The sequence below is a fragment of the Phocoena phocoena genome, chromosome 10 (assembly GCF_963924675.1).
Source record: "Phocoena phocoena chromosome 10, mPhoPho1.1, whole genome shotgun sequence".
Classification (NCBI taxonomy): Eukaryota; Metazoa; Chordata; class Mammalia; order Artiodactyla; family Phocoenidae; genus Phocoena; species Phocoena phocoena.
The window spans coordinates 50,731,793-50,803,881 of NC_089228.1; positions in this window are offsets into that span (position 1 = coordinate 50,731,793).

A 72,089-nucleotide genomic window follows, 5' to 3' on the forward strand; every position below is an offset into this window, starting at 1 on the left:
GCCAGCGGGAAGCACCTGCCAAGACAGTGACATGAGAACTGAGTCCTAAAGCCTGAGTAGAGTGTTCAGGAGGAGAAGGGCATTTTACACATGGAGGGTGGTACAGTTTACTAAGCTCCTGCTGTATTCTGGGTCACCCAATAATTCCTGTGCAAAAAATCAAATAATAGATTGCACTTTGTACAGTATGGTGTGAGAGGTGCCACTTCCCTTGTTACAGATTCGGTTTCCCCACTTGGCTGGCAGAACAACTGCCCTCCTCATCCTTCTGGCTTAGTGGGATGCCCTAGAAGGGCCTGAGACGGTGACTCTCATCAAAAGATTTATGGAGAGGGTGCACTTAGGTAAAATATGTGAAGAAGTAAAGGGAGCACAATGGGGCAGGGGTAGGATGTGGTCTCCATGGAAGATGCACTTCAGCCTGATCCCATTGGGCGCTCTGGAGTACAAACTGTACTGCAGAGTCAGGCTCACATGGAGGCAAAGGGGCTGGCATTTTGCACCCTACGTCAGTCAATCACCGATCAAGTTCTGACTCAAGGAGGAAGTATCTTATAAAGTAAGGTAGCACCTTTTAGAGCAAAGGTAATACTTTAGAGAAAGGAGCGCTCGTGGGATGCTAACAGTTGGTGGTCTCAGTAGCTATAGAAGGGGGGTTCCTGCTGGCGAAGCGGATGTGGATGGGGCACTGACAGCATTCATGAACACTTTCTACCCCAGGAAGACACAGAAAAGAGTGGGAGGTGTCCAGTTGCCCCATTAAATCAGCCAGACTCACTCACCTACACACCTGCATCTGCCCCCTAGGAAAGGAGTGGAAACATTAGCCCAATTGGAAACAATGGTCAAAACTTACATCTTGGGCTTCCCTGGTGGCGCAGTGGTTGGGAGTCCGCCTGCTGATGCAGGGGACACGGGTTCGTGCCCCGGTCCGGGAGGATCCCGCATGCCGCGGAGCGGCTGGACCCGTGAGCCATGGCCGCTGAGCCTGTGCGTCCGGAGCCTGTGCTCCGCAACGGGAGAGGCCACAACAGTGAGAGGCCCGCATACAGCAAAAAAAAAAAAAAACCTTGCATCTTGGCAGTCTATTTTCTTTCTATTCTTTTTCTCCTGTTCCTGCCAATGTTTTGCCTTTTTGATCCCAAGCTTGGTTCTCATTTCTGAAGCAAATCTAAGTTTACTCCTCCAGGCGATGGCCGGGCTGGTTCCTTAAGCTTCCAGGGCCCCATGGGTAGAGACTGGCTGCCTCAACCTCAGGCCTTCAAAACCTCATCCCCTGTCCTGGCTACTAATCATGGGTTCCCTCTGCATTCTTTCTCCCAGGCAGAAGAGACAGACCAGATGACTCACCTGAAAGTTTACAAGTAGAATTTCTTAGAAAATTCTTTGCTGTCATGCCTGTAAATTAGCATTTTTACAGTCTTTTATTTCGTGGACACCAAAACTGAAAGTATTGTTTTTACATGAAAAAGTAAAACTATTTTTAGCTCGCAGAGGGAACAGGATGATATATGCTGCAGTTGTCAACTGTCTTTTAAAGTGTATGCAGCACACTGGAACTCATAAATATTTAAAAGAACTAAATAATTATCTAAAGCTCCCCAGTCTGTTTTTTAAAATGATAATTTCCACAGGGAGCAAGGGAGCATTTGTTCTTTGTCAACTGTCCAGACAGAATTATCATCTTTGAAAACTTGTCCCTCCTGTTTGTTGCTATTTTTGTCATTTTTGACTCACTACCCAGGCCCCCTTATTCGTCTCCCCACTGGTTTCAATGCCACAAATTTGGCATGTGTGCAAAATACTTCCATCACTGACTCTCCAGGTAGAGGCTCTGACCATCCTGGGAACCTGCTTGAGACCAGTCATAAACAGAGGTCAAGAGATACACTGAGTATAGGCTGCCTCTTCCTGAATTGTCAGGGGGTCTCCTGGGCAAGGAAGCGTGATAGATAATGACTCAGCCATCTGGGACATTCTTAGAACATGTCTATAGAATAAGAGGTTTTCCTGAATGGGAAAGAATAAGAATACAGTAAAACAGAAATAGCAGAGGAATTGTAATTCTGTCTTGCCATTCACTAATTGTGTAACTTTAACGTACTTATTACAAAGCAAGCCTTTATAATAGTTATCTTGCAGGTTTATTTTGAGAATTAAGATAATGCGTTAAGAATTAGGTAAAAAAGGAGCTTCCCTGGTGGTGCAGTGGTTGGGAGTCCGCCTGCCGATGCAAGGGACACGGGTTCATGCCCCGCCCGGTCCGGGAGGATCCCACGTGACGCGGAGCGGCTGGGCCCGTGAGCCATGGCCGCTGAGCCTGCGCGTCCGGAGCCTGTACTCCGCAACGGGAGAGGCCGCAGCGGTGGGAGGCCCGCGTACCGCAAAAAAAAAAAAAAAAAAAAAAAAAAAAGAATTAGGTAAAAAAACAGCGCCCAGTACCAGACACCTATTAGAAGCTCAATAATTGGAAATGATTATAATTTAATCTTATTATATTATCCACTCTTTTAAGTAACGTAACATTTAAAATTATTTCAGGAAGAAATTCTTTTAAATATACTTTACATAGTGTTACCATCCTCAGTACAGTGAATATTTCTTTTAAACGCTGCATTTCCTTGATGTCAACATTATTAACATGAGTTACAATTTAGGTCTGGTATGACCCTCAGGCTTACTGAAATATGTAGAGATGATTGTCCTACACTAACTGTTGTTGGACTGCAATGCATACTATTTTGGTCTGTATCTATGTTTCCTGTCTTCTCTTTTTCCATGTTATTTCTCAGGCATGTGTTTGCTTGTAGCAAACGCTCCTCTTGAATTTCTGCTTCCAAGCTGATATGCATTTATAAAACAGATCTCCAAGCTTGGCAGAATTGCAAATATTCAGGGTTTCTGTTCTTGGGAATAGGGAAGACAATATATCATATAAGTACTACCAATAAAAACACCTAGAAAAAATTGGATGAACTCTAAAGAATGCATAGCAGGACTCTAAAGAATATAAGGGAAATACCGAGGGACCTAAAGTGAAGAAGAATCTGAAATCAGACAAGAGTAGGCACTGAGGTTTCAGCTATTTTGGGGGTAACTGAAATCCTAATAACTGAGAATTAGAGTTTTAACATCCAGATATGGTTAGGAGAAAAGGACAGGCAAATACTAATATCCCCATATAAGCCTGGGATGCTAAAAATGCTTCATCTTCCTATGGTATGATAGACAAGGATTTTTTTAATGGTACCTCAGACATAAAGGAAAGGAAAAAAAAAATCTATCTTGCTGTGAATTCTGAAAAAGGGAAAAGAAAAAATACTCTAAGAATTTATAAACATAATTCTCTGCTCATAAGGGTTTAAGTTTGAAATTTGCAATGTCTGCATAGTCCAAGAAACCCAAGGTAATACATTTAGACAAAAGGTGGTTCTAGGTTGGTAATACTTCAGGAGGGTCAGGCAAAGGCAGTTACCTTAGCCTGGATTCCTTAGAAAGCAGAGCGTGTGGCAAAGGACCTATAGGCTACTATTGTTTTAGGGTTAGTGAGAGAAAAGGAGTCAGGCTGGGAGGAAAGCAAAGCTGCCAGTCTGAGGATGGGCTGTGGGGTCAGCCCCTGAGAAGTGTGATTGCTTTCTTGATGCCTCGGGGACTGTCCTTTAAGTAACGAGATAACTACATCTCGCCAATCTTTCCAGAAGAAGCAAGGGGATGGCTCCATTTCCTGGCTTCGATATTTCATTTGTCAAACATGTGCCCCATGAGGCATTAACGATCCCAATGTCCCAGTGCTTGCTGAGCCAGGTTGTTAAGGTTCCAAACCCTGACATCAAAAGGGAAGCCCTGGGCAAGAGGCAAAAGGCAACGGGTGTGAGCATGAGGCCAAGTGATGTGGGTTGTGTCTACACGAGGTCAGTAGGAGCCCAGGGAGAGCCGATGACCATAGTGACAGTGAGAATAACAGGAGGTTTAGGCTGAGAGGCTCTGAAGTGGAGCCTAAGCAGTGTCTTATATGCCAGGCTATGCATAATCACCACAGATGAAATCCCTTTAACAATGCACTTGCAATATAAAATTACAAAACACACAGAGAAGCAAAACATCATAAGCAAAGCAGAATAAAACCCAAGAAAATTTATATGACAAATAATCAGAGGCATGTCTAAAAATCACTATCTATCTATATATATCTATATCTATATCTATATATAGATAGATATATATACAATGGAATACTACGCAGCCATGAAAAAGAATGAAATAATGCAGCAACATGGATGGAGCTGGAGATGATCATACTAAGTGCAGTAAGTTAGACAGAGAAAGACGAACACCATATGATATCGCTTATATGTGGAATCTAAAATATGACCCACATGGACATATCTACAAAACAGAAATAGACTCACAGACATAGAGAACAGACTTGTGGTTGCCAAGCGGGAGGGGGAGTGGGGGAGGGGTGGATTGGGAGTATGGAATTAGCAGATGCAAAATAGTATATAAAGGATGGATAAACAACACAGTCCTACTGTATGGCACAGGGAACTATATTCAATATCCTATAACAAACCATAATGGAAAAGAATATGAAAAAGAATGTAGATATACCTATAACTGAATCACTTTACTGTGAAGCAGAAGTTAACACAACATTGTAAATCAACCATACTTCAATAAAATAAAAAATTTAAAAATCACTATATATGGTGAAGGGAAGAGAAACAATCCTAAAATCAAACTTCCAAATACTTTATATATGTACTACCCCCTCCATCTTAATGTACTCCTTTTGTCCTTAACTGTGGGCTAGGCTTTGTGACTTGCTTCAAAAAAGCACAGGGTGGAAAGGGGTGGAAAAGTAACTTTACAGTGGAGAAACATGGCAAGCATCCCCTTGGTCATTTGATCAAAGTTAACATCATCATCGGTAAGTCAGGTCAGTAGGATGTACTCTTGATGTGATGTGATGAGAATGGCTCTCTAACTCAGTTATCCCCCTCCCCAAAGCCCAGAACCCCTATTCCACCTTGAGAAAACCATCAGACAAACCCAAAATAAGGAATATTCTAAAAATATAAATATAAAATAACTAGTAGTCTTCAAAACTGTCATAGTGATCAAAAGCTGTCACTAGTCTAGAGGAGCCCAAGGAAACATAATGACTAAGTACAGTGTGGTCTCCTGAATGGGATCCTGGAACAGCAGATGGATACTGAGTAGAAAACTTGTGAAACTCAAATGAAGTGTGGAGTTTACTTAACAGTAATATACCAACTTTGATTCCTTAGTTGTGACAAATATACTATGAGTGGAAAAATATCACAATACATGGCATTGGGTAGTGTCTTCAGAAGATAATTGATTAATAGTGGGCTTAAATTAGCCCTAGGATAAAGGCTGGACTCACCGTAACAAAGCTTGAAAGAAGTCTGGAAATGAATATACTGCCCCAGAACAAAGTTCAACAGTATTTAAAGGAATACAGTAAATTCCAGCACCCCCCAAAATATGAAATTTAGAATGGCCAGAACTCAGTAACAAACTACTGGGCACAAAAAAGCAGCAATATATGCCCATACCTAGGGCAAAACTTCAGTCAGTAGAAAGAGACCCAGAAATGACTGAGAGTATAGAAGCAGAATATAAGTACTAATAAAACAACTATTACAAATGAGCATGATATGTTCAAGAAGATAAGAAGAGCATAAAATAATGAGTAAAGATTAGATGAAATGAACTAATTCATGGAAAAGTGCAATTTGTTAAAGTGAATACGAAAGCTGATGAAAAATACAGTAGTCTTCTGATTAGTAAAGAAAATTAATCTGTGATTAAAACAAATAGGTTCCCACAAAATATGCCTGGTACTGGTGATTTCACTAGTTAATTTTACTAAATATATAAGGAAGAAGCAAAAACCAATCTAATGGATGCACTTCCAGTAGAGAGACAAGTAAGAAATATTTTTCAGATATTTGTATGAGGCCTTCATGAACTTGACTACCAAAGCTTTCAAAGGCATTAACGAAAAGGAAAATTTTCTTTCGTAAACATAGATTCAAAGAATCCTAAAAACATTAGCTACTGGTAGCCAAAAAAATTGTATATTAACTTATATCTATATCCTTATCCATATTTATATCTTATCTGGGGATACATCACGACCACTTTAAAAATATTTCAGGGATGAAAGTTTGGTTTAGCATCCAAAAATATGTCAAGGTAAGTTTCCATATTAGCAAAATAAATGAAAAATATTATATGACTACTCAAGAGATGCAGAAAAAGTGTTACAAAAGTCAACATCCATTTATGATAGAAAGCTCTTAGGAAGCTAGAACTAGAAGAAAACTGATAAAGTATATTTAAGAAATGACAATTATGAAGAGAAACTTTAGATGTAATGGACATTGTATAAAATATTTCTTTTAATATCAGAGGAAAAAAAGGTTTCCATACCCACCTACACCACTGTTATTCATTTTTGGTCTATTGGACAAGTGAACAAAAAAGAAAGTGAAAGTATATGCAAGATGTCTTATACACTTACAGTAATTAAGACATTGTATTATTAGCAGCAGGTAGAAAAATAGACCCTGTGAACAGAATGACAGTACAGAAATAGACTTACATGTATATGACCATTTGATTTTTTTTTTTACATCTTTATTGGATTATAATTGCTTTACATTGTTGTGTTAGTTTCTGCTGTACAACAAAGTGAATCAGCTATATGTATACATATATCCCCTGTCTCTTGAGCCTCCCTCCCACCCTCCCCATCCCACCCCTCTAGGTCATCATAAAGCACCGAGCTGAGCTCCCTGTGCTATACAGCAGCTTCCCACTAGCTATCTATTTTACACATGGTAGTGTATATATGTCAATACGACTCTCTCAATTCATCCCAGCCTCCCCTTCCCACCCCTGTGTCCACAGTTCCATTCTCTACATCTGGTCTCTATTCGTGTCCTGCCACTAGGTTCATCAGTACCATTTTTCTAGATTCCATGTATATGTGTTAATATACGGTATTTGTTTTTATCTTTCTGACTTACTTCACTCTGTATGACAGACTCTAGGTCCATCCACATCACTACAAATGACTCGATTTCATTCCTTTTTTATGGCTGAGTAATATTCCATTGTATTTATGTACCACATCTTCTTTATCCATTAATCTGTCAGTGGACATTTAGGTTGCTTCCATGTCCTGGCCATTGTAAATAGTGCTGCAATGAACATTGGGGTACATGCATCTTTTTGAATTATGGTTTTCTCAGGGTATATGCCCAGTATATGACCACTTGATTTTTGACAGTGGCAGTATTCAAGAACAATGGAGGAAAGGACAGTTTTCAATAATGGTGCTTGGAAAATGGAATATCCATGTGGCTTGAAAAAGTCTTGGTCCCTATTTCATAACTCACAAATAATAATTTTCCAGTGGACTTTAGCTCTAAATGTAAAAAGTAAAAACTAAATTTGGGAGAATATAATACAGAACAATATATTCATAACCTTGTATGTGAACAGAGTTTTAAATGAACCTAAAAAAGTCCAACCACAGGGAAAAATTGGGCTACCTTTATCTGTCAACTTTTGTTCATCATGTTATTCCAGGAAAACAATTAAAAAATAAGCCACAGGAATTCCCTGGGGGTCCAGCGGTTAGGGCTTGGTGCTTTAACTGCTGTGGCCTGCGTCAAGCCCTGGTTAGAGAACTAAGATCCTACAAGCTGCGTGGCACGGCCAAAAAAAAAAAAAAGTAAGCCACAAAGTGAAAAAATATATTTTCAGTATACATACACAAAAAAGGGTTCCTTTCAAGATATATAAGGAATACTTTCAAGTCAGTAAAAAAGCCTAACTTAAAATCAATTACAATCAATAAGACAATCTAATAAAAAATTACAAGAAATTTAAAAAGGTACTTCACCAAATGGGTAGTAAGTATATGAACTTATATTAGTATCAGTAAAGTGGAAAATAAATCAATAATGAGGTATCACTTCACGTTCACCAAAATGTCTAAAAATAAAAGTTTTGATAATTTAAGTTTGATGAGAACGTGGACCAACGGCATCCTTTTCAATACTGAGAATTTGCTTCAAACATTCTGGAAAACATAGTGGCATTATCAACTAAATTTGAACATGACGTATAATCTGGCAATGTCTAGCGGAAATACACTAGTGCATGTAAGAATACTTATAGTGTTATTAATTATAATAGCCACAAACTAGTAACCAAATATACACTCATTCTAAATGATAAATCAATGGAACACTACACAACAATAAAAATGTTAAAACCACAAGTACATGTTAAAAGATAAATGAATCCAACGTTATGAGCCACATAACACAAACTTAAAAGATTACTTACAGGATCATTCTACTTATGGGAATTTAAAAATAGAAAAACTAATATGCAGTATTAGAAACCATGGTACTTGTAAACTTTGGAGAAGAGAGAGAGGAGTGTTTGGGAGGGAATGTGAGGACAGCTTTCCGATTCTCCATATTCTATTCCTTGGACTATTTAGTTAATAATAATATACTGAACTTCATATACGTTTTTATGCATTTTTCTCTGTATATTTCTATATTGATACAGTGTAATTTTTAACAGGATGTTTGATACAGTTTAGAAACTGGAACTAATGTAAATCCCCTTCAGTATGTTAGTGATGAATCAATTTATGGTGTAGAGCCGATATGGAATAATCTCCAGTCATTTAAGATACGGTGATACTGGAAATTCCCTGGCAGTCCAGTGGTTAGGACTCAGCTCTTTCATTGCCGAGGGCCCAGGCTCAATCCCTGGTAGGGGAACTAAGATGGCATCGCCAAAAAAAACCCAGAAAAACAGAAACAAAAAAACACTGTGATATTAAGATAAGATATTGAGGTGGAACATAAGAAAAGATATAAAATATTTAGAATGTGATTCCTCACTCTCCCCGCAAAACATTTAAAATCATGACCCGTTTTCAAATTACTCTTGGTTAAATAAAGGTAACTTCCTTGACCACCTCAAGTAGCCTCACTGGTTCGAAAACTCAGGAATTCCCAGGGTGGAATCTGAAACCAGCCCCATATACAGAGGGTAGGGAGGGACCTAAGAAAGAGGCCACTCCAGCTAAGTAGGCGGCATTTTTAACAAGCATAGGAACTCACTTAGGAGGCTGGGCTTGGGCAGCCCCAAGAGGAGTATGGGGTTCAGTCAACAACAAGTAACTCTCTCAAGGCTGTGTCCTCAAAAAACCACAAGAACTGGGGTGGGCCGAATATACCTTCCAAGGATGGAGGGAGGGGTGAGGACCCTCTGATGACCCAAGTCCCCTCTTGGGTCAACCAGTGGTTTTCTCCTCTCCATGATCTCCTCCAACAGCCTCTTCAGAAATTGCTTAGTTATGTAAGTCAGCTCAGAAATACATATTTTTCCTTGTTTTCAGTAAAGTGCTTATGAAATTAACTAATGACATTTTTAGACAGAAAAGTTCCCCTTTCTTTATTTCACCTGGGAAAATGGTGTTTGTTGCAGAATAACTATATTTTGCAACTTTCTTGTGATTTAAGATACTTTAAAACCTTCATTTATGTATCTGATTTTATAACACTGGACAAAGCATAGCCCTAACAGAGGGAATGATCTAATGGCTGACTCTTGTAATATAGAAATAAACCTTTGCTCACAAACTGATTATCAGTATTTACTGCTCCAGTCCCATTTCGTTTCAGTGGAGATCTTGGATATTTTGCTTATATATACTATTAAGAGGAGAAAGCAAGTTGAAGAAAAATATATAATATAATCATATTTACAAAAATAAAATTATATAGATAGATCTACACTTTCATGTGTGTGAGTACAAATATGCAGTGCAATCCATCCAGATCCTGGTTTAGGCCAGTGGGCAGTACTACTTAGAGATTAGATGGAGGACGAAGGAGAGGTTAAGTAATGTTTATTCCCTGGGCTCCCTTCCTGTTGCTCTGTGATTTGGTACTAGCAGTGTTCCTCCACTACCAAAGGCTACATATAATAGCTCTCTTTTCCTTCTGGTAATAACACCCACCCCTTCAAGGCTACCCAATGACAGAGAACCTGTTATGATAAAAAAGCCAATCTTGAGCCCCAAAGAGATTTAGAAAGATGTTATATTTGTAGAGCAACAGACAAGAAACTTCCCTCATCAATTTCCCATTGTTGTGTGATCACAGCCACTTCACAGCTAAGATGATAGTGTTGAAGGAAAGATAGAAGTGGGCCACTGCATGCTCTCTATGAAATGTGCAATATAAAGAAACAAGAGTTTAGGGCTTCCCTGGTGGCGCAGTGGTTGAGAGTCCGCCTGCCGATGCAGGGGACACGGGTTCATGCCCCGGTCCGGGAGGATCCCACATGCCGCGGAGAGGCTGGGCCAGTGAGCCATGGCCACTGGGCCTGCGCATCTGGAGCCTTTGCTCCGCGACGGGAGAGGTCTCAACAGTGAGAGGCCCGCCTACCGCAAAAAAGAAAAAGAAACAAGAGTTTAAATAGAGGCTGAAGGTGATTTCTGTGTTGACCTTAGTGAGAATTATTCAATGCAGATGAGTAAAGGTTTAGAAATGTTCTGTGGGTCATTTTTGAGAGATTATGGAAGACAGAGAGGAAAGGAGAGGATTAGTATGTGCATATTTGTAGGTAGCAATTGACCTGTGGTTCCCAAGAGTCAGGCTAACTTGAGTCTTTCCAAAGAGAAGGAAGGCAGAAAACATGAAATCACTAAGGGAAGGCGTTCCCTATAACTTTGAACCCCAATGTTTGCATTTCTGAGATCACAGAGCCACAGAATGAGAACAAACTGACAAGCAAAGGGATGGATGAAAAGAAAAACACAAGATCAGTGGGAAATGGAGCAAAATCTATACTTTCTTTCCTTTTCCCATGAATGTTCTGTCTCATATAAAGAGTGGATCTTAAAGTCAGACCTATTTTACTTCTTAGTAAGGGGCAACGGTATATGTTTTGCTTCTTGTTTAAATTTTCTATGTTTATTATCGGCTTCCATAAGTGTTGCCCTGGGCCATTTGTTGCCAGGAGTCCTGGGGTGAGGGTCAGGGAGGCTGGTGAGGCAGGCCCACAGCTCCCGAGGGAATCTGCCAGAGAACCACTCTCTGTCCTGGTCTCCCAGCGGCTGCAGGTGGGTTGAGCAGTGGCTGAGGCTGTTGTGCATCACTAACCATTTTTCTTGGTATTTCAGATTGATTTCAATGTTGTGTTACTCTAAATATTGCCTCCTAGCCCGAGGCTTCCCAGTGAGAATGGATCAAATTGCCTGTGAGGTTGCAGCATTCAGGGGGTTACCACCTGCCAATCACTGAGCAATGAGAGATCCAGACGTTTCTTTGTGGGACTGCCAAGATCTGTCTTGGGATGCAGAGAGAAGAGAACCAGAAAGCCAAACTCTAATCCTTTCTCTAGAGAATTCTATCATGCTTTTCCTCTTCCATTATTCAAATACAAATTAAAAAAAAAAACATTTAAATAACTTTTTCTCACGTTTTAAAAGTATAGCGTGTTGATCATAGAAAATTGAGAAAATCCAGGTTTATATGAGGAAATAAATATAGCCCATAAACCTAACACCCGGATTCACTGTTCATGTATTAACATATTTCTTTTCAGGTTTTTAATCTATTTACACATATATGTATTCATATTTATATTTAAACCTGCTACTATTTATCTGAGATATAAGCTGGCTATTTAAAGAACCCAGGCTTTCTTTCTTCTCTGTTTTTATCTCATAGGTACGTACGTGTGTGTGCTTCTGACTTATTCATGACTCTGTTATTTTATCCTTGTGAATTTTTAGCTGCCGCTGACACAGTTGCCTCTTTATCACTTTTTTCTAGCTGCCCCAGACCTTGCTATTATTTATTTACTTAACTTCCAAAATTTTCTAAAAATCCTTACAGAAAACTATGTACTTTGAAAATAAAATCAACCCCACTTTTAAAACCTTCCTCCCTGAACTTCCTATTTGGTCTCAGTTCTGGCAGAATCATTCTCAGCTTGAGGTCATAAGCCTCCAGGTATCATTGCTATCAGTTCCAGTGGATCTCTGGTCCTTGTGCAGGAACTTGGGGCTGCCCATGACACCACCCCTTTGTGGTACTCACACACATCCTGACTAAGCTTCTTATAATTCTCTTACCCTGTGTCACGATCCAAATGACACTATCACTCACCTTATTACCAAATTAGAAATTTTGAGACATCTAAGACTCCCCTCTCACCTTTATTCCTAATTTGCAATCCCAGATCGTCTAATTCTAACTCCTGAATCACTGTGAATTAATCTCTTCCTATCCTTCCCCTTGGATATCACTCTGGTTTAGACTCTGCTCATCCCTCTCCTAAATTACAACGGAAGTCTCCTCCTTGGATGGCTTCCCTCTGGCCCAGCCCTCCTCTCTTGTAGCCTCCATATGGCTTCTTTCAAAACACAACTTGGCTCCAGGCTCATTGTCTCCGGAGCCTCTAACTCCACCATTTACAAATCCTCAACAACTCGCTCTCTCTATGGCTTTCTTTCAACCTGCACCCCATAGGTGTCTGAGAAGCAGACTAAAGTTAGAGTCCTTAACATGTGGTCTCCAGATCTGAAGTATCAGCACCACCTAGGAACTGGTAAGAGATGAAAATTTCCAGGCCCCAACCAACACCTTTGTTGGGTGTTTCTAGGTGGGACCTAGAAATTTACGTTTTAACAAAATCATTTATTAGCTTCCTACTCAAAACCTCCAGAGGATATTTATTGTTCATAGAATAAATCATAATTCCTGTACTTTTTTTACTCATAGCCTTCTGGAAACTGACTCCAAACATTTTTTTTTTCCAAAATGCATTTTGTAGAGCTCTGTCTTGGTGAAATGAGCCAATCTCTGCTCTCTAGAGTATTCCCACTCTCATCTTTTGTTTTTCCTCTATTGTGTTTGATTTATTAAGATTTAATTTATGTACAGTAAAATGCACCATCTGAGATGTGAAACTCAATGACATTTATACATGCGTACACCTATGTCGCTATCACCCAGTTCAAGATGTAGAGCACTTCCATTATCCCAAAATGTTCTTTAATTCCCATTTCCAATTAATCCCCTCCACAGCTCAAGAGTGAATCACTTTGCTAACTTTTGTCCCCATAGATTAGCTTGCCTCATTTTGAATTTCATGCAGATGGAATCATACAGTTCATACCCTTTGTGTCTGGCTTCTTTTACTCATCATAATGCATTTGAGATTCATCAATGTTGTTGCGTGTCAGTAGTTTATTCATTTTTATCACTGAATAATATCCCACTGGGCAAATATACTACCATTTGTTTAGCCATTGTCTTGTTGATGGACATTTGGGTTGTTTCCAGTTTGTTTTTTTTTTGTTCTAAAGCTTCATTAATTTTTTCAAAGGAGCCATCCCATCTGTTTTAATCTCTCCTTCCCACCACTCCTTTGCATATGTATCATTCTCAAGACCTCACCCAAACCCAGATATCTTTTCTGACCACAAGAAACCCCATCGCTACCTTCCTCCTTTTATCCCCTACTGCCAATAGACTTCTGCTGTCTAGAACTATTATATACCGGAGTCACGTGCTGCTTTAAGCTATTCTTTCCTGAGGCAGAACTCCCCAAACTAGACAGAAAGCTAGAGCGAGGCAAAGACAGTGTCCTATGTTTCCTTGCAAGCACCACAGCCTCTAGCTTTACACCATAGGCAATATTTGTTAAACATATAAAATTTTAACTTCATATAACCTTCATAATAGCTCAATAGCATATGAATATTAACAAATTTCATCAACAGAAACATAATTAAGTAGGTACCTCCCATAAGCCCGGTGCTCATACCTGAATTCCATCACCGGCTTCACCGCTAACTATCTAGGTTTACTTGACAAGTTACACAGCTATTCAAAGTCTCAGCTGCAGTGCCTGTAAAGTGAGACTATTAGTTCTTATCGATAGGTGGTTTATTTAAGGTATGGTGCTTTGCATAGTGCCAGGAACCCAGACATGCTTAATAAATATTAGTCATTATTATATCATTTATTTTCATTAATATCATTCAGTTTTTAACCAACAAGGATCTACTGTATACCATAGGGAACACTGTTCAATATTCTGTAATAAGCTAAATGGGAAAAGAATTTGAAAAAGAACAGATACATGTATATGCATGACGGAATCACTTTGCTGTACACCTGAAACTAACACAACACTGTTAATCAACCATACTCCAATATAAAATGAAAATTTTAAAAATCATTCAATTTTATTTAATTCTGCGGGTTTGGCAGCATTTCCACCATCATTCTCTCTCCTCTTATACCAATAGTACCACACGACGGCCAGTTGGGCTGGCTTTCTGCCTTTCTTCATTAATACGCACACTCCATGAGGAGAAGCGCTTCGCCTCTTTTGTTAATCATTCTATCCCCATCCCTAGAAGAATGCCTAGCATACAGTGGATTTCCAATAAATAAATATTTTTTGAATATGTGAATGAATGAATATAACATCCACCATTTTATGGGTGTGAGACTGAGGCTGAAAGCTGTAACTTAGTAAGTCCTATGGCTCTGAGGTGGACCCTCCTTTCATCTATCCAGCAAGCCACCTCTCTGCTGAATTTGGCCAGTAGTGGATATCCCACTACTCAACCAAATGGTCTGTCTGTCTGAGGCAGTTCTGAGTTTTAGGAAGTTCTCCCTTATCCTGAGCTGACAGCTCTCTCCCTCTGCAAAAATCACAGTGTCTCTTAGTTAAAAAGAACCTCAGATAAAGGTCCCAGTGCCTGAGCACCGAGCAGTTCCTGTTTGCCTGAAATGTCATGCTGGAGGCAGCATTTAATTCAGATGAGAAGTGACACCCACGTCCTGATGCCTCAGCTGCCAGCAAAGGGCCACTGACAACTTCCACTACACAGAAGGGTGAGCCAGGTGTCCTAGAAAAACTCCAGCTCCTCAAATCCCATCTACCTAATTAGATTCTCTCTGCAGAGTTCGCTGGATCCCTTCCTCTGTGCCAGGTCCTAAATTCTGCTTTAAAACTGTGCTGCTTCAGTGCTGCAGTCCTGTAAAGAGTGAGCTTGCAGTGGGGGATCAGGGGAACAGCAGGGACTGTATGACAGGAAGGATGAAGGGAAGGAGATTTGGAAGAGGGAAAGATGAACACTGAAATGCACCCACTTTCATACTTAGCAGAAGATAGCTGGTTTTAAGGCATTGATTTGTGGGATGTGTTAACCTCGATCAAGTTCACAGTTTTGAGATTTTGGAGGGAAAAAAAATTCTCTCCATCACATCTTGGGTTCTGGAGGATGCTCAGGTGTTTGACTTTAGAAAACCTTTAAATGAAGCTGTTATTATTAACTCTAGTCACCTTGGCCTTCTTTATTGTCCTGGTTCTGGGAGTTGTATGCCAGTGGTTGGAAAGGTATGTCCCAGGTACATGAGGCGTGTATTAAAGAAAGAACTGCAGATCTGCTCTTGAGGCGTGATGGCAGGAAAGGCTCTCTGAGATAGTCGTGGGAAAGGCTGGACTAATTTCAGCCTCTTGCACAGATACTACAACACTGACATCAAAATTGTGTGTTTGTGTATTTGTGTGTTTACTTGCATGTGAGTTGGAGCAACTACAGATCAAGAACAGTTTAGGAAAAAATAGAGTAAATGTTGTTATGAGTTCAAAGTAGAAATGATACGCCCACGTTGAGCACTATGTTTTACATAAAGAGAAATGTTAATACGCTGATGTCACTATATTTTGCACCCAGAAGTCAAGACATATGACGTGACAATGAGACATAATTTTTGAAATTGAGAAAAATCTCAGAAAATCTGGGTCCTATATGAATGCCTTCTGTATGCAGAAGTCCTCAGTATGGTCCTCAGTAAACACAAAGAGCTCCTCTATCTCCTCAGTCATTTCCGATGAACAAAGGTTTTCTTTAGCCATGTGCAAGCCTTCAGGGGCGGGGATTCAGACATAAACAGGAACTTGCAGTAAGTTAGAGGAGAAATGATGTTTATGCAGGTAACCACAGGACATGGTCTAGTGATGAATGTGCTGTAAACCACCATAGAGAAATTGGACTAGAGCACCCCATGGGGAGAGATTATATATTACCATTAAATGGTGGCTGATGACTCATAATATAAACCTATAAAATCATTTTAATGTAGTTAATTTAAGGAACGGAAAAGGAAGGTGCCCTGAGGGATGTGTGAGTTACACGAGTGAAGGAGGCTTTTCCACACACCCAGGTGTTAGGGGATCCAGCACGGTGTTTGAGGGCCGAGGATGGGAGCGGGTACCAGAGGAACAGGCACTAAAAGGACAGGGAAGGCCTAACTGGAGAGTGTTTGAATTGTCAGGCTGAGGATTCAAGCCCAGATATAGGAGGTGCTGCAAGAGGCTTTTGAGTAACAGAGTATAGGAAAAGCCTTAGGTTAGGAAGGTCACTGGAAAGGCATTTACAGAGACTGGTTCCTCGTTCCTCTTCTGCTTCTGCCAGGTGAGGCAAGGGCCTCTTGGAAGAGGTGACATTTGAGATGATACTGTGGCAAGAAGATAAATATGAGACTGAGGAGAACAGAGACAAGTAGGGCAAGAAATATCTAGTCTCCATTCTCTTCTGTAGCCTTTCAATCAAGCCCAGCTTAATCCTCCAGCATCCCTGCTGGGGCTACAAGAACACTGAAATGGAAACAACTGCTCACTAGACCAAAGCAGCCTCTGCTGTCTCAAGCCCTCAGCCTGCTCAGATGCCTTGGTTCCAGTTCCAAACAAGAACCCCTCACCCTTTTCCTGAAGTTCTTTTGATGGGAGATGAAAGAATGTTTTAAAATACCAACGACGCCTATGACAGAATTCAGATATAGGTTCAAATTAAAGCATCACTTTAATCCCACAGACAGGAGTTGCGAATTACTACGGCCCTGTGTTGGGCCACTACCCCTTTAAGAGACTCTGAGGCTATAGAAGTGGAGAGAACTGATGGAAAAAGAGACACATAGCCTAAGAAATAAAGAGGTAGGAAAGGGTCTTGCAGAGGGAAGAACAGAATATAAAGTCAGAGGGCTGTCGACTGCTCCATTCTGACTAGGACCAATTCTATACTTCCATTTTTGGAATATAAAGCTCTTCAAACTTTAAGGACGGTATAATAGTGTTCCTTAAGAACAATACAAGGTCTTCTCTTTAAGGTTGTATCAGTATCAAATGTCAAGTTCATCTCCTGGTGCTTATGCATAGCAAGTCATTAGTGAGAAGATATCACACCTACACATGCTATGATAATAGATTATCATTTTTTACTGATGCAGTGTCATCTCAGCATATTATCTTCCATTTTTATTCATGGGCAAAAATTAAGCATTCATTCATACTTGAAATTAAAATAACTTTTAACATTAGAAATGTATTGTGTGAAGGAAATATATTTTTGTTATGGTCAGTAGGAAGTGAAATCTATGTGGAATGTACACAACATGAGGAGACAACATGTGTGTTGAAATCCTTTCTCCACTTCCTACCTTGTGTGTGACATTAGCCAAGTCCTGGTGACATTTCTGAGTCTCTGAAGCTTCACATATGGAGGGGTGGCATCAGTCTCCCGTGATTCACGTCACTGTGGTATAGAAGAGGAAGAGAATTCATAGTCACCTAGTAAGTCCCCAACAACGGTTAGATACATCTGATCCACTATACCCACTAACTAGACTCTAAGCTATGTATAAAATAAAAAAGGCAAAAATGCCTACAATCTCACATTTTAAATAATCTGTGTAGGTAAATTTTCTAATTAAAACATGTCATGGTCAAGTTTGGAAAATTCAAATAATGTAGAAAAATACAAGTAGTGAAGCAAAGTGTCCTTCTGCACATTCCAAGTCCCCTAGTCCAAAGTCACCATGATAACAAGCTCATGTAATTCCTTCATGACAATTTTTTTTGTGCATGTACCAATGTATACTTGTTTGTGAATATATAGATAATTGTTCATATTTATGCAACAAAAAATAATGTACATCTTTGTTTATTGCACTTAATAATATATGTTAGAGATCTTTCCACAAAGCATATATTATCTATATCCTCTTCCTAGACTTCCTATATTTTTTAATGGTTATAAAATAGTCTATTATAATATTTATTTAGGTTTTAAAATATATTTTATTTGACCATTCCTTCTTTTCTGTTATTTGTTATATCATAAACAAAGCTGTGGTGAACATTCTAGTTCCAGTAACTTGGCCAACTTTTCCAGGTATAAATAAAGAGATTGGAATTGCTGAATCTAAGCACTAAGCTTTTAAATTCCTCTGAAGAGAAGTAATAATTCCTCATCTTTTCAGTATCAATATTATCAAATTCAAAAATTTTCCCAGTTGAATAAATTATAAAGTTTATCCCAATTTTAATTTCATTTCAATGTCTTTAATTAGGAGTATGTTTTAGCATATTTTCATTTATTTATTTTTTAAATTTATTTAGTGGAAAATCATTTAAGATACTTTCTCATTTATTAATTGTACTAGATTTTTATAGTACTGTTACAGAGTCAGTGAAATAAATGTTGCAAATATTTATTCTCTAGTTTCTCATTTATGTTTTGACTTTGTGATTTTTTTAACATGCAAAGTTCAGAGATTTTATAGGGTTACTATTATTATTATTTTAATTTAAATCTTATGAAATCTGAGTCTTACATAGAATACTTCGTCTACTTCAAGATAATATGTCAATTCAGTCATGCTTCATTTTAGCATTTTTGTGGTTTGTTTTTAGGTTAAAATGTGTCAAACTGAAAGTTATTTTGGTATAAGAAGCAAGGTAGAAATCCAACTTTAAACTATACTAGTACAAACGATTAGAAAATTCAGGAGAACTTTTAAGTAATAAAATTAATAAATAATGACAAGTCTTCTGCAAGTACAATGGTTCTCTATTTAACTATTATAGGTACAAGTGTATATGTGTGTGTGTTTAGCAGAATTTTAAAATTTCTTCATATAAATCATTTTTGTTAAGTGTATACAAAAGCACTGTTTATATACTTGACTGCTAAGTGCATAATTTGTATTTATTTTATTTTCACTACCTGATTATTGCTCACACATAGACATTTTTTGAGAAAATGCTTTTTTAGCATTTATGTAGGTAATACTATGTTCTTTTCTTTCATGACACATTCATATGGTGAGTTATATTTATTACTGTATTCACCAATCAGAGTGCAGTTGCAGATAATAGAAACCAATGTCATGATTTTAAGCAGATAGTATTCAAAACCTGGAGACCAGGTCTCGGTTGACCCTCTTGATCCTCCCAGAGCAAATGTGCAGGGCTGATCTTCCAAAGCAGCTGCTGCCTTAGCCATACCAGGAAGCAGGAGAAACAGGAAACCTCTGAGCCAGCAGCTGGCTCCACGATCACATTACCTTAGCAGGGGCCCTGGAATCAGAGCCCTGCCTCCACTCCTGATGACTTGAGAAAATCACCATTTAAGCTGAGATCTGGATAAAGACCCCCGTGGTCACAATTGTGGGTCTTGTTAGCTAACATCGGAATTGTCAGTCACGTCTGTCTCTTTCCCGAAGGGAATGTGTAACATGGCATCTTGAATGAACCAACCTACCACAGTTACTACGTTACTATAACAGTGGGCCACACCTGAGTACTCGCTGTTGGACAAAACTAACATTATACTCAACTCACAGCATGGCTTGTAAATGGAAATCATTTCACAGGAAATAGCTAGTATGTAAACAGACAAGTGTGGCTCAGAAAAGGCAAAGGTTCTTTCCTTCTCAATAATAAGGACTATATCGCATCATTTTCATTTCCCAGGCTTTTAGAATTGCCATGATACATGGTAGGCACTCTCTCACACTTGCTGAAGATGTGAAGTATTATTACTCATATCCTTAGAACTATCTTGGACCAATCTGGCATCTTTTATCTCCAACCAGCCATTTCCAACTCACACTATCCCTATGTTCTACCAATCCTCCTTCTACAATGCCGTTGTATCTAAACTTTCAATTTACCAGCCATGCTATGAGTTGTGTAGTGTTAGTTTTGTCTTAATTTGTGAGCTTTTTTTCAAGGAGTGCAGTTTTAAATGTCAGAGTGATTCCCTGCCAGCAGTCAAGATGAGCAAAGTCATCAAAGAGCAGATATCTGGAAATGATTCCAAAGTGGTGGTTTCATCCACCCTCTACCTCTACCCTTCCCCTCAAATATCCTATACTCTACTCTCTTTCAGGTCTCAGCTCAATGCCACCGCCTCTGCACAGCCTCTTCCTATCTCTGACACCAAAGGAACAGAATCTACATCTTCTTCTTTCTATTTTTTAATTGGGGTATAGTTGCTGTACAATATTGTGTTAGTTTCTGCTGTACAGAGAAGTGAATCAGCTCTATGTATACATATATCCCCTATTTTTTGGATTTCCTTCCCATTTAGGTCACCACAGAGCACTGAGTAGAGTTCCCTGTGCTATACAGCAGGTTCTCATTAGTTATCTGCTTTATACATATTAGTGTATATATGTCAATCCCAATATCCCAATTCATCCCACTCCCCCTTCCCCCCCCTTGCTGTCCATATGTTTGTTCTCTATGTCTGTCTCTATTTCTGCCTTGCAAACTGGTTCATCTGTACCATTTTTATAGATTCTATATATATATGTTAATACAATATTTGTTTTTCTCTTTCTGACTAACTTCACTCTGTATGACAGTCTCTAGGCCCATCCACATCTCTACAAATGAACCAATTTCATTCCTTTTTATGGCTGAGTAATATTCCATTGTATATACGTACCACATCTTCTTTTCTTTTTTTAATTAATTAATTAATTAATCTTTTAATTTTTGGCTGCATTGGGTCTTCATTACTGTGCATGGGCTTTCTCTAGTTGCAGCAAGCGGGGGCTACTCTTTGTTGTGGTGCGCGGGCTTCTCATAGCAGTGGCTTCTCTTGTTGTGGAGTATGGGCTCTAGGCACGTGGGCTTCAGCAGTTGTGGCATGTGGGCTCAGCAGTTGTGGCTCCCAGGCTCCAGAGCGCAGGCTCAGCAGTTGTGGCACATGGGCTTAGCTGCTCTGCGGCATGTGGGATCCTCCCAGACCAGGGCTCAAACTCATGTCCCCTGCATTGGCAGGCAGATTCCCAACCACTGGGCTACCAGGGAAGTCCCTGTACCACATCTTATTTATGCGTTCGTCTGTCGATGGGCATCTAGGTGGCTTCCATGACCTGGCTATTGTAAATAGTGCTGCAATGAACATTGGGGTGCATGTGTCTTTTTGAATTATGGTTTTCTTTGGGTATATGCCCAGTAGTGGGATTGCTAGGTCATATGGTAATTCTATTTTTAGATTTTTAAGGGACCTCTATACTATTCTCCATAGTGGCTGTATCAATTTACATTCCCACTAACAGTGCAAGAGGGTTCCCTTTTCTCCACACCCTCTCCAGCATTTATTGTTTGTGGATTTTTTGATGATAGCCATTTTGACCGGTGTGAGGTGATACCTCATTGTAGTTTTGATTTGTATTTCTCTAATGATTAGTGATGTTGAGCATCTTTTCATGTGTCTCTCGGCCATCTGTATGTCTTCCTTGGAGAAATGTCTATTTAGGTCTTCACACATGTTTTGATTGGATTTTTTTTTTAAAATATAGAGCTGCATGAGCCATTTGTATATTCTGGAGATTAATCCCTTGTCCGTTGCTTCATTTGCAAACATTTTCTCCCATTTTGAGGGTTGTCTTTTCATCTTGTTTATAGTTTCCTTTGCTGTGCAAAAGTTTTAAAATTTCATTAGGTCCCATTTGTTTATTTTTGTTTTTATTTTCATTACTCCAGAAGGTGGGTCAAAAAAGATCTTGCTGTGATTTATGTCAGAGTGTTCTTCCTATGTTTTCCTCTAAGAGTTTTATAGTGTCCAATCTTAACATTTAGGTCTTTAATCCATTTTGAGTTTATTTTTGTGTATGGTGTTAGGGAGTGTTCTAATTTCATTCTTTTACATGTAGCTGTCCAGTTTTCCCAGCACCACTTATTGAAGAGACTGTCTTAATCTACATCTTCTGAAGCTCCACAGTGTCATCTGTGTGTCTCTTGTGTCCTGTTGTTTACCCAACCATGGCTATTTATAAGTTTTCTTATCTCTCTGACAGTTAATAAATTCCTCATAAGAGATCAGTACACCCCCTCAAAACATGACTACATCTTGCATAAACAAGTGTTCAGACAATAAGTGATGAAATTAATGGAATGGAACTTTTCCACAGCAGACTCTTGCAGGTATGGCAACATCTATTCACCAATTTTATTTATTTCACCAAAATTTGATAATCAGGATAAAAGCATCTTCCCAAGAAGTATAATTTTCAGTGAGAGAAGATTGTACTGCACAAATTTCAATGAATTTTTCTAGTTCGCAATGTTAATTGGATTACTGATGGTAATTATAACTGAAACATGCATCAAATCCTACACGTTTAGTTATATCACACTTGTTATTTCCAGTGTGAATGCAAAACTAAGTATCAGAAACACATTTTTTAGAGAGTTCAATTATTTCTCTATCTGGTAACACACCACAGGTTTGGAAATCTGGATGGTATTATGTTCCTCTTTCCCAGAAGTGTATTTTGAACACGTTTCATAGAATCTGATAAGAGTGTCAAAATGGTCAAGGGATTAACACATGTTTAGCAGTTATGACCCAATCTATGTTACTGCTTTCACTTTTTTTTAGTGTACCAAAAGATTTTTGAGATGGTAAGGAAAAATATTGCTCTGTTCAAAGACTCTTTTGGACCTGCAGTGCAACATTGCGTTTGAATCATTTGGGGATAATTTTTGTAAGCCAGCCACCCAACAGAAAATACCCTCTGGTTGAATTTCATAGCATAGTACAAAACTTCCTTCTTTTTAATTTTTCAGTGTAAATTACTACAAGTAATTTACATGGCAAGTGATAGGAAAGATCAACCTAATTATATTAAAAAGTTTCGTTGTCAAGAAAGCATGTCCCAAACCCTGTAGCAGACACAGCCATCATTCCCAGAGTCTGCCTGCTGCCAAGTCTTTGCATCATCTGGTGGGAATATAAAAATGCCCACCTGCAACAACAGGATGGTCAGAGTCAAAGAACTCACACCTGGAACACAATACAGGGATTTTTTTTTTTTTTCTTACCGTCCCTGGTCTTTTTATTTTTCTTCCTTTCGCAAATCCACTTTTTTTGTTTTTCTTCTCCATCTTCCAGTTCTCGACGGAATTTTCCCATTTCCTATTTCCCTCCCCCCTCATACTAGTGTAAATTTCATCATTAATCTTTCCATCCACCTATGTTTCCATCAAAGCTTTCTTTTGTAACAGAACTGAACTTGGGTCTGTTCTCCCAATGTGCAGTAAAGCCAACCTACTGACACCTGGTTGTTGTGAAGAAACGTACAGAGTTTACGGCAAGGCACTAAGCAAGGAAACCGGGAAGCTCATGCTCAAAAGACCCAATTCCCTGATGGCTTTCAGGGAAGAGTTTTTTTTTTTTTTTTAAATTAATTATTTATTTATTTATTTTTGGCTGTGTTGGCTCTTCGTTTCTCTGCGAGGGCTTTCCCTAATTGCGGCAAGCGGGGGCCACTCCTCATCGCAGTGCGCGCGCCTCTCACTATCGTGGCCTCTCCCATTGCAGAGCACAGGCTCCAGACGCGCAGGCTCAGTAATTGTGACTCACGGGGCTTAGTTGCTCTGCGGCATGTGGGATCTTCCCAGACCAGGGCTCGAACCCGTGTCCTCTGCATTGGCAGGCGGATTCTTAACCACTGCGCCACCAGGGAAGCCCCAGGGAAGAGTTTTTAAAGATAATGTGAGGGAGAGGGTCACAGGGTGTGTGATCAGCTCCTGCACAATTCTCTGATTGATTGGTGGTGATGTAACAGGGTGATATTTGGGGAATCTCAATCATCGACCTTCTGGTTCCAACCTGTCTGGGGTCTACGTGCTGGTGGTCAGCATGTAGTTAACTTCTTCCACCTGGTAGGGGTTTTAGTATCTGCAAACAACTCAACGGCTCAGGACATTATCTGTACCACTTGATAAGTAACTAAAGGTCTTTGACTTTGTTTCATGGCTAAACTATTTTGTCTTGCTTGACTGTTTTCCTTTGTTTCTGCATTTTTTTTTTTTATTTCTCTGATTAAATTTGCTCTTTGGAACTCGAGGAAGGCCTAGGAGGCTAAAGCTCTTTTACAAACAAGGTGTGCGGGATTTGGACCAGGGGGACTTCTGTCCCTGGGAAGGCCCTGCAGGGTCCTGCTCAGTTTCACTTTCAGCCAATGAGATGTTCCTGGTCTAATGGATATAATTAGAAGAAGCTCAAACATAGGAAGAGGACTGATCTCTGTGTCCTACAAAAGGTAGCTGCCTGAGGGCATGGGTTGAGTTGTATTTCCAATGCAGACTGGCAAGGACTATATCAGGAAGGTCTCATAAGCCAATCCAAGAATAGCTGAATTTCCTCAGTGCTGGAGGGAACACTGTTAAACAAGATGGTGTCATAATCAGATTTATATTTAGAAATTTTATTATGTTATCAATGTTCAGATAAATTAAGGATGTTGTAGCAACAAACAGGAAGATATAGAAACACTGTTTAAAATATATTTTCATTAAAAAGAAAAGAAGTGTCAAATTTCTAAACTGATGTAATAGTGGTCAGAATGAAAAGGTGGGGCACATGACTTTCCATTGGTTGGTTGGGGTGGATAGGAATGAGAGTACTGGAGGCTCCCTGAGGTGACCATGTGAATGAAATCACTGGAGAAGTAGAGAGAGGGGACTTTTAACTTCCTATGGAATTAGCAGTTCAAAAGAACCCTGGACCATAATTCCCCAACCAGGCATAAACTGTGGTCATGCCATGTAAACAGTAATAAGACAAGGCCATGCTGGGACCATGTCTAAAACAAGGCAGAGTCAAGGTTACTCTACAACCACAAAAATAGCTAAACATCCTCCTGTTCCAACTAAACTGAAGCACAGAGTGGTAAAGTAACTTGCCCAAGATGGCACAGCTAATAGGGGGCAGGGCGGACATCCACTCTTGAGCAATTCAACTCCAGATGCTGCCTTGCTAGCTACCACTCTGAGGTACATGTCACATCAGTGAGAGCTGTGATACAGAGATCATGGAAGTGTTTTCAGAATGCATGGGAAGGACACCTAATCCAGACTGTCAGTGATGCAAATGAAAGGTGGATAGTCAGGGAAGCTGTAAGATGCTCCCCTATTATTCCTTTACAAACTAGAGAGGCCATTTAGTCTTATAACACTAAAAATCTTCCCTGTAATTAAGAACTTGGCTTGGTTGACTCTTCTGGTTTAAATGACAGGTCAAAACCTTTCCATTCTAGCTAATGGTTGCAGATTCAATCGACCCAAGGATTTCTGGAGGATAATGATGAGGTGCTGGACTCAGTTCGCCGGAGGCACTGCCTGGAGGTTTTAACTGCCAGGACATCATTTAATAAACTGGGACAGCAGGAGCATTTCCGTTATTTTTAACCTGCCATCTTGACTCATTTTAAACCTTTTTAATCAGAAGAAGTTTCCCTAAGTGTTACAGCATTCTAAAAATGCAAGCAGAAAGGCAGGAGTGGGGGTGTGCTGGGGCATCAGTGGACAGGCTGTTTCCAGCAGAGAGGGGAACTCTGACCCATGTGAGGGCAAGAAATAACGAGAACTTGCAGCGCAGATTTCAAAGAGGAAAAAGTTAAGTGCCAGCCAAGAGCTGTTTAACTTTCCCATAATTTCTGCAGGTTTAATGAGAGGCCAAAAAGAGAAAGACATCACAAATGTTTGCAAGTGGACGTCAAGATCAAGAAGCCCCAAGTAGGCTTGGGGCTTCCCTGCTGGCACAGTGGTTAAGAATCCGCCTGCCAATGCAGGGGACACGGGTTCGAGCCCTGGTCCGGGAAGATCCTACATGCCGCGGCACACCTAAGCCCGTGTGCCACAGCTACTGAGCCTGCGCTCCTAGAGCCTGTGCTCCGCAACAAGAGAAGCCACCGCAATGAGAAGCCCGCGAGTAGCCCCCGCTCGCCGCAACCAGAGAAAAAGCCTGTGCACAGCAACGAAGGCCCAATGCAGCCATAAATAAATAAATAAAAATAAAAAAGTGTAGGCTTGTATCTCTGAGTCTTTCCAAATTGATTATTTTACATCCCCCACTTCTCTTGGATGGGAAGAGGTAGGGTAGGTACTCCTGGCTTTTAGGGCTTTTGCCTCCACTCAGTCTGAATAACATGCAAAGCGCTGCTGCATACACAGAATACAAAGAACAGTCACTGCCACCTAGAGGGATACACTCTGGAAAGGGGAACATAGAAAAAACAATGACAGGCAAAGACCGCCTTCTGTGACTCACTAATTCATTTAAATATTTATTGAATGTCTGCATTGTACAGGTCATGGGGACCTAGGGACCAATGAACGACTAACCCTGTCTTCAGGAAGCTCACAACCAGATGGGGAAGAATAACGTATAAACAGATGATTACAAGACAGAGTGGAAGGTAGAAAGCTCAGGGGATAGGACAACACAGAGAAGAGGTAATGAAGCCAGCCTCAGCAAGTTAGGGCTGCTTCCCAGAGGAAGGGACCTTAATTTATGGCTCAAATTGGAGACAGTTGGCTGAAGAAAGGGAGAAACTATCCCAGAGAGAGACAGTAGCTTACAGAAAGGTACTTTCAGTGAACCTCCAGGAGCTGAGTAAAACGCAGGGCTGGAAAATAAGAGACAGATTTTTTTTCCTACCAAGATTCATACCAATGAGAAGGTAATCTAAACGAATTGCTCCATATCACTCACTGCACCTTTGGGGGCTTTCTTGCACCTAGTGTGCTGCTATTTCCTACAGAAATTATTATTCACTTGGTTTCCCTAAAGCAAGCATTTCTCAAGGATGTCTTTTAGGCTTTTCCACAACATCGTGTGTGTGTGTGTGTGTGTGTGTGTGTGCGTGTAAGTAAAACACTGACATTAAGAAAGAAGAAAAGGGGAAAGTACAAGAGAGGCTAACATTTATTGGGCATCTAACGTGAACTGTGATCCTGAAAGTTTAGATAATTATAAATGCTTGTGACTTCATTAACACATGAATTCATGTCCTAACAGAACCAATGTGACTTAGTATAATAGGCATAAATAACAATAGAAATATGTTTAAAGTATAAAGATTATTCAAAAGAATGAGGGAGAGGAAGAATATATTTAAGCTGAGTTTCAAAGATAAATAGCAAGTCCCCACGAGGAGTAAGGAAATGGCATGTGGAGAGACTTTTTAGGCCTAGGGATATGCATGGACAAAGAAATTAAATAGCTCAACAAGGTTCATTAAATGGAGAGACAGGGAGGAAAAGTTAGAGTTGTAGGCAACAGCCAGATTGTGAGAAAGTTTACATATCATGAAAAGCCATGTAGACTTTACTATAACGTTGATAGCATATTGAGGGGCTAGGAATTGAATCAAATATGCAACTGGGAAGAATATAGTCTTGAACAGGTGAAAAATAAGTGGGAAAGGAGTGTGAGATTAGAGGAGGGGAAACCAACTCAAAGGCCATTTCAATAGTCCAAGTAATATACAGTGAGGGTCTGGTGTAAAGTAATGGCATGAAAAAATGAGCAGATCGTAGACTCAGAAGATATTGACTGGATATAACTGGAAAAGTCTTACTGACCAATGGGGTGGGAGGGATAGAAAACAGAGACAAAGCGAAACTTCATAGTATAATCACCTCTCACCCCCACTCCTTTATTTTTTTTTCAAGAACAACAAGATGAAGAGAATTGTTTGCCTGATGTCATGCAATTATTAAATGGCCAATTTGGGATTCAAACTAGATCTCACTGGACTTCCCTGGCATGGTCCAGTGGTTAAGACTCCATGCTTCCACTGCAGGGGGTAAGGGTTCAATTCCTGGCTGGGGAAGCTCTGCATGCCATGCAATGCGGGCAAAAAACCAAAAAAAAACAAAACAAAAAAACCCAAACTAGGGCTTCCCTGGTGGCGCAGTGGTTGAGAGTCCGCCTGCCAATGCAGGGGACAAGGGTTCGTGCCCCAGTCTGGGAAGATCCCACATGCCGCGGAGCGGTTAGGCCTGTGAGCCATGGCCGCTAGGCCTGCGCGTCCGGAGCCTGTGCTCTGCAACAGGAGAGGCCACATCAGTGAGAGGCCCGCGTACCGCAAAAACAAACAAACAAACAAACAAAAAACCCAAACTAGATCTCACTGACTAAAATCACGCTTTCCCCCAGGGGTTCAGTGAGATTGCTGTTCTAGAGTTAGCCAGTAGCAACAGAGTGAAGGAAAAAAACCTAAACTACCAACCTCATCAGAGCATCTGAAGAATATAGGGCAGATAAAAATCACCAAAAGTGGAATGGGAAGGGAAGAGGCCCCCTGAGCTGGCCCATTCATTTTACTACCTATGTTTACAGTTTGGTTTCCTTGGAATTACCCACCAGTGGCCTCACAAATCTTTTCTGTTTTGATTCCCTTCATCCTTTGACTCTCATCACAGCAACATGGAAAATGAAATATAATTAGAAGTAACTCACGCTAATTATAACTTCTTTGACTACATTGAATAATGAGAGTGCTGTCATCTTCTTTCTGCCACGAGAACCATCTGTCCTCTCCTGTCCCCCCACCCCCATGTCCAGGAATGGTTAACCCATCAAAGAAGCCTTACTGCTCAGAAAAATGTCATTTGAGAATTCTTTCTATCAAAATAAGAAAATGAAATAAGGGGTGAGTATAAGTTATAAATGAAGACCCTCTAAAGCTCACATATTTCTAGGCAACAAAATGAAGTCATTAATCCATGAGAACTTCACCCATTTATCTCTCTCCTCTAGTCTCATTTCATAAACACAAATTTTCTGTTACATTCCCAATACATTTGTTGAAAGAGGGGGGTGAGAGATGAATGAAACGAACACCCACTCGATAATTCCTGACCTTTCCTTCAGCATGGCAGTTTTATCAGTCAAGCAGAGAGATAATATGATGAGGATAAAAAGCTAATATTCTCTCCTGATGAAAAAGAATCAATGACACTTTCACCCACAGCTTTATTGAAAAATGGATGATAATGGTTCAAGCACACCTACCTGAGTGAGCTGCTTGAAGCTGCATTTAGCAAACTTCTTAGAAGATGAAATATAACTGAAATTGTAGGGAGGCCCACAAAAGAGGTGCAGGAATATTTCTTGAAATGAATGCAATAAACCCATTTCCCCCCAGCCTATGGAGGAGCAATGAAGTGCCGTTTATGGAAAGGGAGAATGAAAGCTGTAAACTGCCTGAGTTCACTGAATTTCACAGCGGACATTCTTGTTTGGCGATCCTAACAGTTTTAGCCCTTGGGGAAACGTGCTCCAACTTTTGGACTACAGCTATTAGACTGGGGAGAGGCAAGAAATGCAGTCACCTAGCAAACTTGTATTATTGATGACAACTGAAGCTTTTAAAAATTATGTATACTTGAATAGGATATTTCTGCCTCTGGAGGAAAGATTCAAGAACATGCTTTCTTTCTTCCCTCAAGATGCCTAATTAAGTTACCTCCCGGGGTGTTCCTCTCTTTGTTCAGACTGCAAAACAATGATTGAGCTACCTTCTTGAATGAGTTATAAATAAAACTATATTGCAAATTTTCTCTTGTTGCTGAGAAATGTGTAGGTTCTGCAAAGTGTCTGAGTTTAGCGAGGGGAGTGGTTGAAAAGAGCTTCCACTTGTGCTCTGCCAGCTCACTGGAGATCTATACTGGAGTTTGGGTCTAAAGACTTAGTAATATTAAACATTTGGACAAATTTCCTTGTTTTCTTATGAATGCTCAGAGACTATCTTGGCTGGGCCATATGGTCTCACCTTATTATTTCCAATAGGTTCTCAATTCCTGATAAATTGTAAGCCTAGGTTTTGCCCTATCCCTCTTCCTGAGCTTCTCTTCCCGTCCTATCAAATTTCTCTATCATGGGGGAGGGTCCCTGGCCTCTAATATTATCACCCCAAATCATGAGAATAGGAAGAACGCAAAAGCCTGATCTTCAATGAAGAGTATGCAAAAAAGAATGATCAAATAAGTCCCCAGAGCTTCTAACACCCCTAGACACAAAGGGATGTGCATCTGTTATGCTATGGCCAGGACCAGCTACACAGTTTTCAGCACCCAGTGCAAAGTGAAAATGCAAAGCCCCTTGTTCAAAAATAATTAAGAATGTCAAGATGGTGACATCAGAGCATTAAACCAAGTGTTCACGGGCCACACACCCATGAAGCATGGATCGACTTCACCTGTGGCCTTGACCTTTCCCAACAAGTCTCCTCTACTGTGTGTAGGCTAAGGGGAAGGAAGAATTTTGTGCTCATCGTGGAATTTGGAGCAAGTCCCTAACGCTCCATTGTTATGTGTTCTTTTTCCCGTGATCAGCCAAAACTGAGGCCGTTATGGGGAGGGGAACATATTAGCAGATTATCGTAAAAAGTGAGTATATTTTATTAAATTGATTCTTACATCCTCCCCCTGCTCCTGTGTAACTACCTGGGACCAATGACATACGTGATGCAAGTCCTCCTAACTTCATGAATATCACTCTGATGTTGACTCCCCAAACTTGAGAAATCAATCCGTTCACGTCTTCTAAATCTGGGGCATGATCATACTCTATACCAGGTAAAATACAAAATCACCCCTTATCCCATTTTCTGTTTCAAATGTGATTTATGTCATCAGTCATGTTCTTTATGTTATTATTTGCACACCCAACAACTATATATAACATCCTATCATTTTATATAACACAGTAAGGCACCTCTGCTATCAATTCAATCTGTTGTTCCGATAGAGAAAATAATGTACTCTATGTACAGACTACCTAACTCTACCCACCTTATCCAAGCCAATCCTGAACCCACTTGTCCTCCTGACCTGAATCACATGCCTCTTCTTCAGAACGTACCACTGGAGGCTTCTTTGTCTGAAACTGATGCCACTCCTTTAACCTTACCCAAAATGGGCTACTCTATTCCCATCTTTCCCATATTCCACATGCTTCCAATGATTCAGTGAGTTTTCATAACACCGATTCCTTGTTCACCCATTCGTATCCAAAATCGAGACCCAGAACGAATGAGATAATTACAGGACCTAACAATCTAAACACGTATAAACAAACTATCAGAGAGCTAGTAATATAAATGAACATCTTTAACTTAATAGTGATTAAAAACCCCACCCTACATCAAGCAAAATACTTAGTAGAGAAATTCTGGATACGTTCCCATTTAAGATAACAAAATAAAAGCGACCTTACACACTGCTGTTGTTTACCATAATATTAGATGTCTGAGTCAGTGCTACAAATCTGAAAACATGGCAGAAGTGTCAAATTTGGAAAGGAAGGGATAAAACTCTCATTATTAGCTGATGATTTGATCTCCTACATAAAAATCTCAACAGAATAAACACAGTATCTAAACTAATAGAATTCATTACTACTGCCAGATGTAATCAACATAGAATAAATATTCTCCACTCCAACAAAACTCAACTAGAAAACAAGATAGAAAATACAATATTAGTTAACATAGAAACTGTACCCATCAAGAAATATTATAATAATGTGTGAAAAGATACAGAAATTCATTAAAAACAATGAAAATTCACATAAAAACACAAGTAAGAGAGAATCAAGAAAACTTCTGCAAGGATGGAAATGCTGGATGTCTTGACTGGGTTGGTGGTTACACAGATTAATTCATTTGTCAAACTCTTTGAGTGTACGTTTGAAATCTGCACTTCATATTGTCGGCAAGTTATACCTCGATAAAAAATGAGAAAAAAACCCAGATATGATATTAAACCTGTGAGTTTATGAAAGATGAAAAAGGTAGCTAATATTCAGACATAGCAAAGGTATAAACAGAACTCTTGTGTACTATTTATTGGCAGTAATGTGAAGAAGCATAGCTATTCTGAAAATAATTCTGGAAGAATCAAATGACTTTAAGTGTGCATATGTACTAACCCAGATATTTCTCACCTGGACATATATTCTAAATAAATACTCTCAGAGATCCATAAGAACGCATTTATTTATTTTTTTTTTAACATCTTTACTGGAGTATAATTGCTTTACAATGTTGTGTTAGTTATTGTTGTATAACAAAGTGAATCAGCTATACATATACATATATCCCCCTATCTCCTCCCTCTTGCTTTTCCCTCCGACCCTCCCTATCCCACCCCTCTAGGTGGTCACAAAGCACAGAGCTGATCTCCCTGTGCTATGTGGCTGCTTCCCACTAGCTATCTATTTTACATTTGGTAGTGTATATATGTCCATGTCACTCTCTCACTTCGTCCCAGCTTACCCTTCCCCCTCCCCGCGTCCTCAAGTCCATTCTCTACATCTGCATCTTTATTCCTGTCCTGCCCCTGGTTCTTCGGAACCAATTGCTTTTTAGATTCCATATATATGTGTTAGCATATGGTATTTGTTTTTCTCTTTCTTACTTACTTCACTCTGTATGAGTGAAGGTCCATCCACCTCACTACAAATAACTCAGTTTTGTAAGAATGCATTTAGATGGATGTTTAATATAATAGTCTTAATTTTTCATAGCAGAACACTGGAAGCCCCCTAGTTGCCATCAGTTAAGGAATGGAAAAAAAAATGTGGTAATTTTATGCTACAGAAAACCAGTAGTTGGAAATAAAGACTAGACAAACAGTAACATGAATAGATCTTAAATATAGTTGAAGTTTTTACAAAGAAACAGAGGTGATTTATAGCACAATACTGATACATAATTTTTTTAACATCTTTATTGGAGTATAATTGCGTTACAATGGTGTGTTAGTTTCTGCTTTATAACAAAGTGAATCAGCTATACATATACATATATCTCCTCCCTCTTGCATCTCCCTCCCATCCTCCCTATCCCACCCCTCTAGGTGGTCACACAGCACCAAGCTGATCTCCCTGTGCTGCAGCTCTGTTTACAATAGCCAGGACACAGAAGCAACCTAAGTGTCCATCAACAGATGAATGGATAAAGAAGATGTGGCACATATATACAATGGAATATTACCCAGCCATAAAAAAGAAATGAAATTGAGTTATTTGTAGTGAGGTGGATGGACCTAGAGTCTGCCATACAGAGTGAAGTAAGTCAGAAAGAGAAAAACCAATACATACTGTTGAAACAAACACAGAATAATACTCTTCTTACTCAAGACATGAATGCATGTTAACAGACACATATCAGACACATAAGAGTTGATGCTCATAGTCAGACTGGGGATCAGGAATGAAAGGAAAAAAAGTAAATAAAATAAAAAAGAGAGTAAACTTGACTAGGCAAATAATAATTAGGTGCTATGAACTAAGAAGAATGAGAAACACCCCTTGTACCCCAGTTTCCAAAACAGAGAAATATAACAGGAAGGAGCACGGCCAATGCGAGATGTGAGCCCAATTTGTCCTAGACTTCAAGCCCATGATCTTTTCCATTTTAACAGGCCAATTTGCTAAAATACTTTACACTGTACCATGGTTCTTAAAACTGTCACCCGTTTGGCTTAGAGAATTAGTATCCCATTTATCTACAGCATCTGTGTGAGGCCATATTTTATATGACAGAACAAACAGAGTCAGGATGCTGCCATAGAAAAAAATCACTGAGCTAGGAGTAGGAAGCCCTGCCTATAACCAACTGTCTTTTATGGCATTGAGAAAGTCTTCTAACATCTGGAAAGTTGCTGCCTTTAAAGAGGTGCTCTCCCAGCCTTTCTCTTGTAAAATATCTTTATATCCAGAGACAAAACCCTGGGAAAATGCAGTGAAACCATTTTTTTTTCTTCTTCATGTTTTATTTCTGGATTTATTAATGGAATTGATAATTATAGGAAATGTTTCTTTTTTTCTTTTTAATTGAGGTATGGTTGTTTTACAATGCTGTGTTAGTTTCTACTGTACAGCAAAGTGGAGTTCCCTGTGCTATACAGCAGGTTCTCATTAGTTATCTATTTTATACATATTAGTGTATATGTCAGTCCCAATCTCCCAATTCATCCCACTCCCCCTTTCCTCCCTTGGTGTCCATACATTTGTTCTTTACGTCTGTGACTCTATTTCTGCCACACATACTGGTTCATCTGTACCATTTTTCTAGATTCTATATATATATGTTAGTATATGATATTTGTTTTTCTCTTTCTGACTTACCCTGTATGACGGTCTCTAGGTCGACCCACATCTCTTCAAATGACCCAATTTTGTTCCTTTTTATGGCTGAGTACTATTCCATTGTGTATATGTACCACATCTTCTTCATCCATTCATCTGTCAATAGACACTTAGGTTGCTTCCATGTCCTGGCTATTGTAAATAGTGCTGCTATGAACATTGGGGTGTAAGCGCCTTTTTGAATTATGGTTTTCTCTGGGTATATGCCCAGTAGTGGGATTGCTGGGTCATATGGTAATTCTATTTTTAGCTTTTTAAGGAACCTCCATACTGTTCTCCATAGTGGCTGTATCAATTTACATTCCCACCAACAGTGCAAGAGGGTTTCTTTTTCTCCACACCCGCTCCAACATTTATTGTCTGTAGATTTTTTGATGATGGCCATTCTGACCAGTGTGAGGTGATACCTCATTGTAGTTTTTGTATTTGTATTTTGTATTTGTATTTCTCTAATAATTAGTGATGTTGAACATCTTTTCATGTGCCCCTTGGCCATCTGTATGTCTTCTTTGGAGAAATGTCTATTTAGGTCTTCACCCATTTTTTGATTGGGTTGTTTGTTTTTTTGATATTGAGCTGCATGAGCTGTTTGTATATGTTGGGGATTAATCCTTTGTCCATTGATTCATTTGCAAATATTTTCTTCCATTCTGAGGGTTGTCTTTTCGTCTTGTTTATGGTTTCCTTTGCTATGCAAAAGCTTTTAAGTTTCATTAGGTCCTGTTTATTTTTGTTTTTATTACCATTTCTCTAGGAGGTGGATCAAAAAAGATTCTGCTGTGACTTATGTCACAGTGTTCTGCTTATGTTTTCCTCTAAGAGTTTTATAGTATTCAGTCTTACATTTAGGTCTTTAATCCATTTTGAGTTTATTTTTGTGTATGGTGTTAGGAAGTGTTCTAATTTCATTCTTTTACATGTAGCTGTCCAGTTTTCCTAGCACCACTTATTGAAGAGACTCTATTTTCTCCATTGTATACCCTTGCCTCCTTTGTCATAGATTAGTTGACCATAGGTGCATGGGTTTATCTCTGGGCTTTCTCTCCTGTTCCATTGATCTATATTTCTGTCAGCAAAACCATTCTTAACATTCACACACAAATACTAACACATAAACCCACAGTTTTACCAAGAATGAAAACGCTATTTAGGGGCTTCCCTGGTGGCGCAGTGGTTAAGAATCTGTCTGCCAATGCAGGGGACATAGGTTAGAGCCCTGGTCTGGGAAGATCCCACATGCCGCGGAGCAACTAAGCCCGTGCGCCACAACTACTGAAGCCCGCGTGCCCTAGAGCCTGTGTTCTGCAACAAGAGAACCCACCACAATGAGAAGCCTGCGCACCACAATGAAGAGTAGCTCCCACTCGCCGCAAATAGAGAAAGCCTGCGCACAGCAATAAAGACCCAATGCAGCCAAAAATTAATTAATTAATTTTTAAAAAATGCTCTTTAGGATATGAAAACATACAGTATTTCATCCTAAGAAGTTAAAAAAATCCAGCATAAGAGAATGACAGGATGGAATTTAAAAAATTTTTAAAATATAAATCAGATTAATCTTGAATCTTTGTCAAAGTGACTCTTGTCGAATGAAATAATTTCAAGATCACAAAAAGATTTGTTGGTATTAATTTCTTTAGCCAAACATTCATTGATTTACTCATTTAATAACAAAAGTCTACCAAGAGCCAGGCACACTGGGGAATTCAACATTGTATAGATCCTGCCCTTGTGGATTTTACAGTCCAACTGGAAGAGAAATACTAACACAATTTTACACAAGTAACAAACACAGTTAATTATACTGTGATGCATGCTATGGACAGGGTGTTATAAGAATATAAAAGATCAGGTTCTTACCTAGTTTGAGTGACAGGGAAAACTCCCCTTATGAGAGAGGCATTTAAGTTGAGGCCAAAAGGGGGATTATAAATTGGCTGGCTGAAAGGATTGCATAGAGAAGGGGGAAATGTTCCAAAGAGAGACACCAGACAGAAAGGAAAAGGTCACGTAGTTAAGAGTGTTAGAAAACATTGTAAAGAAAATGGGAAACAATTAAAGGACTATAAGAAGGGAGCTGACATGATTAGATATGCATTGTTCAAATATTCTCTGGCTGTTGTGTGGAGAGTAAATGATATCTACAGAGTGTTTTGTAGAAGAAAAAATAAACGTGAAGAGGTAGTGACAGAAGTCCAATTTAGAGATAACAGGGTAGAGATGAGAGCGGTAGCAATGGAGAAGGTAAGAAGTTTATGGATTGGGACTTCCCTGGTGGTGCAGTGATTAAGAATCTGTCTGCCAACGCAGGGGACACGGGTTCGAGCCCTGGTCCAGGGAGATTTCACATGCCACGGAACAACTAAGCCCGTGCGCCACAACTACTGAGCCTGAGCTCTAGAGCCCGTGAGCCACAACTAGAGAAAACCCACACTCAGCAATGAGGACCCAACACAGCCAAAAACAAACAAATAATAAATAAATAAATTTTTGTAAAAAAAGAAAATATCTTTAAAAAAAAAAAGAAGTTTATGGATTTAAATACCTCTAGGAAATGGGATTTACCTGACTTGGGTACTGACTGGCTATAAAAGAAAATGGAAGAGAGAAATTAGGAATGATTTCCAGGTCTCTTGGAATTCAGTAGATTCATTCAATGAGATGGACAAGACTGGAAGAAGACAAATTTCATGCGAATAGTAATCTGGCTCTTAGGAGCAGAAACATATCAAATCTAGTTTAAGTGCAGATTATAGAAACAAAGGATTCATAAGGTTGTTACCCACCAATCCACCGACAATAAAGCCTGATACTAAACACAGTGACCCACTCTCCTCTCCTTGCATATGGCACTCCACACGCAAATCCTCCTGTGTAGGCTGACCTGCATGCTTCTCATCTTCTTTCTCTAGACTTCCCTCATTTCAGTGCAGTCAAGACTGCCCACCCCCCATATATTAACTTGCATATTTCTGTCCACTTACGTCAATCTTTTCCTCCCCATTCAATACTACTATGAAATAAAATTCATGTTTTATGGCAAGACAAGACAAATTCAAACATAAAAATTCTTCTCTCCCCTTTGGCCTCCCCTCTCCCCCAACCGTGCATTGTGTATCTTCATTATGCATGGACCAAACCTCCCCCATCAACAGGAATACCTGCTCAACCATAAAGAACAACATTCTCCCAGCATGAACAAGACAACTCCTTAAGAGATAACATTCCTTCTAGAGCTTGTAAGGGGTCACGTGATCCACCAGGATGATGCTTAGATCTGGATTATGTAAACTGTCAATAATATATCATTTGATGTACAGCCCTGTGTCTCAAAAAATTTTTATAACTGTGCCTTGATTTCTAACTGGCAGAAGAGTTCTCAGAGCTTTCTGAGATGCTCTTTCCAGGTTATAATCCCAAATTTGGCTTGAATAAAACTTTCCAATTCTTTCTTAGATTGACTGATTTTTTCATTGACACTATGTAACATTAGTTTTGCTAAGGTTATCTCTCCTTTCTCCAGGTTTCAGTCATCTTCATGAGGAAATACATAAATTCCAACAGGTCTAAATTTCCAGAGACCTGGGGAAAAAAATGTCAGCAAAGTCTAATGCAAGTATCGTTTGACTGTTGAAGTAGATGAGTCACACTGTTCTTAAATGAAAATATTTTTAATAACGGTAGTTTCACAGTGGCAGTGAGACATGGTCATTTATATACAATGTTAATGCTTTGGGAAAAATCACAATTACGACTGACATCCCTCTGAAAAATGGCTTCTCTTGGGCCAAATATTAACTCTAGTGGAACAGATCTTCAACAGCAGTAAGTTCCTTCTTATAATGAGATCCCAACTTCCACATTCCAGCCAAGTCTCCTGGCTTGCTATTTATACACGAACCATTGAGTTAGTGCCTGCTGGCCTTTAAGCCTGTCACCAATGCAAGCAGCATTCCTTTTTTAAACTTAAAAATAAATCTAATTTGTTTTAAAGTAGTTCCATTTTTTTTTCCATAACAGAAGGATTTCTGTTTTTAAAAAGATGGTTCTTGTTGCAATGAAGTTCTCTGCTAAACAACATATCCTATTGGAAATGCATGATTCAATGATACTGAAGGCTGCATTTCCTCATTCTCCTAAGTGGATAAGAATCCTAATTATGGGTAGTCTGACTTTATCTTACCAGTTTTAAATCTTACATCTTCCTCATATGTGTATAGTTAATACTGATCATTTAGTAGCATAATACAGATAAATGAATATTTACTTCTATATTGTGGATTGTAGACTTCTAATGGGCATTAATATATAGTGAAAGACTGAATAGTGATGATGATTCCCAAGGGAGAAGAGAAAAGATGTATTGGTTAATAAGCAGGCTCCCGTTTATACCTCAGATATTAAATAAAATGTGTTAGCTTTATAATTCATGATTTGATTATAGGGATTATCAGGTAAAAATACTGACAAAGCATTTGAACACAGGCTGAAGCTAAAGAAGAAGTGACTTACTTGCAGGACCACAAATGCAGCTGCCTTTGCTAAAATACCGGCCCCATTTTTCAGGAGATGTCACTCACGATGCAGGCCTAAAATAGGCAAGTGATGATGCTGAGTCACAAAAGAAAGAACCGATGGCTAATAAGGCAGATGAAGAACTGACATTTTAGTCCATCTTGCCTCATTTAGAACCTATTCTAGGAACTCTCCTTTATTACCAAGAAAGCTAAAATTTCTCCCTATTTACCATTTTCTTTCCCCTCAGCACAAAAGATGCTCAGGCTTCTCCTAACTTGAAAACAAAACAACAAAAATCCCTCTACTGATTCCTCACCCAACTACCTCAGTTCTGTCTTTCCCTTCACAGTTAAACATATGAAAAGAAACCTTTCCTCTTCACTCTCTGACCCATGAACTTCTCAACCTACAGCAAAGATTTGATCACCACTGAAAATATTCTTATCAACTGTGTTTATGACTAATGTGCCAATATCTTATCATTCAACCCAGGATGAGAATAAAAAAGGAAATTATTAAAAATTAATCATCAACTTGGACTGCCCTGAACAAATAGGGCATAAGGTCATAACACACACACATGACCTCCTAGCAGTAAAATCTGATGGACTGATTAGTCCTTGACCTTTCTGCAAATACTGATTTTACTGACTGTAAGCAGCTCTATCCTCCTTTACCGTATGAGACAATCCATTTTCCTGGATTTTCCCCCAACTATTTTGTTGCCTCCCCCCAGTGTCGTTACAGGTTCTTTTTCTTCTTTCCATTTCTTCAGTGTTCATGTTCCTAAGGTATTGGTGCTGGACAATTTCTCGAGCTCTTAGCACACGAACTCTTGGGTATTATCATTCACTCTCATAGCTTTAATTTTAATGTATGCCAGTAACTCCTGTAACTGTTTCCAGGTTTATCTTTTTCTCTGAGTTCCAGAATCACATCCAAATTCCCAACTGGCATCTACTTTTTAATGAACCACAGTCATATCAAAATTAGTTGATTAAATCTAAAGTCATCTCCATAGAGAACAGACTTGTGGTTGTCAAGGGGAAGGGGTGTGGTGAGGGAAGGATGGTGAGTTTGGGATTAGAATATGCATACTAGTATATATAGGATGGACAAACAACAAGGTCCTACTGTATAGCACAGGAAACTATATTCAATATCCTGTGATAAACCATAATGGAAAAGAATATATATATATATGTATAACTGAATCACTTTGCTGTACAGCAGAAATTAACATAACACTGCAAATCAACTATACGTCAATAAAATTTTAAAAAATCTTAAGTCATCTCCTACCCCAAAAAACTCATCCCACTGTGTTCCAGAGTTTGGTGAAAGATATTATTGAACCACTTATATTCTCAACCCATAAATCTGAATGACAGCTGTATTAGGGCAATTACATTTTGGTGCTATAAAAATAATACAAGTCAAAATTCTGAGGTTCAACACACACAAACACTCACATGCACCCTCCTAGGCCATTTCTCATTGATATTAGAGTCAATATAGAGCAGTGGGGTCTCTGCTCCATTCATTCATTTGGGAATGCAGGCTACTTTGATCTATTGGGACTACTGTTTTCTAAATGTGGCTCCAAGGTCATCCTGACATCATCCAGCCCACTAACTGGGAAATCAAAGACAGCATGGATAAAGCATGCCCTCTTTAACTCCCTTACCCACACATCACTTTGGTTTATAGTCCACTGGCAAGAATTTTTCATGAGGCTCCATCCTGCTGCAAGATAATTAAAAACATCAATTAACTCTGTGGAAAGGAAGAGGAACAGGCTTGGTGAGCATCTAGCCAGTGTCTACCACACTGTCTTGCTCTCCCCCTCCTTCTTCACCTCATATCTAATCATTTATGTGGTCCTGTGCATTATTCCTCTGTAACACCTTAGAGATACTGCTATTTTCTATTCTACATTGGCAAATCTTTGCGGGCCTCTCACTGTCGTGGCCTCTCCCGTCACGGAGCACAGGCTCCAGACGCGCAGGTCCAGCGGCCACGGCTCACGGGCCCAGCCGCTCCGCGGCATGTAGGATCTTCCTGGACTGGGGCACGAACCCGCGTCCCCTGCATCGGCAGGCAGACTCCCAACCATTGCGCCACCAGGGAAGCCCTACATTGCCAGTTCTTTAGTTAAGATCCTCAAAATTCTTACCATGATTCTGCAGTTGCCCACGCTTTGCTCTTCACTGGTACAATGCTGATCTTTCAAAGTTTGAATTGACCTTATCATTATCCTGGTTGGAATCCTGAGTCTCACAATAAAACTCCAACTCCTCATAAAGATAGGTAAAACTATCTTTATGTATCTCATCATATATAACGTGTTACACAAAAGTACTCAAGCCAGTTCAAAATTCCTGTAAGACCTTAACTCTGTGACTTTGAACATCTTAATCTTTCCCCATCTCTTGAAATGTTTAGTCACCATTAATCCATTCTGTGTCCAACGTCACCTTCTGAAGGAAGGCATCCCTGATTTCTCCCCATTAACTCCTGGGTTAGACTTCCCCAGATGCCACTCTTTCTACACAAATTCATGCTTCTCTATAAATTATGCTATCTCATACAGTTATAGTTGTTCATAATTGTTTATTTGTTCCTGATCTAGAATACAGCCTGTAAAAGAAACACTACATAAGAGTTGGATGAATGAATTAATCATTAAGAAAGAAGAACAGCTGAACCTTTGACCATTCTATCTCAATAGATTGTGATTCAACTCTTCTCTGCCCCCATTAAAATCCAATAACCAGAAAACAGACAAATTACCAAATGCACGATCTAGATTATCTGTAAGAAGAGAACACAAAGAACCAGTGAACTTTTTTTTTTTTTTGGTACGCGGGCCTTTCACTGTTGTGGCCTCTCCCGTTGTGGAGCACAGGCTCCGGACGCTGAGGCTCAGCGGCCATGGCTCACGGGCCCAGCCGCTCCACGTCATGTGGGATCTTCCCGGACCGGGGCACGAACCCGTGTCCCCTGCATCAGCAGGCGGACTCTCAACCACTGTGCCACCAGGGAAGCCCCAGTGAACTTTTTAATAATTAAATTAAATCACTGAGCGATAAAATAATCTTTTTAGTGTTAGCTTAGTACTTTTGATTCAAAGTTCTTTCTGATTCCTCTATAACCAAATCTTCCACAAATGGCATGATCTAGAAATGATTCGAAATATATGTAAAAATATGACAGATACATGACTGCCATTCAGTTAGTATTAACTATCATAATTATTTACGGAGTGGGAATGAAAAAAACGGGGAAGATCTAGGGAATGATGAAGAGACAAAGTTAGCTGGATCAGATTCCATGTGCTATAAATAAAACAATAAAAATATATGAATAAACTGCCTCAAGATCTATTATTCTTTACTGGCTATATTTCCCATTCCTATCTTAAAGTGAAATTTTACTTTATATAATTTTTAATAGCATCAAGAATGTAGGAGAGGAAGGAGAAATGTTTACTTCACAAACTTGAAGGACATTACTTAATTCCTTGGCTTCAGTGTGCCAAGAAATATGACAAGGTGGAATTGGATTCTTTAGTTTGGAGAAACCAGTGAAAATCTTCTCTAACGACATTCTGGGGAAACATCACAGAGGAAAGAACGCTAAGAGAGGATATGGGATTTTTCTTAGACTAAAAAGATTGAGCCACAAAACTTAGGGACACTTCATTATTTAAAAGGTCACTCAAGATATTCAATTTCCTTTACTTCTAATTTGAATTCTTTTAACTGTACAAGGTAATATTAAGAGGATCAAGAGGATAAGACCACAAGTACAAGCTGACGAACACAGCTTCCCTCAAACTCTGTGTGCTCTCTCGTTAATGACAATGAGAAAAGTGTACTGAAAAGTGCTGTAAACGGATTAATCCAGTCATCACTCATGTAGATAAAACAAATCTGCTGTACAGTATGACAGGCACTGAGTCTCATTACTTTCCTTTGGGGAAAAAAGGAAATCCGCACCTCCAAAGGTGTTTAACTCCATTATATTTATGACCCTAATCCAAAATAATTTACTCCAGTCATGATCACTCTAATACTGTTTTAATCATGATAAGAGCTTTATTGCTCTTTCTCTCTCCTCTCTCTCTCTTTCCCTTAGCTTATAACTTTGCTAACTCTCACCAGCTGTCTTGAATGAGTTTTGTACCTTCTGCCTCTATTAGAAGAGTATCTGGCATCCAGTTCTTACAGCTAATGATCCACATTAAGTAGAAGTAGTCAGAATCCCTTTAAAACTAGTGAAAACCCAGAACGGAGGAAATTCTTCTCCATGTCTTGAATGCACACCTTATGACGATCTGAGCTGATCAGTCAAGCCAATTAAAAACTGTAATATATGTATATATACACTTGAAGAGGTATTCAAATGTCAGTGGGTATTTCTCTCCCATCAGTATTGTTCGGCCCCAGAGCACAATACTAGACATGAATTAGGCCTGTTGACCATGAAAATAACACATACAGTGTTTTTCTCACTAGGTCATCTGGGTTCAAATCTCAAATGTGCCTATTATTGATTTCTAATTTAATTTCATTGTGGTCAGAGACAATACTTCACATAATTCTTTTATTTAACAATGTTTTAAGTTTCTTTAGGCTTCTTCTTTTTCTTTTATGGCTTAGGATATGGACTAGCCTGCACAAAGTTTCATATGCATTAGAATGAATGAGCCACTGACTTCATCTTCTCTTACACAGGAGCATGTGTATTTCTACTGTTGCTGTGTGGAGTGTTGTACAGAGGTCTATTAGGTCTAGTTTGTTTATAGTGTTGTTCAAGTCTTCTATTTCCCTGTTGGTCTTCTGCCTAGATGTTCTATTATTGAAAGTGGAGTGTTGAAATCTCCAACTACTATTGTTGAATTCACTTTTTCTTTCTTCAGTTCTGTCAGGGTTTGCTTCATGTACTTGGGGCTCTGCTTTTAGGTGCATATATGGAGAACAGTATTGAGGTTCCTTAGAAAACGAAAAATAGAGCTACCACATATGACCCAGCAATCCCACTCCTGGGCATATATCTGGAGAAAACCATAATTTGAAAAGATACATGCACCCCAAAGTTCATTGCAACACTACTTACAATAGCCAGGACATGGAAGCAACCTAAATGTCCATCGACAGATGAATGGATAAAGAAGACGTGTTACATATATACAATGAAATATTTCTCAGCCATAAAAAAGAACAAAATAATGGTGTTTGCAGTGACATGGATGGACCTAGAGATTGTCATACTGAGTGAAGTAAGTCAGACAGACAAAGACAAATATCATATATCACTTATATGTGGAATCTAAAAAAATGGTACAAATAAACCTATTTACAAAAGAGAAATAGAGTCACAGATGTAGAAAACAAACTTATGGTTACCAAGGGGGGAAGGGGGGGAGGAATAAATTGTGAGATTGGGACTGACATATTCACACTACTATACATAAAATCGATAAGTAATAAGGACCTACTGTAGAGCACAGGGAACTCTACTCAATACTCTGTAATGGCCTATATGGGAATAGAATGTAAAAGAGAGTGGATATATGTATGTGTATAACTGATTCACTTTGCTGTACACCTTAAAAGTAACACCACATTTTAAATCAACTAATTCCAATAAAAATTAATTTAAAAATTAAAACAAATAAAATTTACAGAATGCTAAAAAAAGAATCCAAGGATAAAAGTAAAATAGTAAAATAAATTATCAAGTTGAGAACCTGAGCTTCCTTTTCCTCCTACATCTCTTCCTTAGGCTGGGCAAGTTGTTAACTTATTGCCTATTTTATCTCCAACTCCTCAACTCCTAACTGTGACTCATATTTATTATTACTCCACTGATCTAACTGCCAAGTGTAAAGATAGTATTGAAATGGAAAAAAAAATACTCTAGAATAAAAGGAAAACCTCCCTCATGCAGACACCAGAGAGGCTATTACAGTAAATGAAAAGAGTCACTTGACTGCAGAAAGCACGTCTTTTGACACAGAGGGCTCTTCATCTGAGGGCTATTCATACCCTAGGGATAAAAATCACTTAGGTTTTGGGCACTTGATAATAGAATAAACTCCAAAAATATCAGCTCTTGTCCTGTCACATGGCTTAACCAATTCACCCAGGGCAAAACTTTTGTTCTTTGTAAAATATGTGAACCTGTTATCAACAGCATCGTCTGTACGGTCTGTCCCTGTTACATTGGCTTCCAGCCCTGTCCTACACAGAATATCACTGATGAAAATCACTTGGTATCCCTGGTTTCATCTTTAAAGTGTTGAAAGAAGAGTCCATATTTCTATCAGTCAGCTTAAGTCAAGTGGGTATAATAATAAACGATACTAAAAATAGTGAGTTGAGACATTAAAAGGTTATTTTTCCTCCACATTAAATATCGATTATGAATGTGTTCAGCTCTGCTCCATGTAACCTTCACTCAAGGACCCAGAAGCAGCCCCATTTTCAAACACTGCTTGGCTAATGACTGAAGGAAAAGACCTCATGGTGAAGTACACACTGGCTATTAAAGTTTCCTGTTAGACGTTACACACATTGCTTATGTTCATAGTTCATTGGGCAAAGCAAGTCATATGGCCAAACTTGCTGGCTATGGAGCAAAGGTATATATAATCCTCTTGTAAGGAGTATCACTATATGCAAGGTACTCCATCAAGAGACACACAACGGAGGGGCAAGGAATACCATGAAAATTAATATTATCTACAATAACATTCATTAAAGGATATCTTCTCCAGGAAATCAAAGCTCTAAAATAGTGCTGCCCAATGAAACTTTCAATGATGATGGAAGTATTCTACATCTGCAATGTTCAGTATTCAGAGAAAGAGATTCCAGATAGACAAAAACATTTAACACCCTCCAATCCTACAGTCAACTTCTCCCTTGTCAAGGACTGAAGACCATATCTCTCATTTTGAAATAAAACTAAAAAGAGTACATCTTAATAGTATGGAGGGAAGCCCTACAGAAGCCTAAGCATTTATTCCACTGGAGCAAAGAAAAAATGAAAAGTTTAACTGTACATTATAATAACATAATAAAAAGAAAAGGGAGTCTGATTCCCTTTAACAATAAAGGGAGTATTATTTTAGTATTACAGATTTAGCAGTAGTACTAAAATAGTTTGCAGTTAAATAGCAATACTGCTCTGGCTACATGAAACTTAATTGTTCCCTTTGACAACACCTTGAGAGTTTTCTGTGTAAAATGAAGGGAGAGACAGAAAGACAGAGACAGAGAGAAAGACAGAGAGAGAAGACCTTAGAATTGACATTTATGTCAGGAACCGCAAGAATCCTATAAATCTTTTGGGGGGAACAGGGGAACTTGACTGAGAGGGACTTTGCTTGGTAGAGTGAATTGTTTGACATGAGGTCGGTATTAATCAAATAACAGAAATGAATTATTTGAACATGAATGAAATATATAAATTACCCAGTTTTTGGAAAGCTAATTTTCAGGGTTTTTATAGTCATGGCTGTTTCAGCATAGGCATTGAGTATAGTAGGATCCATAGCAAGAGCTATAACGTATGTCACAGTGGTTTCACCAAATTATTGAAACTCAACATACCTCATTGCACTGTTGCAATCTGTTTCAAAGAGGTAACATTGAAATGTCTCCAGAAGATTTAATTGGAGAATCATTTATTCATTTACTCACTTCATTATTCAAATATATATTAGAAAGCTCCTGTATGCCAGGTGTTAGAAAAAGTATTGCAGATACTAAAACAAACAGAATGTACTTCTGGTTTTAAAAGGGCTTTAAGTGTATTCAGTATGTTTCCTCTTGAGAGGACGGCTGGTTATATGAACAAATAAGTCAAAAAACTATTATTCCAGTTTGAAAATCAGTTAAAGAATGGTATTAGTAAATATTAGGGGAATTCAGCCTGACTATACTATATACATCCTGACTATAAATCACAGCTAACTCAGTATACATGGTGGGGTGGCAATCCTCAATCCAGCATGCTGTACATTAGTGCAAGCCGAATCTTAAGAACAAACCAATACACTCAGTCTTTTTTCTTTTCCATTTGCATTTGCTCTTGCACCTAAGTTTTTATAACAGTTGATTCTAAAAAGAAGAATCATTGTAAAATTAATAAAATGTGGAAAATGAGTACTCATCTGCTAGGACCGCCACAATGAAATTCCACAGACTAGGTGACTTAAACAACATAAATTAATTTTTTCACAGTTCTAGAGGGGAGAAGTCCAAGATCAAGGTGCCCTCAGGGTTGGTTTCTGGTGAGGGCTCTCTTCCTGGCTTGAGGACAGTTGCCTTCTCACTGTGTACTCACTTGCCCTTTCCTCTGGGTGTGCCTGAGGAGAGACAGCGATCACTGGTCTATCTTCCTCTTCTTATAAGGACACTGGTCCTGTGGGCTACTGAATTAGGGTCTCAGTTTCATGACCTCATTTACCTTAATTACCTCCTTAAAGGCCCTGTCTCCAAATACAGTCACATTGAGGGTTAGGCTTCAACATAGGAATTTTGAGGGGAACATAATTCAGTTCATAACAACGGAGCTGTCGAAAGATGAAATTTTGAAATTGCATTGTTCATGGACCAGGAAGGAGCAGAATCTTAACTAGGTGCCTGTTTCAGAACCTATATCCACTAAAGACATTTGTAATCACTTAACTGAAACAAAACTCACTTTTAAAATAAGTTATAAGTAATACATTCCTCACTAGGGTTTTGAAAGTAACATTTGTTTACCATTCCCACAGCTCACATTTGATTGCACTGGCAGAAAGTCAAGACTCACAGAGCAACCTCCTGTCTAATCAAAATTAACGTACAGTAATAATTGGAGGGGTACTGCCATGTAACACTGAATGGTACCAGTTAGAAGCAAATATCGCACTGAGCTCAATGTGTGTATTTCAGAAAAAGACTGGAGAAACTTTAGTCTCTATGTCAAAGAGGAGGAATTCTCCTTGAAAATAGGAAGAGAAGAATTACTGGAAATCTTTTCTAATCAGTGTGTATTTATGAGATTCCCAAGGTCAAGCTATCGCAGAGCCCCCAAGGTATCTCAGGCCCCAGAAAAATGCAAAAATTTATGTAAAAAGTGTTATGAAAAGGCCAAAATATCCTCACAGATAGAACCAAAAAGGCTTGAAGTTTTGCAATTTTTTGGAAAGTGTTTGCTTCAAGAGAAGTATCTAATTAGAGATTCAAGTACAGTCTTGAGAAAAGACATCTCCAATCCCATTAGAGAAACCAGGAATTATCAAATCTCAACCCCCCCCAAAAAAAAAAACAGCTGCATAAACTAAGTCATCCATCTTGAGGCTCCTTTGCTGATTATTAGAAAATTTAAATCAGTTTCATATAGTTTATACTAAAAACAGGATCCATAATAGGACTGATGGCTTCATGGACTTGCAACCTGTGCCCTGGTCAGAAGAGCCCCACACATGGTTTAATGCTCTGTTATCACTGTCTTGTTTTATTTTGTTTTGTTTTTTTTAGGCAATAATTTTTAAATTGAAGTATAGTTGATTTACAATGTTGTGCCCACCTCTGCTGTACCACAAAGTGACTCAGTTATACACATGTATATATATTTTTTATATTCTTTTCCAGTATGGTTTATCATAAGACATTGAATATGGTTCCCTGTGCTATACATTAGAACCTTGTTGTTTATCCATTCTAAACGTAACAGTTTGCATCTACCAACCCCAAACTCCCAGTCCAACCCTCTCCCTCTCCCCTCCCCCTAGGCAACTACAAGTCTATGTGGTTGAGTCAGTTTCTGTTTTGTAAATAGGTTCATTTGTGCCATATTTTAGATTCCACATATAAGTGATATCATATGGTATTTGTCTTTCTCTTTGTGACTCTTCATTTACTATGATAATTTCTAGTTGCCTCCATGTTGCTGCAAATAGCATTATTTCATTCTTTTTTATGGCTGAGTAGTATTCCATTATATATATATATGTACCACATCTTCTTTATCTATTCATCTGTTGATGGACATTTAGGCTGTTTCCATGTTTTGGCTATTGTGAACAGTGTGGCTATGAACATAGGGGTACCCGTATCTTTTTGAAATATAGTTTTGTCCGGGTATATTCCCAGAAGTGGGATTGCTGAATCATATGGTAATTCTATTTTTAGTTTTCTGAGGAACCTCCATACTGTTCTCCATAACTCTTGTACCAACTTACATTCCCACCAACTGTGTAGGAGGGTTCCCGTTTCTCCACACCCTCTCCAGTATTTGTTAATTGTAGACATTTTAATCATGGCCATTCTGACCAGTGTAAGGTGGAACCTCATTATAGTTTTGATTTGAATTTCTCTAATAATTACTGGTTTAATGGTTTAATGCTCTGCTATCCCTGTCTTGTTATTCTTAATAATTTTTAAAGGAGGAGCCCTGTGATTTCATTTTGCACTGGCCCCCACAAAGTTATGTAGCTGGCTTACTGATAAAGGAGGAACTGACTACCCAGCAGAACTTCTGCTGAGGAAGTGGGCTGGACGACAGCAGTGGTAGACTTGCATTTAATATGAAACCATTTATCAGCAACTCCAACACTACCCAAAGGGTGCATTCAGCTGGACTTCTGACTCTAGCTCAGGCAGGACTTCATAGTCAGAAAAAAAATGCCCATTCATTCAACCTTGCTTATGTATTCAATATCCATGTAATTCATCATGTTCATGAAATGATTCAGAAGAGACTAACTGGGACAATTGCCATGTCCTTTCGTTAGTTACTTTTTAACTGGTCCTAACAGTGATTACCCTGCATGTTCCAACTCATATCAGTAGGCTGGTGGCATTTCATTCTTTAGGTCTCAACTCCAATTCCAATCAGAGGTAGTGATTGGAATCAGGAAAAAAATATCTGGTTTATTCTATTCAGCCACTCCCTTACTGGGTCTCCTAAACAAAATCCATCCTTGCCCAGTGGAAACGAAGGTTACCAGATTGAACCAGATATTTTATTTTTAGCTAAATGGCTGGGTATCTAGCCTGAATTGTTTAACAGTCAAATACTCTCTCTGAGAAAGCAATTTGGTGCCAAAACTAGTTCTCTGTTTCATGCAAAAAATAAAAACAATAATTACTAGTGAGTTAAAATATCAGAGTTATTATTTTCATTTTGTTCTTCAATAAAGAACAAAACACAAATGTCAAAAGAGTTGATGATGCATATCAATTCCTCTATTAATTTCAAAAGACATTCTTATTTAAATGCAATGAAATCCATATTTCTTTGCTAAACAGCATATTAGCACAATGGAATTTTTTAAGCAAGTTCTACTGACAGATTACTAAACTGTTAGGAAAAGCTTGTACAGTAACAACCTTAACTATATTATGAAGGCTAGGAAGCTAGTTTCCAAAGAAGCAGTGATGTTGTTTGCTTCTACGAGAGTATCTAACTTTTTAAAAAATTTCCAAGAAACTTGGCATTCTCTAATTCAACATAATATATACAGGTTTTCACTGAAAGGGAAAAAACCCATAACTTTTAAAAAATGCAGAATTAGATGTCAGGCTTTCCACTAAGTGCAACGCAATGTTATTGGAAACAATAAGTAAGTGATGTCTGGTTTCATTGAAAAGTACTGGCAACATGGAATGGAGCAGGTGAAAGGGCCAGGGTATGGTACAAAACCTGCTCAGGAGGACAAAATAGTTTCACTTGGGTCAGGAAAGACCCAAGTGTCTGTCGTTTATGGGCAAAGCAAATAAGATGAGGGCAAATGCAGAGTAATTACAAGTAAACAGGGAAAGTCTACCAGGAGGATGTAATGAATTGAATTCATGAGCATAAACCAGGTTCCAGAAACAGATCTCACCACAGAACAGAAGTAAATGGGAGAAAGCAGGAAGACCCAGACATGTAGTCTCTCATACAACTCAAAAGTCAGTCTACACAGGAACAGAGATGCAGATGTAGAGAATGGACTTGAGGACATGGGGAGAGGGAAGGGTAAGCTGGGATGAAGTGAGAGAGTGACATTGACATATATACACTAACAAATGTAAAATAAATAGCTAGTGGGAAGCAGCTGCATAGCACAGGGAGATCAGCTGGGTGCTTTGTGTCCACCTAGAGGGGTGGGATAGGGAGGGTGGGAGAGAGACACATGAGGGAGGGGATATGGGGATATATGTATATGTATAGCTGATTCACTTTGTTATACAGCAGAAACTAACATACAATTGTAAAGCAATTATACTCCAATAAACATGTTAAAAAAAAAAAAGTCAGTCTACAGATTCCTTCTCACCTCGGCCATGTTCGAGATGCAGAAACGACGGCCCTCTAAACAACTACTGAATCAGAATCTACATTTAACCATGTCCCCCAAAGATGCATATGCACCTGAAGGTTTAAGAAGCACTTCTCTAGTTGTTTGGTTCCTATCCAGGCTTTTAAGAAGCTGCTTCTGCTCTCTGCTATTACAGTATTCATGACCTTGGACACACAGTCTTTTGTCTATTCTCCCAAAACTACTTGTTTTTCACCTGTACTCTTATTCTTTTTAACATCTTTATTGAAGTACAATTGCTTTATAATGATGTGTTAGTTTCTGCTTTATAAAAAAGTGAATCAGGGCTTCCCTGGTGGCGCAGTGGTTGAGAGCCTGCTTGCCGATGCAGGGGACACGGGTTTGGGCCCCGGTCTTGGAAGATCTCACAGGCCGCAGAGCGGCTAGGCCCGTGAGCCACGGCCGCTGAGCCTGTGCGGCCGGAGCCTGTGCTTTGCAATTGGAGAGGCCACAACAGTGAGAGGCCCACGTACCGCAAAAAAAAAAAAATTAATCAGCTATACATATACATACATCCCCATATTTCCTCCCTCTTGAATCTCCCTCCCATCCTCCTTATCTCACCCCTCTAGGTGATCACAAAGCATCAAGCTGATCTCCCTGTGCTATGTGGCTGCTTCCTACTAGCTACCTATTTTACATTTTTGGTAGTGTATATGTATCCATGCCACTCTCTCACTTCATTCCCGCTTACCCTTCCCCCTCCCTGTGTCCTCACGTCCATTCTCAACTTCTGCGTCTTTATTCCTGTCCTGCCACTAGGTTCTTCAGAACAATTTTTCTTTCTTCACATTTCATATATATGTGTTAGCATATGGTACTTGTTTTTCTTTCTGACTTACTTCACTCTGTATGATAGACAGTAGGTCCATCCACCTTGCTAAAAATAACTCAATTTCGTTTCTTTTTATGGTTCAGTAATATTCCATTGTATATATGTCCCACATCTTCTGTATCCATTCATCTGTCGATGGACATTTAGGTTGCTTCCATGTCCTGCCTATTGTAAATAGTGCTGCAATGAACACTGTGGTACACAACTCTTTTTCTTTTTCTTTTTTTTTTTTTGCAGTACGCGGGCCTCTCACTGTTGTGGCCTCTCCCGCTGCGGGGCACAGGCTCAAGACACGCAGGCTCAGCGGCCATGGCTCACAGGCCTAGCCGCTCCCCGGAATGTGGGATCCTCCCAGACCGGGGCACGAACCCGTGTCCCCTGTATTGGCAGGCAGACTCTCAACCACTGCACCACCAGGGAAGCCCCCACAACTCTTTTTGAATTATGGTCTTCTCAGGGTATATGCCCAGTAGAGGGATTGCTGGGTCATACGGTAGTCCTATTTTTAGTTTTTGAAGGAACCTCCATACTGTTCTCCACAGTGACTGTATCATTTACATTCCCACCAACAGTGCAAGAGAGTTCCCTTTTCTCCACACCCCCTCCAACATTTATTGTTTACAGAATTTTTGATGATGGCCATTCTGACTGGTGTAAAGTGATACCTCACTGTACTTTGGATTTGCATTTCTCTAATGATTAGTGATGTTGAGCATCCTTTCACGTGTTTCTTGGCTGTCTGTATATCTCCTTTGGAGAAATGTCCATTTAGGTCTTCTGCCCATTTTTGGATTGCGTTCTTTGTTTTTTGAATACTGAGCTGCATGAGTTGCTTGTATATTTTGGAGATTAATCCTTTGTCAGTTGCTTCATTTGCAAATATTTTCTCCCATTCTGAGGGTTGTCTATTTGTCTTGTTTACGTTTTCCTTTACTGTGCAAAAGCTTGTAAGATTCATTAGGTCCCATTTGTTTATTTTTGTTTTTATTTCCATTTCTCTAGGAGGTGGGTCAAAAAGGATCTTGCTGTGATTTATGTCATAGAGTGTTCTCCCTATGTTTTCCTCTATGAGTTTTATAGTGTCTGGCCTTACTTTTAGGTATTTAATCCATTTTGAGTTTATTTTTGTGTATGGTGTTAGGGAGTGTTCTAATTTCATTCTTTTACATGTAGCTGTCCAGTTTTCCCAGAACCACTTGATGAAGAGACTGTCTTTTCTCCATTGTATATTCTTGCCTCCTTTTTCTAAATAAGGAGACCATATGTGTGTGGGTTTATCTCTGGGCTTTCTATCCTGTTCCATTAATCTATATTTCTGTTTTTGTGCCAGTACCATACTGTTTTGATTACTGTAGCATTGTAGTATAGTCTGAAGTCCAGGAGCCTGATTCCTCCAGCTCCATTTTTCTTTCTCAAGATTGCTTTGGCTATTCAGGGTCTTTTTGTTCCCACACAAATTGTGAGATTTTTTTGTTCCAGTTATGTGAAAAATGCCATTTGATAGGGATTGCATTAAATATGTAGATTGCTTAGGGTAGTATAGTCATTTTCACAATGTTGATTCTTCCAATCAAAGAACATGGTAGATCTCTCCATCTGTTTCATCAGTGTCTTATAGTTTTCTGCATACAGGTCTTTTGTCTCCTTAGGTACGTTTATTCCTAGGTATTTTATTCTTTTTGTTGCAAAGGTAAATGGGAGTGTTTCCTTAATTTCTCTTTCAGATTTTTCATCATTAGTGTACAGGAATGCAACAGAATTCTGTGCATTAATTTTGTATCCAGCTACTTTACCAAATTCATTGATTAGCTCTAGTAGTTTTCTGGTAGCATCTTTAGGATTCTCTATGTATCGTATCATGTCATCTACAAACAGTGACAGCTTTACTTTTCCTTTTCTGATTTGTATTCTTTTATTTCTTTTTTATCTCTGATTGCTGTGGCTAAAACTTCCAAATCTATGTTGAATAACAGTGGTGAGAGTGGACAACCTTGTCTTGCTCCTGATTGTACAGGAAATGGTTTCAGTTTTTCACCATTGAGAATGATGTTTGCTGTGGGTTTGTCATATACAACCTTTATTATTTTGAGGTAAGTTCCCTCTATGCCTACTTTCTGGAGGGTTATTACCATAAATGGGTGCTGAATTTTGTTGAAAGGTTTTTCTGCATGTATTGAGATGATCATATGTTTTTTCTCCATCAATTTGTTAATATGGTTTATCACATTGATTGATTTGCATACATTGAAGAATCCTTGCATTCTGGGAAAAACACCACTTGATTATGGTGTATCAGGCTTTAAATGTGCTGTTGGATTGTGTTTGCTAGTATTTTGTTGAGGATTTTTGTATCTATGTCCATCAGTGATATGGGCCAGTAGTTTTCTTTTTTTGTGACATCTTTGTCTGGTTTTGGTATCAGGCTGATTGTGGCCTCGTAGAATGAGTTTGGGAGTGTTCTTCTGTCTGCTATATTTTGGAAGAGTTTGAGAAGGATAGGTGTTAGCCCTTCTCTAAATGTTTGACAGAATTCGTCTGTGAAGCCATCTGGTCCTGAGCTTTTGTTTGTCGAAAGATTTTTACTCACAGTCTCCATTTCAGTGCTTGTGATTGGACTGTTTTTATTTTCTATTTCTTCCTGGTTCAGTCTCAGAAGTTTGTGCCTTTCTAAGAATTTGTCCATTTCTTCCAGGTTGTCCATTTTATTGGTATACAGTTGCTTGTAGTAATTTCTCATGGACCTTTGCATTTCTGCAGTGTCAGTTGTTACTTCTCCTTTTTCATTTCTAATTCTGTTGATTTGAGTCTTCTCCCATTTTACTTGATGACTCTAATTGTTTATGAATTTTGTTTATCTTCTCAACTAACCAGGTTTTACTTTAATTGATCTACTGTTTCCTTCATTTCCTTTTCATTGATTTCTGATCTGATCTTTATGATATCTTTCCTCCTGATAACTTAGGGGTTTTTTTGTTCTTCTTTCTCAAATTGCTTTAGGTGGAAGGTTACGTTATTTGAGATGTTTCTTCTTTCTTTTTTTTTTTTTTTTTTTTTTTTGTGCTACGTGGGCCTTCCACTGTTGTGGCCTCTCCCGTTGCGGAGCACAGGCTCCGGACACACAGGCTCAGCGGCCATGGCTCACGGGCCCGGCCGCTCCACGGCATGTGGGATCTTCCCGGACTGGGGCACGAACCCATGTCCCCTGCATCGCAGGCAGACTCTCAACCACTGCGCCACCAGGGAAGCCCTCTTCTTTCTTGAGGTAAGACTGTATTGCTATAAAGTTCCCTCTTAGAACTTCTTTTCCTGCATCCCATGGGTTTTGGGTCGTCATGTTTTCATTGTCATTTGTGTCGAGCTATTATTTTATTTCCTCTTTGATTTCTTCAGTGGTCTCTTGGTTATTTAGTAGTGTATTGTTTAACCTCCACGTGTTTGTATTTTTTACAGATTTTTTCCTGTAATTGATATCTAGTCTCATGGCATTGTGGTCGGAAAAGACACTTGATATGATTTCAATTTTCTTAAATTTACCAGTGCTTGAATTGTGACCCAAGATACGACCTATCCTGTAGAATGTTCCATGAGCAGTTGAGAAGAAAGTGTATTCTGTTGTTTTTGGATGGAATGTCCTATAAATATCAATTAAGTCCATCTTGTTTAATGTATCATTTAAAACTTGTGTTTCCTTATTTATTTTCATTTTGGATGATCTGTCCATTGGTGAAAGTGTGATGTTAAAATCCCCTACTATGATTGTGTTACTGTCGATTTCGCCTTTTATGGCTGTTAGCATTTGCCTTATGTATTGAGGTGCTCCAATGTGGGTGCATAAAGATTTATAGTTGTTATATCTTCTTTTTGGATTGATCCCTTGATCATTATGTAGTGTCCTTCTTTGTCTCTTGTAATAGTCTTTATTTTAAAGTCTATTTTTTCTGATATGAGAATTGCTACTCCAGCTTTCTTTTGATTTCCATTTGCATGGAATGTCTTTTTCCATCCCCTCACTTTCAGTCTGTATGTGTCCCTAGGTCTGAAGCGAGTCTCTTGTAGACAGCATATGTATGGGTCTTGGTTTTGTATCCATTCAGCCAGTCTATTTCTTTTGGTTGGAGCATTTAATCCACTACATTTAAGGGAATTATCGATATGTATGTTCCTATTACCATTTTCTTAATTGTTTTGGGTTTGTTCTTGTAGGTCTTTTCCTTCTCTTGTGTTTCCTGCCTAGAGAAGTTCCCTTAGCATTTGCTGTAGAGCTGGTTTGGTGTTGCTGAATTCTCTTAGCTTTTGCTTGTCTGTAAAGGTTTCAATTTCCCCATCCAATCTGAATGAGATCACTGCTGGGTAGAGTAATCTTGGTTGTAGGTTTTTCCCTTTCATCACTTTAAATATGTCCTGCCACTTCCATCTGGCTTGCAGAGTTCCTGCTGAAAGATCAGCTGTTAACCTTATGGGGATCCCCTTGTATGTTATTTGTTGTTTTTCCCTTGCTGCTTTTAATATTTTTTCTTTGTATTTAATTTTTGATAGTTTGATTAATATGTGTCTTGGTGTTTTTCTCGTTGGATATTTCCTGTATGGGACTCTCTGTGCTTCCTGGACTTGATTAACTATTTCCTTTCCCATATTAGGGAAGTTTTCAACTATAATCTCTTCAAATATTTTCTTGGTTCCTTTCTTTTTCTCTTCTTCTTTTGCAACTCCTGTAATTTGAATGTTGGTGCATTTAATGTTGTCCCAGAGGTCTCTGAGACTGTCCTCAATTCTTTTCATTCTTTTTTCTATATTCTGCTCTGTGGTAGTTATTTCCACTAATTTATCTTCCAAGTCACTTACTGTTCTTCTACCTCAGTTATTCTGCTATGGATTCCTTCTAGAGAATTTTTAATTTATTTATTTTGTTGTTCATCATTGTTTGTTTGCTCTTTAGCTCTTCTTGGTCCTTGTTAAACGTTTCTTGTATTTTCTCCATTTTATTTCCAAGATTTTGCATCATCTTTATTATCATTACTCTTAATTCTTTTTCAGGTAGACTGCCTATTTCCTCTTCAGTTGTTTGGTCTGGTGGGTTTTTACCTTGCTCCTTCATCTTCTGTGTGTTTCTCTGCCTTCTCATTTTGGTTCACTTACTGTTCTTGGGGTCTCCTTTTCTCAGGCTGAAGTTTCGTAATTTCCATTGGTTTTGGTGTCTGCTCTCAGTAGGTATGGCTGGTTCAGTGGGTAGTGTAGGCTTCCTGGTTGTGGGGACTGGTGCCTGTGTTAAGGTGGATGAAGCTGGATCTTGTCTTTCTGGTGGGCAGGACCACGTCCGGTGGTGGGTTTTGGGATGTCTGTGAACTTATGATTTTAGGCAGCCTCTCTGCTAGTGGGTGGGGTTGTGTTCCTGTCTTGGTAGTTGTTTGGCATAGGGTGTCCAACACAGTAGCTTGCTGGTTATTGAGTGGAAATGGGTCTTAGCATTGAGACGGAGATCTCTGGGAGAGGTCTTACCATTTGATATTACATGGAGCCGGGAGATCTCTGGTGGACCAATTTCCTGAACTTGACTCTCCCACCTCAGAGGCACAAGCCTGACACCCGGCGGGAGCACCAAGACCCTGTCCACCACACGGCTCAGAAGAAAAGTTAGGAAAAATAAAATAAATAAAGAAAAAAATAATAAAAGTTATTAAAATAAAAAAAATAAAAAATTTAAAAGTCATTAAAAAAAGAAAGAAAGATGAGAGCAACCAAACCAATAAACAGATCTACCAATAATGACAAGCACTAAAAACTATACTAAAAAAAAAAAAATCCAAAAAACGGACAGACAGAATCCTAGGACAAACCGTAAAAGCAAAGCTACAGAAAGAATCACACAAGGAAGCATACACATACACACTCACAAAAAGAGAAAAAGGAAAAAATATATATATATCTTATATAAAATAAAAGAAGGAAAAGAGCAACGAAATCAATAAACAAATCCACTAATGACAATAAACTCTAAATACTGAACTAAGATAAACATAAAACCAGAAACAAATTAGATGGCGAAAGCAAACCCCCAAGTCTACAGTTGCTCGCAAAGTCCACCACCTTAATTTTGGGATGATTCGTTGTCTATTCGGGTATTCCAGAGATGCAGGGTACATGAAGTTGATTGTGGAGATTTAATCCGCTGCTCCTGAGGCTGCTGGGAGAGATTTCCCTTTCTGTTCTTTGTTCACACATCTCCTGTAGTTCAGCTTTGGCTTTGGCCCCACCTCTGCATGTAGGTTGCCTGAGGGCATCTGTTCCCGCCCAGACAGGAAGGGGTTAAAGGAGCAGCTGATTAGGGGGCTCTGGCTCACTCAGGCCAGAGGAGGGCGGGGTGCAGAATGCGAGGCAAGCCTGCAGCGGCAGAGGCCGGCGTGATGTTGCACCAGCCTGAGGCGTGCCGTGCGTTCTCCTGGGGAAGCTGTCCCTGGATCACGGGACCCTGGCAATGGTGGGCTGCACAACCTCCTGCGACGGGAGATGTGGACAGTGACCTGTGCTTGCACACAGGCTTCTTGGTGGCTGGAGCAGCAGACTTAGAGTTTCATGCCCGTCTCTGGTGTCTGCGATGATAGCAGCGGCTCGCGCCTGTCTCTGGAGCTCCTTTACGTGGTGCTCTGAATCCCCTCTCCTCGCACACCCCGAAACAATGGTTTCTTGCCTCTTAGGCAGTTCCAGACTTTTTCCCAGACTCCCTCCCAGCTAGCTGTGGTGCACTAGCCCTCTTCAGGCTGTGTTCATGCAGCCAACCCCAGTCCTTTCCCTGGGATTGGACCTCTGAAGCCCGAGCCTCAGCTCCCAGCCCCATCCGTCCCAGCGGGTGAGCCGACAAGGCTCTGGGGCTGGTGAGTGCTGGTCGGCAGCGATCCTCTGTGTGGGAATCTCTCCGCTTTGCCCTCTGCATCCCTGTTGCTGCGCTCTCCTCCGCGGCTCCGAAGCTTCCCCTCCGCCACCCCCGTCTCTGCCAGTGAAGGGGCTTCCTAGTGTGTGGAAACATTTCCTCCTTCACAGCTCCCTCCCAGAGGTGCAGGTCCCGTCCCTATTCTTTTGTCTCTGTTTTTTCTTTTGCCCTCCCCAGGTTTGTGGGGAGTTTCTTGCCTTTTGGGAGGTCTGAGGTCTTCTGTCAGAGTTCAGTAGGTGTTCTTCCACATGTAGATGTATTTCTGATGTATTTGTGGGGAGGAAGGTGATCTCCATGTCTTACTCCTCTGCCATCTTGAATGTCTTCTCCACCTTAACTTTTTAATGAGACATTTTCCTTCTTCTCTTAAAAAGTATATTAAAATTCTTATTGAAAACTTAAAACACACAGGTGTATATTTCTGAATTTGGCATCTAACTTTGGTTAAATGATAAGTGAGGGAAATTATTATTTATTAATAGCGATGAGATTAAATATTTCCTTATTTGGAAAAAAGATACTGAATCTCTCTCTCTCTCTCTCTCTCCACCTTACATGGTATAGAAAACAATTTCCAGATAGATTAAAAGTTAAATGTGAACAAAAAAGCCATAAAAACTAGATAAGATGTGTTACCTTATTTCATAGGAGAAAAGGCTTTTCCAAATATAAAATATGTTTCTACACGTAAGACAAAAGGAAAATATATATTGATCTAGAACAACATAAAAATTGGAGACCATCATATGTCAAAAACACAATAAGCCACAGTAAAGGAAAAACCACAAACTGTGCATAATTTGTAACATATTTGGTAACCAGAAGAATAATATGGTTATTAAATCAAAAGCTTTTACAAACTAGTAAGAAATATAAATACCATAATAGAAAATTTTTAAAAGAAATAAATAAGCAATTCATTAAGGAAACAGTCAATTGCCCATATCTGAAATACTGTTCAACTCTGTTAGTTAAAAAATACATAAATTTCAAAAATAATGAAGCACACTATCAAGAGTCATTATATAGTTATAGTAATTATGACAATGTGGTATCAGCTTAAGGGTATATAAATGGGCTCTGGAAAAGAAAAGAATCCAGAAAACCATACTTCTACCATCAACTGGTTTATGACAAAGGGGACACTGAGATGAAGTGGGATAAGTATGGTCTTTTCCAATAAATGGTACTGCATGACCTGGATATTCTTGTTGAAAAAAAAAATGTGTTTTCATCCTTACTTCATTCCACAAACAAAGGTTACTCCAGATGGGTTGCAGATTTAAATTTGAAAGGTCAAGAAATAAAATAATTTTAGGAGAAACCATAGGAGAATATCTTTGTGCCTTTGGAATAGGCAAAGATTTTTTAAAGAAAGCAAAGATCTGCAAATTTTAAAAATTGATACATCAGATTTTATTAAGATTGATGTAGTTCAATTTCATCACCAGGTACCATTAAGAGAGGAAGAAGGTAGGCTGCAGACGGAGAGAAAATATTTGAGTGCATCTGTCTCACAAAAGACTCACCTAAAATGTATAAAGAATTTTATAAATCAGTTCAAAAAGGCAGTTAAGTAGAAAAAAATGAGCCAAAGATGTAAACAGAAACTTCACAAAGAAGGATATCTAAATTGCCAGTAAGCATATGAAAATACTCACTTTATTATGAAAACCACAGTGAGATATCACTGAAACTCCACCTAAAAGGCTAAAATTAAAAAAAAAATTTGTTTCAAAGGCTTCTAAGACTCTCAAGTTTTGTTAAAAATTGACTTCCTTGTATTTCTTTTCAAACTTTTCTCTTAGTATACTTATAAATTATGAACCCAAAGAATGGGAAAAGATTGGTTATATTTGAATATTCACAACAAAGGAATTATGTCTAACATTTTAGATTCATAATGTTACATTTAATATAGCACAATAAAATCCATGTCTAAACTGATTTTTATCCATGGAATTAGTTAAAATCTTCTTCTTAACATCAAAGTGAGTTAATGGATCCAAATGTCTGGTTACTAAGTTATTAATCAAGTCAGCAGAAGGTCAGCTACATGTCAAATGCAAGATACTGTAGAACACACCCCTTAGTATAACTAGCCTGACAGTTTAGATGATCAGCCTCAGTTAGATTCATAAAAAGGGGGGAAGGTACTGTGATAACATTTTAATTTGGAAAAGAATAGCTTTCCTAATCTTTTCTCACACATTTTGTCATTAAATGGTATTCTTCAAACCTCAGCCCAGAAATTAAATAGTGCCTTGGGAAAGTTAAGGGAAGTACAGACAGGAAACTTTGACCGAAATCACCTTGGGGATCTTAGAAGGAGGTTACCTGATAGTCTGTCTCACATCAACCTGGATGTAGGCAACCAAGGAAACCTGGAGGTAAGAGTGATCAGATCTCAAAATCTCAGAGGTTTGCTTCTCTGAGATGCTCTTGGTTCTGTTGAACATGGGTTGATCCCAAAATTGAGTGCCAGTAAGCCAGATAAAGAGAAATGGGGTAAACTGCCTACAAAGGCTACCGAATGAAAGTCATGGAAGACTCTCAGAGACATTATGTATGATAGTATGAGTAAAATAGGTGTCGAGACTGAATCAGCTAGGAAGAGACACAAGACAACAAACTGAGAAACTAGAAGAAAATAACTATTTCAAGGGCTGTATTGCTATATAAGAAACCACACCAAAACTTAATGGCTTATTTGCTCACAATTTCTGTGGGTTAGGAATTCAGGAAGGGTGCCCTGGGGACATCTCATCTCTAAGGTGGTGTCTAGGACATCTGCAGAAGTAGCCTAAATAGATGGGGGCTGGCTGGGACTACTGAATGGGGTCATACGTGTCTGAGGCTCATTCTAGCCCAGCTTGTTCCTCAGTTCTCTTCCAAACGGCTTCTCCATACAATTTGGACTTTTTCACTTCATGGTGCTCACAAGATTCTAAAAAGAAGTATATCAAGAGGACTAGCCCCATGGTGCAGGGTTTATTAAGAATTTGCTAGCATCACACTTGCTAATGTCAAATGGTATGAACCAAGTTATACAACCAGTCAGTGTAACCAAGTTACACAACCCAGTCAAGGTGGGAAGGGACCATACAAGATGGAAGGGGGACTCATCTGGAGATAGCCGTATGTTGCTAAGTATTTAACAACGAGCTCTCTGAGAGAAACAGCTCTAACTTGTAACATTTTCCAATTTCCAGGGTATAAATACTCCTACTATGGCCCATGAAAGCTACCAAAGTGATAAACCAAAATGACAAAACATGGAGTTGGGAAGAGATGTACACAGTCGTCTCTCATAAGCTGGTATAAACTGGCTCAAGCACAACACCATCTGGAAACCTAAACTGGGAAGGTACTTAGTGGGACCAAAACCTAGAGAAGCAGGAAGACAAGGAACACTGCTGATGAGATCAGAAGAGCTAGAATAAAAAGTGCAGATCTTTTCCGTCCATATCCCTCACCTACCTGCCCAAAGGCCACCCCTTAGAGCAGAGAGGTGGAAAGGATTTTAATTCTGAAAGTACGAACATTCACATATTTAAACCATGGCATCAGATTAAACTCACTGGATTAGAGTAAAAACAGATTACTCCCTATGCTCCAGTGGGATGTGGGCTTGTAACACAGATCAGAACAATTAGGGGAAAAAATTATATTTTTTTTAATTGAATGAGGATTTTTATTAGAAAGCACAGTGCTTCTCTTATGAAGCCTAGAACTAGTCCTGAAAGCAACATTTGTAATTCTTATTCTAGCAGGTCTGGGTTGGTGGTGGGCAGAAAAAAAGACTAATCACCTCTCTGAATAATAATGGGAATTAATAATTCCAAGGAAAGGAGAAAGTACGAACTCTGCGACAGTGAAATAGCTCCTTCCTTCTTCATTATGAATTTACTTGAGGATTTAGGCCTCAAATCATGAGGTGGGCAATGAAAAGAGAGGTGTTACACATGCACGCACACACACAGACACACACATATGGCAATACATGACATTCCACACTTAGTCTTAGGGCCTGGGAGATAAAAGGAAATGATAGAGAAGACGTGGCAAAATAGAGATCATATGTCCAGTCTAGGGGACTGGCCTCTTTCCAAGCCTATTTCTGCCACGTGGATTGTGGGCTTCTATGTTGCTTGATATTCTGCTTTTCAAGAGAACCTGCACATACAGATATTTAAATAAAATCCCCTGGATTTTCAAGTGTGTTCAAGTAACTCAATTAATTTCTTTTCTTTTCTTTCTTTCTTTCATCCTTTCTTCCTTTTTTTTTGGTTTAACATCAAATGGTTCCATGTTAAATGCTAAACCAAGCAATTTTGCAAGTTTTGGTCAACTGGTTTGACTTCTGGTTTAGACGACACCATGCCTGAACATCGACTTTTGGGCTTCTAAGAGGTACATCTATACGTTTGATCTAACCGCCATGAAAGTTGATAAACATGTGTGCCCATATCTCATTGCACTGCTAGGAATTAAAACTAGGTTTGGGAAACTGCATATTCAGTATTATTTTCACTACCACAGCCTGTGTCTTAGGCTATAGAAATATGATTCTCCTACTATTATTAAAAGGAGGCATCAAAACATATTTTACAGGAATACCAAATTTTAGGTCTATGGTTATGATTAAATGTATTTAATAGATGTATTAGGCACAGAAGCAGAAGTCCTTCCATACTAAGATTGATAAGGAATATTATGCACCAGCCCCATATTCTTTGTTATAAAGGTGTCACACAAAGTTCAACAATGACACCCCTGCAGAATCTTAGAACCTTGGATGCTCTCTGTAGCAGAGCACCTGCCAGAAAAAGGTTAGTGATGGATCAAATCCCAACTCCAATATTAACCAATGATAGGACTTTGACAGGTGTTTCAACTTCCCAAAGCTCTATTTCCTTGAAGATAAAGGTAATAATAATAGCCATCTCAAGAGTGTTATTTAGAAGGAAACAGGAAATAACAAATGTAGAGAACTAACATATACTAAGCACTCAAAAAATAACATTGTTTTTGGTATTATTTGATTCTAGCATGTGTGGATCTGCTTTTGACAAAAATTCCAAACATTTTGATTACTCTAAGAATAATTTAGAAAATTATATTTGGCATTCAAATCACAGACAATCAGAAGACAATATAACTCTTATTTTTACTGCCGATGCTTTCCATTCTGATTTCCTATACAAACACCCCTCTCCCTCAAAAAGAAAAAAGTAGTGTGCAAGAAACCCCTGTGATAAGGTAATTGTGTGTGTGTGTAACACATATCTATATTTTCAGACCATATTCAGAAGTTTTCTCATTTACATATAGAGTATATTTCTATCTGCAGGAGGCCAGTTGGACCCTGTCTGAATTTGGAAAACTATTTAGGGAAACTCTAAGTTAGCTTAAATGTCATACAATTCTTTCTGGATTGATGGGATTATAGGCTCTTTTGTTAAAGTTTCTTCTTTACACTTTTTTTTTTTTTGCATCTTCTTTTTTAATACAAGTAATATTTTTAAAACCAGGAAGTTACTTATTTTAAAGTGCAAATAATTAGCTTAAGAACGGTGACATTTGCAAAGTGTTTCATTGTTCCTGATATGAATTCATATAATTAAATAAAACTATATTAGTACTTGCAAATATTATTAAGGCATTCTTGGCTTTGATAATTTGACCAGGATGACCTTGAAACGCAGACTGCAGTTCCTTTTGAGCAAAAGGGAATGAAAATTCAGGCCAGCATATCTACCTCGAATTGTATAACAACAATGCTGTATTTTTCTTTGAAAATGTGACCTACATGGGCTACTACTCAGAGCAAGTGTTTTAACTATCCTTGCTCATAACACAGTAGTTTAAATTCTGTGGAATTTAGCTGTTTCTGCGTAATAAACCACTCCAAGCTTAGTGATTTAAGACAATAGGGACATTTTTAGCTCATGAATCTCTGGGTAAGCTGGGTGGTTCTTTTGGTCTGGGCCAAATTGAGTTGATCTCGGCTGGGCTCACTCATGTGTCTGTGTTTATCAGGGGGCAGTTGGTCTAGAGTGGCCTCGCTCACATGCCTAGTGAGTGGCTGGCTGTTGGTCGGGTGAAGGGTCACCAGTCTGTCCTCTTCCAGCAAGATAGCCTAGGATTACTCATATGATGATTGCAAGGGCCCCAAGAGAGTCAAGCCTAGGCTGGGAATGGCACATCATCGCTTCTACTCCATTCTTGTGTTCAACGCAAGTTACAGTGCAAGATCAGATTCGTGACATGATGAAAGAAGCTTTACCTCTTGAAGGTAGGAACAGCAAGTCATTGTAAATGGCATGGATATACGAAGCAAACAATTGGGGTCATTGTTGGAAGGCAACAATGCAAAGGCATATGATATATGAAACTAAAAACTCAAGCAAAAAAGGATAAACTGGATTTCATCAAAGTTAATCTTTTTGTTTCAAAGGATACCATCAAAAAAGCGAAAAGACTATAGAATGGCGGAAAATATTTTCAAATTACATGGGATACAAGATTTATAACTAGAATATATAAAGAAAAATTACAACCGCAAAATAAAAAGACAAATTAAAAAATGAGAAAGGAGGTAAGTAGACATTTCTACAAGGAAGATACAAAAATGGCCAATAGGCACATGAAAAGATGATCAACATCAATAACCATCAGGAAATGCAAATCATGACTGCTATAAAATACCACTTCACCTGACAAGCATACAGATAATAATGAATGCTGGCAAGGATGTGGAGAAATTGGAACACTGATACTTTGCTTGTGTGAATGTAACATGTTGCAGGTGCTTTCCAAAACAGTGGCAATTCCTCAAAATGTTAAACACAGCCACCATATGAGCCGTCAATTCCACTCCTAAGTGTATACCTAAGAGAAATAAAACATGTTCACACAAAAACTTCTAGATGAACATTCAGAACAGCATTGTTTATAATGGCCTAAAAGTGGAAACAACCCAAATGTCCATCAGCTGATAAACCTATACATTAAATATGGTATACCCATACAGTGGAATATTATCTGGTAATAAAAAGGAATAAAGTACTGATACCATGACAGCATGAATGATCCCTGAAAACATTATGCTAAGTGAAAGAAGTCAGTCACAAAGGACCAAATATTGTATGATTCCATTTATAGGAAATGTCAGAAAAGGCAAATCTATAGAACTACAACACACATAGACTACTGGTGGCCGAAGGACAAGAGAAATGAGGAGTGACTGCTAACTGGTGATAAAATTTATTTGGGATAATTGATGAAAGTATTCTAAAATTGATCGTGATGATGATTACACAACTCTGTGAATGTATGAAAACCATCGAGTTGTGTGTACACTTTGAGTAAATATATGTTTTGTGAATTATATCTCAATAAATATGTTATTAAAAATATCATCCCCAAAACTGATAAAATAGGTATAGTCACTAAATATTGACTGCTTAAAATTAATTAAGGTTTTGTGCTTAAGAGAATGTAAATTAAAAATCCTATAGCTTTAACAGGGAACTATATTCAATATCCTGTGATAAACCATATGGAAAAGAATATGAAAAAGAATATATATGTATAACTTTGCTGGATAGAAGAAATTAACACAACACTGTAAATCAACTATACTACAATTTAAAAAAATTCTATAGCTTTAAAAACATGAGGGTGGTGTTATAATAGATAATGAAAGCATGTTAAAGTCCTCTGAGGTTCAAAAAAAGAACTAATACTTGTTAGAAAAAAAGAAGTTATGTATTTAAAATTTTAAAGTTAACAACTAAAAATGCACACACATACACACACACATATATATATTCCACATTGATGGAGAAAAATTTAAACAAACAAAAATAATTAATACAAAATAATCTGGAGCTAGAGAATTAAAGAAGCAAACATCCGGTATAATAATATAAGCCCCAATATATCTGTGATTATAATCAATATAGATGAATCACAATCATCTAATAAGTCAGAGGTTCTCAAATTGCAAAACAAATAAAACCAAATAAACTTTAGAAACAATAAACCAATAGACGGGGGAGTACTAAAGCAAGGGGTACACTAGGTTCTGGAGAAACATTTATAAGAAATCCACAGACAAGAGTTCAAGTACAATAATAGAGAAGATACATCATACTAAGTAAACCTTCTGAAATATCAGTATTAAGCACAAAGGCTAGCGTACAAGAAGAAGGACACTACGTAATACAGAAACAACCCATGGAGAAAATGAGTCATGGATTCCTAACCGCTTCAGGCTTCAAAAAGCATGGAAAGCATAAACTGAGAGGTTTATAATGATCAATGCACTATTCAACAATCATATTAGGATACTTTAACATACATCTCTGAGAAACTGATAGCTTAAACAAACAAAATATTAGGAAAAACATAGGGAATTCAAACAAAAGTAACATTGTTCAACATCAGCCTTCCTTCTCCCCCCAGGAAGTAACACACACATAGTTTTCAAGTATATAAGCAACATTTATAAATATTAACCATGTACTAAGTCACAAAAGGAGTGTCAAAAATTTGTGAAAAACTGACAGCATGCTGGCCACATTTTCTAACCACAATAAAGCTAAAAGAGAAAAAATAACCAAAAATAGCTGACAAAAATTAGGAAATAATATGTTGGGAATTTTAAAATAACCCATCTAAGTAAGCCCTGGGTTAAACAGGAAATAATAATAAAAACTACAAAATATTTAGAACTATATAGCACTGAAGTTATTACATAACAAAATCTGTAGGATGTATAATAGGGTTGCTTATACTGGGGTAGGTATTTAGCTTTTAATGCATTTACTCAAAAACAAAAGACAGTGAAAACAAATGAGTTAATATTTTAATTCAAAAGCTTTAAAAAGAAATGAGGTGCTTCTATAGAATAGAAGAAAGAGAATATTAATAAAGAGCAGATCTTTCTGAAAAATTTTTAAAAAATTAGACAAGATAAAATCAAAGGTTGAATATATTTCTTTGTGTGAACACATAGAAATTCAGAGATAATTATATATCGTAAGAGCAAACCTGAATAAAAGAGTAAATGTACTATTCTCATGGATGGAAAGACATAATAGGCTGAAAACATGAAATTTTCAAACCTTAATATATTGATATAATCCCAATATAACTCCATTCAGAATCACACAGGGGTTTTCATGAAATTTAATAAGCTCAACCTAAAGTTCATACAGAAAAAAGGACCAAGAATAACAAAGATATTTTAGAAGAAGGATAACGGGGGAGGGGAGACAATTTATTATCTCAGCAAGAAAGAGAAAAGCACAAGAATAAATGAACTGATCAATAAATAGGATAGAAAGTTCAGAAGAAGGGCTTCCCTGGTGGCACAGTGGTTAAGAATCCACCTGCCAATGCAGGGGACACAGGTTCGAGCCCTGGTCCAGGAAGATGCCACGGAGCAACTAAGCCCATGCACCAGAACTACTGAGCCTGTACTCTACAGCCCGCAAGCCACAACTACTGAGCCCGCGCGCCACATCTATTGAAGCCCGCGCGCCTAGAGCCCCGCAGTGAGGAGCCCACGCACTGCAATGAAGAGTAGCCCCCGCTCACTGCAACTAGAGAAAGCCATGCACAGCAATGAAGACCCAACACAGCCAAAGATAAAAATAAATAAAATAAATAAATGTATATATAAAAAAGGAAGTCCAGAAGCAGACCCGAGGTGACTAGATAAACAAGAGTTGACTTTAAAAAATGTGGAGAAAGAATAAACTCCTTGGTATATTTTGCTAACATATTTCCATATCCACATGGAAAAAAAAAGTAAAATAAAATAGCTACTTCACATGGTACCCAGAAGCAAATTCCAGGGACACCAAATTCCATAATTTGAAATTTAAAACTTATTTTAGAAGGCAATATAGGACAATATCTTTATGATCTTGACATCCTGTAAGATTCATTTCACAAAACATAGAAAATAATCATAAATTTTATAGGGTACTGCAATTAATCTCAATTAAATTAAAATATTTTAGTTATACAAAACACCAGTAAGCAAGTGAAATGGAAAGTCATCCACTCTGGCTATCCACATAAAAGACAAAGGTGTATTCTAGTATAAGCTTTTCTGGAGCCAGCCGAACTGGTTAAAGATTACAGATTTATAACTGAGAGCTGTGTGATCTTAAGCAAGTAACTTAATTCTGCAATACCTGAATTTCCTCATCTGCAAAATGGAGATACTACCTACCTCATAAGGTTATTGAGACAATTACTGTATTACTATATCCAAAATACTCAGAAACACCGGAAACAAAGCTCAATAGAGGTTAGTCATTACTGTTATTATCCAGAATATATAAAGAATTCCTACAGATGAGTAAGAAAAATATAAACAATCTCAGCCTTAACATGGTCAAAGCATATGAATATGTAATTCACAGAAGACAAAAATCAAATGGCCAATATACATAAGAATATCCTCAAGCCTCCATAATCAGACAAATACAAGTTGAAAGAACACCGAATTTCTAGTTCATAGCTCTCAGGTTGAACGAAAAACTTCTTACGTCTGACAATACCAAGTGCTGGCCCAGTATATTATGATAGAGATATATATTGAGAGAGGACACGTAAATTGACAAAATGTCTTTGAAAATACACAGTTAAGTAGTTGGAGATGTATATTATTCGTAACCCAGAAATTCCACATCTAGGTTCATAACGTAGAAAATTTCACCATGTGCTAAAGAAAATATATACAAGAATACAAAATTAGACTAGAGACCACCTAATTGTCTATCAATGGGAGAACAGTTAAATAGATTTTGAGATATTCAAATAATAGAATTTCAAACCATGATTAAAATAAATGAAATATAGTGCAGCCACTTTGGAAGACAACTTGGCAGTTTCTTATGAAACTAAACATACTCTTACAATACAATCCAGCAATCATGCTCCTTGGTATTTACCCAAAGATGTTGAAAACTTATGTCTACACAAAAATCTGCACATGGATGTTTATCTCAGCTTTATTCATAATTGCCAAAACTTGGAAACAACCAAGATGTCCTTCAGTAAGTGAATGGATAAATAAACTGTAGTACATCCAGACAATGGAATATTATTCAGTGCTAAAAAGAAATGAGCTGTCAAGCCATGAAAAGACACAGAGACACCTTAAATTCATATTACTAAGTGAAAGAAGCCAATCTGAAAAAGCTACATACTGTCTGATTCCAACTAGATGACATTCTGGAAAAGGCAAAACTATGGAGACAGTGAAAAGATCAGTGGTTGCTAGGAGTTTGGTGGGGAGAGAAGGAGGGATGAATAGGATTTTTATGGCAGTGAAACTATCTGTATGATATTGTCATGGTAGGTACATGACATTATGCATTTGTCAAAACCCACAGAACCAACAACACAAAGGGAGAATCTAAAGTAAACTATGGACTTCATGTAACAATAATATACTTGTTCATCAGTTGTAAGAAATGTACCACCCTGGTACTGGAATTGATATTCTGGGAGGCTGTGCACGTGTGGGGGCAGCGGGTGTAGAGGAACCCTCTGTACTTTCTGCTCAATTTTTCTGTGAACCTGAGAGGGCTTTAAAAAATAAAGGTCTATTTAAAAGGGAAAAATGAATGAAATAGAATTCATGTATTGATTTGGATAAATGTCCAAAATGTTTTGCGAGTGCAAAATATATTGTAGAACCCTACATTTAGTAAAATTATTATAAAATTTTGATAATTGAGAAATAACATTATTGCTTTAAAGTATACTTATGAAGTGCAATAATATGAAGTCATGCAAGGGCTAAAAAAAGTATCAGGTACAAGATGGTGGATTTTTCCAGAAAAATAAGAGGGATATGGAATTAAGGATGGGTACCCAGGAGTCTGCAATTAATATATGTCATATTTTCATTCTTAAAAAAAAATCAGAAGGCATAGAGACATAAAACCTTGCTTAAGTGGTTGTAAGTAAGACAATAAAAGTGGAAATCCTGGAATTGCACCCAATACAAAGTGGCCCTTTACTAAATGTTCTTCCTCTGACTTTCCATCCAGTCCTATTTCTTCAAGGTCACGCTCCCTCTCTCTGAGGCCTGTGGTCTGCCTGAAGCAAAGTGAAAAGTTGGTTAAATGGAAGCAGAAGGGTACCAGGAGCAGCCAATCTAGACTCCAGCATCAGGCCTGCCACCAAGTCTCTGTGTGCCCTTGAACAAGCCGCTTAACCCCACACACTACTCTGAAATGAGAAGGTTGCGTCAGGTCATGGGTAGCACTTCTTTCATCTTTAATAGTCTATAGCTCTGTTATAAGAATCTCACGGCTGCACTTAGGGGTCCCCCATTTCAAGTGGTTAGAGATTCAGAGAATATTTGACAACCTTTCAAAATACTGTCTGTTAACTCATAGAGCACCTGGTGGCATTCTCTATGATTAAACGACTCTCCTTCAGGTTGGTGCTGTGATCAAGACCAGGCAACTGCTCTGGTCTGAGAACCAATGTTTCTGAGGTGCAGGCTCTGTTCACCTGACACATGAGGACCCACAATGATCTATTCAGTGACGTACCCACATCACCCACCACCAACACCCAATCCTCTTTCCTGGCTTTATCCTTTTTTCTCCTTAGCACTTCACACCACCAATATATTTTAATTTTTTTGCCTTGTTTATTGTCTGTTTTTCCCTACTATAATGTAAGCTCCATGGAAATGGGCTTTTTTGTCTATTATAATCTGCCCTGAGATCTAGAATAGCATCTGGCTCAGTAGATGCTCAGTAAGTATTTGGAGAAGGAATGATTAAGTGAACACATTTGTGGCTGACTTCAACTTGAGAGTGGTCCTGGGACTACCATCAAAACCCCAAAGATGGGCTTCCCTGGTGGTGCAGTGGTTGAGAGTCCGCCTGCCGATGCAGGGGACACGGGTTTGTGCCCAGTCCGGGAAGATCCCGCATGCCGCGGAGCGGCTGGGCCCGTGAGCCACGGCCGCTGAGCCTGCGCGTCCGGAGCC